This window comes from Brienomyrus brachyistius, unplaced genomic scaffold (genome assembly GCF_023856365.1).
Source record: "Brienomyrus brachyistius isolate T26 unplaced genomic scaffold, BBRACH_0.4 scaffold37, whole genome shotgun sequence".
Lineage (NCBI taxonomy): Eukaryota > Metazoa > Chordata > Actinopteri > Osteoglossiformes > Mormyridae > Brienomyrus > Brienomyrus brachyistius.
The window spans coordinates 1,760,205-1,832,293 of record NW_026042312.1 but is presented as its reverse complement, the minus strand read 5'-3'; the positions used below and the strand labels follow the sequence as shown (position 1 = coordinate 1,832,293).

At 48.1% G+C, this 72,089-nt stretch overlaps 2 protein-coding genes across 8 annotated transcripts; both read right to left on the bottom strand.

The window, feature by feature from the left end:
• Positions 1–14,126: 14,126 nt before the first annotated feature.
• On the bottom strand, positions 14,127–70,455 carry LOC125722165 (NACHT, LRR and PYD domains-containing protein 12-like). 7 transcript variants are annotated; one of them, XM_048998330.1, is made up of 13 exons: positions 70,362–70,455; positions 64,027–64,128; positions 63,384–63,497; positions 62,172–62,285; positions 54,970–55,033; positions 54,558–54,786; positions 52,207–53,926; positions 44,858–45,031; positions 43,895–44,068; positions 43,277–43,450; positions 17,033–17,206; positions 16,869–16,915; positions 14,127–15,478 (listed from the first exon to the last, which is right to left on the bottom strand). In XM_048998330.1, exons 2-13 carry the CDS (start codon positions 64,086–64,088, stop codon positions 14,955–14,957), a joined length of 3,570 nt encoding a protein of 1,189 aa, XP_048854287.1. In that variant the 5' UTR covers positions 64,089–64,128; positions 70,362–70,455; the 3' UTR covers positions 14,127–14,954. The 7 variants fall into 7 exon arrangements, with proteins under 7 accessions (XP_048854287.1, XP_048854286.1, XP_048854289.1 ...); XM_048998329.1 differs by lacking the exon at positions 70,362–70,455 and adding an exon at positions 69,466–69,847; XM_048998332.1 differs by lacking the exon at positions 63,384–63,497.
• LOC125722195 (uncharacterized) lies at positions 45,920–51,363 on the bottom strand. The gene is made up of 2 exons (XM_048998380.1): positions 47,568–51,363; positions 45,920–47,136 (listed from the first exon to the last, which is right to left on the bottom strand). Exons 1-2 carry the CDS (start codon positions 47,626–47,628, stop codon positions 46,490–46,492), a joined length of 708 nt encoding a protein of 235 aa, XP_048854337.1. The 5' UTR covers positions 47,629–51,363; the 3' UTR covers positions 45,920–46,489.
• Positions 70,456–72,089: the final 1,634 nt, after the last annotated feature.

The following is a 72,089-nucleotide window of genomic DNA, read 5'->3' as shown; positions in this document are numbered from 1 at the left end:
CATATGTGTAACAGTCTTACTACCTTGTAAATAGTCTGGAGGGTTTGCAGACTACCCCAACACTTTTGATGGAGCTAATTTTAGGTTTATAATGGAACAAAACAGATTGACTACAAGACATCTTGAGTGAGGGTTGGCAACCCTGCATATGACACTAACTAACCTGCACATAAAATTTAAATATAATCCAAACAATATACTGAATTTTACACAAACATATTTCAATATACAGTCATACCTCGGCTCACGAACTTAGTTCCTGACCTGAAAAGTGCGTGACCTCAATCAATTTCTCCCATTTCAAATAATGTAAATATGTATTATGTTCAATATGTTTAAACCTCAGAAACGCTGCATTTTCTTCAATTTTTTATATTTTTCTGTGATCAAGAATCCATCCATCCATTTTCCAAACCGCTTATCCTACTGGGTTGCCTATCCCGGAAGCAATGGGCACGAGGCAGGGAAAAATCGAGGATGGGGGGGCCAGCCCATTGCAGGGCACACTCACACACCATTCACTCACACATGCACTCCTACGGGCAATTTAGCAAGTACCCGGAGGAAAGCCCACGACGACATGGGGAGAACGCGACCAAGAATATAGACTTAAATTAAAATAACCTTACTTGTAACAAATAATGCTGTTGGCACGTCAAACTGTCGGTGCAGCGGTAAGAAAATCGGGAGAAGACTAACAATAATAGAGGATTTATACATGGAAAAATAAGTTCACACAACACGTTATTCACCATGAACTAGGACATATCGCCGACTTTCTCTTTAGGTCACTCTATACATACATATATACACTTCGAGCACGCGCAGTACAAATCAACACCCCCTACCGTACAATCAAATTATGACAGACTGTGCACATATAACTGAGAGCATACATTTACATTTACATGCTAACAAATGCTAAATTAAATAAAACATTAAAACTGAGCATACGCTGGTCGCTCGAAAGACGCCAAAACACGGAAAAGAACCACAAAACATCCCCCCAAAAAACTAAACAATCAACATTAAAAGACTGAGTAACAGTCAAATGCAGTAATTTCGAAAATATGATTTTTTTTATTATTATACTGGACATTTCTTCGCGTTTCGGGTGGTTCTTTGGGGAGCTTTCATTGGACCCTTTTCGGGACGTTTGTGTGTTCGCGGCCCGAAACACGTTTCGACAACCGATGCAAAACATTTTGGAACATCTGGTTCGTAACCCGATTTATTCGTGATCAGGACTGTTCGTGGGTCGAGGTACCACTGTACATACAAAGACAGATACTAAATAATAAGATAAGTTATACGATAAAATGGGAGCAGAAATGCAACGTACCTTGCCATCTTGGTGCAGAAAAGCAAGTGAAGTCGCGTCTTTCAAACCGGTAGCTTCCCACGTGCGGAGGCATCAAATGTAACCAAGCAACAACATAACTAAATAATAACATCATAATACGTATAGTTCTTATATAATAATGACAGTTTTATAAGTTTTTTATTTACTTTTAGAAGTAAATAAGAAAAAAAATTGTGTAAGAACTGCAAAGCAAGAATATAGTAGTAAGCATGAATCACACATTCAGCTCTGGATAATATCAGACAATGACTTAAAGACACGTGAAATGAACTGCACTCTTGGAGTCTGTCTCTCCCCAAAGCACTATGCACGGTAACTTGTTTAATATGGGAATTATAAAATGACACTTTGGTAACATTTCAAACTGTTGTATCGCGATACATAGCGATGAGTATGTCGAACTGTCACGCCCAGCTCGTACGATCCTCATGTGTGCCATGCCCCCCTGATTATCCACGTGTGCTTCCCCATTATACCCAGCTGTGTCCGATTATTTTCGATTATTATAGTCCATGTCTTGCTTTCGTTCCTGGTCGGTCATTGATGTTAGTTAGTCGATGTTCGTGCTTCGTCCCGTTTTAGTGCTAATAAATCCCAGTTTCCCCGTGTTCTGCCTGCCTGTTTCCTGCCCGTGCGATCGCGCTCGCAACCAGCCCGAAACCTGACACGAACAACATCACACAAGCTTCCCACAAGAACCTGTAATTAGACTAAGCGCGTACCACACTGGGCCCGGCTGCCTTATACGGCAACCGAGCACGATCGCATCCCACCCCCCTCCCCAGTTCTGCCCCTTACTGGTCCGGACGCGAGCACGTTTTGTCATCAACCTGCAACTTTTTGTGTGAAAGAAACATAAGAAGCAAAGCTGTGTACCACAGTAGGGTAGAATTCATGGTTAATTTCGTGGCTTATTTGGCGCGGTTTTGAGTATGATGACACATACAGATTTGTCAAGTATACAAAGCAGAGGTTTTTATTTATTCGTGTTGCACGTATAGGAAGATCCACACTTTATCAAATATCTCAGGCAGACTGATGCTGCGCGGGATACCGGTGCCAAAAAGGTATTGCAGTACCGCATTTTTGAAAGCTGTTCGGTATTACATTACATTTCTTTAGTACTTGTACTAATTACACTATTTTCGCTTCCGCTAACTATGGGATCATGACGATGGACTCTATATAGCAAAACCACTGCCAAAACTAAGTTATACACTAAGTTAGATCTGCACCCATCATGCTATATAAAATACTGAAACGTCAGCTAGTTAAGTATGATGTCCATAGCTTCACGTCAGTGATTTATGTCAGGGATATACATTGACGTCATCAAAGTTTGATGTTTGAATAATAAATAGATAATAAAGCATAATGTGCTGCGTGGGAAGTGTTTTATATGTGATCAGCTCATCAGAGCTGTATTATGGGATGTCACCAAGACAGGTAATGCTAATACGTAAAAGTAAATAGCATAATCATACAATGATAAGAAAGAGAATAAGGCAAAAACATTTCTTGAAATTTGGCCTGAGGGTGGCGCTAGAGTGATGGATGGATTGAACCCAAATTTGGTATGAATAGTTGGAACTGACCTCTATCGATGTGCCAAATTTAAAAAAAGTTGCCAATCAGCTCTATGGGCTGCCATAGACTCCCATGGCAAAAAACATAATAATAGTGAAAACTACTAAAAACTATAGGTATCCTAATAATAATAGACTGTCATCTCTAAATTGCCCACAGTGTGTGAGTGAGTGCATTCCCTGCAATGGACTGGCATCCCATCCAAAAGTATACCATTGTGTCCTATGCTACCTGGGATAAGCTCCAGGCCCTCATCTCCAGGATATGCGGTACGAGGATGGATGAATAATAATCATGTTTATTTCAATTTCAATTATTGGCAAATATAAACATGTACCAAGGATAATAGCAATAAATACAGTATGCCAAAATAAATGCTAGAGGAGAATCCTGCAATTCCTGCCCCAGTCCTGGGTCTGGGGAGTTTATTCTCACTGAGATTGCATAGGATTCCTCTGGTTGCTGTTTTTCTCCCGTACACGTGAAGTGCTACTTCTTCATTGCCCACATGTGAGCCAGTATGTGAGCCCTGATCCGGGCTACCATCCCGCCCAAAGCATTTCCTCTGTATGCTGCTTCCTGCAGCCCTGCAGTGGATAAAAGGAAAGGACAATGGTTTGTTGATTTATAGCACATATATTATTATATTTTATATTGTTCAAATATACATTACTCAGTAATAACTCAGTAACTACTCAAGTACAAATGATGAACAAATACACTAACTTATGATTAAGAATGAACGAACGTGGGATCAGTATATAACTAATACTTTCTGGTTAATTAATAAATTAAGTAAGAGTGTACTACTTCAGGGGCGGCATGGTGGTGCTGTCATGCCCGGCTCGTACGATCCTCGTGTGTGCCACGCCCCCTGATTACCCACGTGTGCTTCCCTGATCTTGCCCAGCTGTGTCCACTTATTTTCGCCCAATCTCATCTATTTCAGTCCATGTATTGCCTTAATGTCTGTCATTGATGTTAGTTAGTCTTAGTGCTGTCTGCTCCGTCCCGATCCCGAATAAATCCTCGTTTTCCCCGTACTCCGCCTGCTTCCTGCCCGCTTGTCAGACTGTGCGCACTACCCGCTTTAACCAGCGGACTCTGACAGGTGCACTGGTTAGCTCTGTTGCCTCACACCTCTGGGACCCGGGTTCGAGTCTCCGGCTGGGTCACATGTGTGTGGAGTTTGCATGTTCTCCCCATGTCGTCGTGGGGTTTCCCCCCACAGTCCAAAAACATGCTGAGGCTAACTGGAGTTGCTAAATTGCCCGTAGGTGTGTGTGTCAGAATGAATGGTGTGTGAGTGTGCCCTGCGACAGGCTGGCCCCTCATCCTGGGTTGTTCCCTGCCTTGTGCACATTGCTTCCGGGATAGGCTCCGGACCCCCCGTGACCCAGTAGGATAAGCGGTTTGGAAAATAGATGGATGGATGTACTACTACATTATTAGTGCCCCCTCAAGTAAAGTGTTGCTCATAACTCATCTGGTCTTTTTATATGTTGTTAAAATATACTGAATTAATCCCTGCAAGAAATTCTTTGAGGGGGTTAGAGAGAAAATGCAGGAGACTGAATCCAGGACCTCAGCTATATCTTTTTTAAGTGTTTACGTGTAAACAGTCAAGACTTAACTATATGGGCTCATACTAAAATTAAAAATTCATGGCAAAGTGTTACTCCATTTTGAACAATATGAGCAGAGTATGCACAACCTTTTTATGTGAGACACAGCTATATGCACTATATATTTGTGCTTCCCCTAGACTTCCTGAGACCTTAAATAGTGTGACATTTGCAATAGCGAAAGCCTTCGTTTTAAAGATGACTTTTCATGTTTTCACTTGAAATCATGTGGAAAGATCACATCTCCACCCACAAAGCTCTTTCATATTTCCTGCGAGCCTGCTGCAGTGGGCTCTTGGGCAGGCAATATTGTATGTTACAGACCAATAAAGGAGGATCACTGTTTGAGGGTACTATTATAGCACTTGAATTATATTACTTATTATCCTCAGTCTTGATAGAATGGTACACTTCATTGATAAGGACCTACAGTGGTCTGTCAGTAAACCTACAGCTTGGACCACTACCTTAATTTCAGATCAGGTCAGGTCAGGTTGGGGAGATTGCACTGGAATAGGGTAGTAGGGACCTTGCGAGCTGGATCACCCTCAGGGAATCATGTCACATGGTCATAGTGCTGTACCTGACACTTACAATGCAGGTAACCTGACTCACGCGGGACTCCCTGAGCAACCACTCATTTGACACGAAGTCAAACCAGTGGTACCCAAGGATTCTCCGAAGAGACACAGTACCAAAGGAGTCCAGTCTTCATCTCTGGTCACTGGATAACATCCATGTCTAGCAGCCACACAGCAAAATAAGGAGCACCAGGAGTCTAAAGACCTTCACCGTCTTACAAAAATATCAGGAGTGCCACAGACCCCATTCCAGCGACTACATGACCCCCATGCTCTCCCAATCCATCTACTGACATGATAGGAAGAGGCACGAGAGACATGAATGTCACTGCTGAGGTAAGTGATCCTCTCAAGGTTGACATTCTCTCTTTTTCTGAACTACATTTCACTGTAAACAGTACATCTACTGTAGATTCCCATTCATATTCCATTACTGCTTCTCCAGTACAGGGAACTGCTGTGCTGGGAGCTTACAACAGGACCCAAGGTACCCAGAGTAGTATACACACAGTCACAGTTCACACAGTCTGTTGATGGAAACTAGTGAACACAGAAAACTTGCAACATCATACTGACTTTTTGTCAGGGTCAGAACTGAACTCACAGCTCCATAATTGTGGGGCCATGGTGTTACTCACTGAGCAAAACAAGCTCATGTCTGGATGTCTGCAAAGACCCCTATGAAGAGAAACAGAGAGGACCCTGTAACTTTGCCTGGATTAGGGTTAACAGGGTCCTTCCCAGGGGCGATTTTAGCCCATTTTTGGGGCTGCTTCAGCATTCAGTAAATGGATGTATAAAGACTCCATCTTTATAATTTTTTTAATTAATATTTTGTACATTTGTGTATTTCACACTGTTCTATTTTTTGAGGGTATTCTTTATGTATCTGTATTATATTATACATACACATTAAAAGTGAATCCCTGTCCAAAAAATGCACTCCGTTTACTTTTTACTCACTATTAGCATCATTCATTACTCTCCTCCGGTAATTAAGGTTAGGATATGTATTTTTTTATTCCAATCCATTCTTCTTTTGCAGTTGTGGTCTTTTGCAGCATTTTTTAAAAAAACCTTTATCAAATTTGATGGTCTTGTTAAAGACTTTTCCAAAAAGTGTTTTGCTTTTCTTACACAAATGTTGGAATTAAAATGTTAAAATGTACAAAACAGTCATGTCATGTTTTTTGACAAGGACCCAGGCACAGAGAAACTCTTAGGATTTAATAAAGAAATTTGCAGACTTGCACAGAAATGGTAAAATGATGACTGATGACGGAGACGAAGACAACAGACGAAAAGGACAGGGAGGAACAGGGGTTTAAATGCACAAAGGAGACAGTCAGATAGAACTCGGGACAACTGGAGACATTTAAGGATGCGGGGACTGAAAGAGGCAGGGAAAAAGTCTCATTGTGACGAGTAAAGTGTATCTTGCCTTGCTGGGCAGCTCTCTGGGTGCTCAGCACCCCCAAAGCTCTGAACCTAGAATCGCCCCTGGACTACAGTTTTGCAGTCTGTTCTGCCAAACAATGTATTAAAAAGTGTAGTGTTATACATGACACTGTAATTAATTCAAGAGATGTACAATCAAGTTATAATAGTGTGATTATCATAATCACACAAATATATGAATTCCTCCGATGCTGAATTAAACAACCCTTCATGCTGTCCCTTATGTGAATTAGTAAAAATTTCCACACCTTTTTCACTATAGCCAACCATTCTCTCCATAGTCATATGCAATTCCAATTCCCCCTTTTATTTATTTTATGGCAGACAGACAGCAGTGTTTCCCCTATCATTATATTAGGGTGCCCCCCTGCAGAAGGTCAAGTTCATCTTATTTAATTACATTTTCTATATAGCGTCAGATCACAGCAGAAGTCATTTACTGTAAGGTTACCTTTACTATAGAAGAGCTCTATACATTGTCCTTTTAATAAACAGATTAAATAGCCTTTTGTTATTTATCTTATTTGCACAACAGCTTGTCATTTTTGTCTCTATACCAGAGGTGCCCAATACATCGATCGCGATCTACTGGTCGATCGCAAAGAGTGAGTAGATCGCATGACATAAAAAATAGAGGAAGGATGATGCGATCAACCGCGCCAGCTGCTGCGAAACTCCAGTAAGCAACCGAGTCGCAATTTATTTCTACTAAACTTAAGAGAGGGTATAAAACTGAATGGGGGAGCAGGACCAAGTACGAAGCCAATAACCTACCACTTCCATACGGAATGAAAGGAGGAGTATTTTTTCCCCACAAGGTCATATTCGAAGTGCGTTTGTCTCATCTGTCAGTCTACCATTGCTATTCTGAAGAAGGGAAATGTGGAGCGGCATTTTCGGACTGCTCATAAAAACTATGGCATTAACTTCCCTCCGAAAAGCGAGCTAGAAAGAGAAAGGTGAAGGAACTAAAATCCCAGTTCAATTAAAAAATAATGCATTTATGCCAAAGGGAAATTAATAATAATGATAAACAATATTAAATGATAACAATAATAATAACAACAATAAATAATAACTATCACGGGACGCTCGCGATCGCTCGGTGAGCGTGCAGGCGGGCGACGAGCAGGAACAGGCAAGCAGGCAAAGTTTGGTAAACCGGGGTTTAATTGGGAGACGGGGACCAGGATACAGCAGACACTGACTGACATCATTGACGGACGAAGGACTCGGTAAGACACGGACTGAAATACAAAGGACTGATTGAAAGTAGACACTGCTGGGTACAAATCGGGAAAGAACACGTGGGTAATCCGGGGGCGTGGCACACACGAGGAACCGACGAGCAGGGCATGACAGAACTCCCCCCAAAGGCGCGCTTCACCGGGCGCGCCAGGGAGGAGGCGACAGACGGGACACGGGAACCGGGACCTGGAGCAAAAAAAACAGAACCATCAACGAGAGACGGGAAACAGGACTGAGGCACAAAACAGGGCAAGCGACAGGACGTGAGACAGGAGCTGACAAAGGACAGGGAATGCAGAAAGACAAACCAGGAAAGGGGACACAGCGGGAACAGGAGGAACAAAAGGACCAGGAGTGAACGAAGGGAACAGAGGAGGACGAGGAGCAGAGACAGGAGGAACAAAGGGGAGCCCGAGGGAGACCCAGCGGGCGACGGGCGGCAGCCGGAGGGGCCGCAGACGGCCGGGAGGCCGGAGCCGGAGGGGACCACGGAGGGGCCGAGGAGACAGGGCGAGGGACCCGCGGAGGGGCCAGGGAGGGAGCAGGAGGGAGCACCAGGGAAGGGGACGAGGGAGCTGGAAGGGGCCAGGGCGAAGGCAAGGTGATGGGGGGAGCCGCCGCAGGCGGCGACGTCCTCCGACGGGCCGAAGGTGGGGGCCCCGCAGGCGACCGAGGAGCCGCCGTCGGGGAGCCCCCCGGCGACCGACCAGGCACCGGAGGGGGGAGCGAGGCAGGGCGACGAGGCACCGGAGGGGGACCCGCAGGCGACAGCCGACCCGGAGGGCCAGGACCCACGGGCGCCAACCGAGCCCCAGCGCAGGCGAGGCAGGGCGAGCCAGGGGGCAGGGCGGGCGGGACCCCAGCCCTGCGTCTGTGCCCCCTCCCCTTGCGGGACACAGACATGCCGACCCCTGCTTGGGGTCGACGTCTCCGGGGTGAGGACAAAGGAGTCAATAGTGCGGTCCCCGAGGGGTCCCATTCAAGCTCCTCCACCTCCAAGAGGGAGGAGCCAAGATGGAGTCTTCCGGGACCACCTCGGGGACTAGGGCGAAAGGAACCGGGGCAATAGGCGGAGGGGGCGCCTCTGGAGCTGCTGCAGGCGGAGGGGGCGCCTCTGGAGCTGCTGCAGGCGGAGGGGGCGCCTCGGGAGCTGCTGCAGGCGGAGGGGGCGCCTCTGGAGCTGCTGCAGGCGGAGGGGGCGCCTCTGGAGCTGCTGCAGGCGGAGGGGGCGCCTCGGGAGCTGCTGCAGGCGGAGGGGGCGCCTCGGGAGCTGCTGCAGGCGGAGGGGGCGCCTCGGGAGCTGGAGCGCGGTCGGGAGCTGGAGCGCGGTCGGGAACTGGAGCTGCAGGCTGTGGGGGCACCTGCCCGGGAGCTGCAGGCTGAAGAGGAAGCAGCTGCGCAGGCAGCAGGGGCGGCTGCGCTGGTGACAGCGGCGGCTGCGCAGGTGGCTGTGCAGGCGGCAGCGCAGGCGGCTGCGCAGGCGGCTGCACGGGAGCGGGGTCCGCGGGCGGCGGCGGCTGCACGGGAGCGGGGTCCGCCGGCAGTAACGGAGGGAGCTCCTCCGCATCGGCGATCGCCGGTCTCTTCCTCCTCCTCCTCCTCTGGCGCCTGGCGGGAAGCGGCGCGACGTCCGTGAAAACGGACGGCGGAAGAAAGGCTCCGGGTAAGGGAAGAGGTAGGGTTCCTCCTCCTCTTCGTCCTCGCTTTACGGCCAGAACATGTCCACTGGGCAGGTTTTCCTAGGGATCGGCCCCAGGACTGGGGCTAGGACGGGTACACTCGTCTCGTCCTCTGAAGGGAGCCAAAGCTTGGAGAGCGAGCAGGCTCCCAGGCGGATCGGCTCTTCCGGGATCCTCCTCCCTCTCCGCTTACTTTTCTTCTTTGGGTCCGTCATTCTGTCACGGGACGCTCGCGATCGCTTGGTGAGCGTGCAGATCATTTTGACTTGGTCATTTATAAGTAGCTCGCAAGCTGAAAAAGTGTGGACACCCCTGCTCTACACTTTCGCGCATGGCGGAGTTCCGTCCCGATGCGCGCTCACAGACACGTGCGCGCACACACAGGTGAGCACACTCCCACCAGCGGACAGAGCGCGCGTCAGAAAATATGTAGCGTCAGCCACCTGAAAAGCAGAGAAAAATATCTGCATTTTTCAAACGCTCCCAGGGTGATAAAGATGTTTCACAATGGAATTTTCTGCTTTAAACTATCACCATTTTTTGCTATCAGCTATCGTTTTTAAAGCCTAACAGTTAATATATTTTCAGCTCAAGCCAAACATCCGCAATAGGCTGCCAGGAGACCATCTTGTAGCTTGCATGCGGATCTCAATAAATAGGCCTGACGTTTCTGACTTCTCATGTCAAGAGGCTCTAGAAATGTTCTTCTCTTTTTTCCCCTTGTCCTGTCCGGCAGCTTTAGCAGAATCATGGTATGAATGCACTGCTGTGCCAAACATGCTTGCTTTACCATGAGGGGCTCTATAAACTCCGTATAGGCCCCTCATGTTGATCTATTTCTTTTTATTTGAATTTTATTTATTTATTTCAGTTTCATCATGTAAAAACATTGCAGTGGGTGAGCTGGCCGTAGTGGAGGGACATATTAGGAGGGGAAAAAAGAAGGAAAAGGAGAAAAAAAGACAGGAAAAAGAAAAAAAGGAGTGATAGATTCAGAAAGGAATAAACAAAATTATAGCGTGCAGAAAGTAACACAACTATACAAGCATATAAAATCTTAGTATGTGCTTGGATGGGTGCGTGCAAGTGTATGTACATGTGTGCTCAATTGTGTAGGCGAGATGCAGGCTAGCGTGCGTGCCCACTCACTCAGAGGTAGAGTGTTGGATGCGTGTGGAGATGTATGAGACTGTATGTAGTGTAGGAGTGAGTATGACTGTTGAGAAACTAAGATGAATTTAAAATTGACGGGCGCTGCTTGTGAACAGCTCTCCTAAGATGACTTTTAGGGACATCCTAAGGACGTCTAGAGGACCAGTTATGGACCTTTTAAGGACATTTTCAGGACATTCTGTGAACATATTATGTGCATTAAGCCCAGGTAAATCCCTTTTTCTAAATAATTAATATTTGACATTTTGCCAGTAATGCTAGGGACATAAACAAGGGACAGCCTGGGGATGCCCTTTGGAGGGCCAGCTCAATGTCCTTTATTGGGTACATTCTTAGGATGACCATGTTACTGATGTGCTGCTGTGGCCAACATTTTACCCCATACTGTGGTCTGTGTGGATCCCAATGTCTCAGTGCAGTGATGGGGACACCGTACCGTAATCAGGGCTATGAGGAGTTTAAATCAATGTTGCAAAAAAGGTCCAATACCACTGCAGCCAAGAAAAGCAGGCAGGCTTGTTGGCACAGGTATTGCCGACCGAGTAAATGCATAAATAAAATAAAATATCTCACAACCAAGTATTAGACTATGAAGTATTGTCTGAAAAGAATTAAAATACTGTTAATAAATACAGAGCATCACAGATGCGACACAATTAAGAAGTAAGCCTATTATTTGCTGTTAAGTAATGTAATGCTCCTTAAAATTCCATTACTGTGATGTTACTCATAATGTAAACCTAATGTTAACAATAACTTAACTGGTACGATTTCACATGCAATAGTAGTAATAGAAAAAGGTGTATGTTAATATTACACTTAATGGAAGATGAGCCATTGTTTAACAAACAAATGATTTACAACAGGACAAAACATAAGCATATGTGTAGTGAAAAAACGACTAGGAGTCCGTCACCGCAGTTAACATATTCGATATTCAGTTTTCTGGCTTTAATAACATTTAACAGAAGTAATGTGGGGCGTTTTAATTACAGAATTGTGATGTCCAGTACACAGACAACGATGTACACGGATTATTTTTGCGCTTCAAACCATTTCGTGATTTGTGCAAAATCGTATTTATAGGTAATATAATAGGTCCTGTCAGCTGTAATGACATGGTGGTTTAGCATTTTGGCCTCATGGCGACTGCTGCACACCCCTTTGTTTCCCAGATTGCTTTACATATGAATTTTAATTAATTCGTTTATGTTCGAATGTATCCGTATAATGTGCAATGGATCAATACATGAATGGGTTAATAACTTTGAAACTAGACAAGACAGGCACATTGTCTGCCTGGTCATTGGACAAAGTGTGTTTTGATCATTGGACAACAGGGAACAATGCACACCTCTTGGGTTTCAGAATAACTTTCTCTCTAACAGTTATTAATTAATACATTGTATGCATATTATATGCCACTGCTCCATTTCATACATATTGACAGAGAGAGTCCCTCACGATTCGTGCGCTAATGTAGTTGGAGGGGCGGTGCTCATATATGGCTGACTTACGCAGAAACATTGACTTAACCAAGAACAAAAACTGCTCGAAAGTTTTGAGACTTAGCGTAAATTACCATAGCAACATGTCTCGACTAAAACCTACCTACCTTTCGTTGTACGGGTTAATCGCGAAATTACACCACACGTCATCAAGTTACTCGCAAAGTTACCCCGATAAGCCAGATACCCCGCTTCGTAGTACAGGCCACAGGGCGCGGCCATCTTTGTTTACACTCGGCTCCGGGACGCAGCCATCTTTGTTTAAATGGGCGTGGCAAGGGTGCATGGGCACATGCCTTTACTGTCTTACGGGGGCATAACCAGACCTTTTACAGTGGGCTGGTGGTGGCAAGGCTGCCTGGGCACCTGTCCGTCCTGTCTGAGGAGGGCATAACCAGACCTTTTACAGTGGGGTGGGGGTGGCAAGGTTGTCTGGGCACCTGCCCCTTCTGTCCGAGGGAGGAGCACCCAGAACTTTTACAGTGTGGTGGGGGTGTTGAAAAGCTGCCTGGGCACCTGTCCGTTCTGTCTGACAGGGTCATAACCAGACCTTTTACAATGGGGTGGGGGTGGCAAGGGTGTCTGGGCACCTGCCTTATCTGTCTGACGGGGAGTAGCCAGATCTTTTACAGTGGGGTGCGCGGGGGTATGTGTGCCTGGGCACCTGCCCGTTCTGTCTGACGGGGGCATAACCAGACCTTTTACAGTGGGGTTGGGGGGGGGGAAAGGGTGCCTGGGGACCTGTCCGTTCTGTCTGACGGGGGCATAACCAGACCTTTTACAGTGGGTTGGGGGTGGCAAGGTTGTCTGGGTAGCTGCCCCTTGTGTCCGACGGGGGAGCAACCAGACCTTTTACAGTGGAGTGGGGGTGGCAAGGTTGCCATGGAAACTGCCCGTCCTGTCTGACGGGACATTAACCAGACCTTTTACAGTGGGGTGGGGGTGGCAAGGCTGCCTGGGCACCTGCCCCTTCGATCCTACCGGGGAGTAACTAGAGCATTTACAGTGGGGTGGGGCTGGCAAGGCTGCCTGGGCACCTGCCCCTTCGATCCTACCGGGGAGTAACTAGAGCATTTACAGTGGGGTGGGGGTGGCAAGGGTACCTGCGCACATGCCTTTTCTGTCTGACGGGGGCATAACCAAACCTTTTACAGTGGGGTGGTGGTGGCAAGGGTGTCTGGGCACCTGCCTTATCTGTCTGACAGGGAGTAGCCAGATCTTTTACAGTGGGGTGGGGGTGGCAAGGGTGCCTGCGCACATGCCTTTTCTGTCTGACGGGGGCATAACCAAACCTTTTACAGTGGGGTGCGCGGGGGTAAGGGTGCCTGGGCACCTGCCCGTTCTGTCTGACGGGGGCATAACCAGACCTTTTACAGTGGGTTGGGGGTGGCAAGGCTGCCTGGGCACCTGCCCCTTCGATCCTACCGGGGAGTAACTAGAGCATTTACAGTGGGGTGGGGCTGGCAAGGCTGCCTGGGCACCTGCCCCTTCGATCCTACCGGGGAGTAACTAGAGCATTTACAGTGGGGTGGGGGTGGCAAGGCTGCCTGGACACCTGCCTATTCTGTATGACGGGGGAGCAAGCAGACCTATTACTGGGGGGTGGGGGTGGCAAGGGTGTTAATTATTTAACAAATCAAATTTCTTTATTTATTTAAATACATTAATAATAATTTTATTTACTTCAATCCACTGAAGCAGAATAGTAACAGGACATAATTATATTTTCCAGTTTTTTTTTCGGTCTGTTATGTCTCCAGTTAAATGATTATTATACACATTGATTGATTGTCATTGTGTCAGTTATGTTCAGCTGCAGTAATACAGTGAATTTAACTTAATCCAGCAGACTGTGGTTTCATTATGTTACTCAGTCATGCTTTGGGTGACGCTGAAGCAGGACATTAATAGGACAGAACAGAAAGCCTTTACTGTCATTGTACAGGGAGGGAATACAGTAAATGGACAAAAATATATAAAATGTACATATACAGGGGAGAGGGAAAGCCCCCCCTCAATCAGGATTACATTTAGTTACATTTTAGTCAAAGAAAAAAACTATGAAACTATATTTTTGATGTTATTCAGCTCACTGAAGACAGTCATTTATTGTTTGTCAAACACACAGTACTGTGCAAAATTCTTAGTCAGTCCAAAGAAATGTTTAAAGCTGTTTATCTGGGTAGCAAGTGTACTTTGGCTTAGAACAAAAAACACAATTTAATATTAGAATGTGTGCAAATTAAAAGTAACACAATAAAAACTAGTAATAATTTCTTCTGTTTCCTAAAAAGTTACTGATATCTAGTTGGATGGCTAGATGAACACCGCTTCAGTTCCCAAACTTCTCCTCAGGGGGACCTCAGCCGTTCCATGATTTTGTTAAAATTTCACCAACAGCTCAATTAAATATATAAATATATTGGTTTAAAAAGTCAGTGAGAGATTGACTAGCTGTATGAGGTCTGCTAGTGGCCAAGTCAAAAAATACATGGCTGCACTGGACGGTCGCTGCAAATACTGATGATTTTAGCAGAGGTTCTGAAATGACGAAGCTGACACACTTTGACAGGCATCATATCATAGTTTTACACCAACACGAGGATAATCTAAACATCATTTTCTTTGCCTGCCTAAGACTTTTGCACAGTTCTGTACATTTCAGAGTAAAAAGGATAATAAAGGTTAAAAAGCAGAGATTTTACCTTTTTGCCAGGAGAACCAGCAACACATCACAGTGACACTGAGGAGTTTCTATAAACCCCAAACCCTGGATAGAGGGACTCAGTGAATGAGGAGGTGAATCTGTGCAGGGGGGTCAGTCCATCAGAGGAGACTCTGTAGAAGGACAGAGCACCAGCCCCCCAGTCCAGATACACTCCTACTCTGCGGGAGCCTGAGGGCTCTATGGATATGAGAGTCTCTTTATTATTGTGCCAGACAGAATAACTGACAGTATCACAGTACAGACACCATGACTTGTCACTGTCTCCAAGCTGACAGTCATAACTCCCTCCTTTCCTCCCGATCCCTTTATAAGTCACTCCTATCCAGCCTTCATCTCCATCCCACTCAGTCTCCCAGTAACAGCGGCCAGTCAGACTCTCTCTGCACAGAACTTGAGGGCACCAGTCATCAAATCTCTCTGGATGATCAGGATATGGCTGCTCTGCCCCCCGTGTCACCTTCCTGTTCCCCCCTGACAGAGACAGGAATCTGTTTGCTGTGTTGGGGTCCAGCGTCAGGTGGCAGGAGTCTGTAGGCAGGAGGAAGAATTATTAATCCCATCAGGCGGCCTGTACTTTATGTTTCTGTACGATATAAAAACAGCACAGCTTCCCCTAACGAAGCGGGAACTGAAGTTTATGAAACATGAAGTGGGCGCGCGACGGCGGCGGGAAGAGCCGCCAAAATGGGGCGCGAGCTAAACTAACAGCTTAATTACGGGTAAATAAAATTACAAAGCCAGTGTTGCCAACTTAGCGACTTTTCAGACCCCCTTGACGACTTTTCTTCCAAAAAGCGCCTAGCGACAAATCTAGCGACTTTTGGACAAACCTTAGCAACTTTCCAAATGTCGCCAGTACTGTCCTGTAAGCGCGAGGTCTTGCTTTCCCGGTACAGTTACTCATCTCCCTGTGTCTGCTCTGATCAGTGAGCGCTAGCTCCGGCTGAAAGGAGCAGCATATTCCTGTGACCGAACGGCAGCTGACATGGATGTGAATGAGCTGCGCATGTGCAAATGGGGTTGCCACGGACCAATCCCTTACCTGCTTTTCCTTTTAATATTCATGAGTGAAGCCCTACACGATTGGCTGGCTGATTAATATTTATGAGAGGGGCACTACCTCATTGGCCATTGAACATCGACATGTGCTGCCTGTTTCTTCTGCCTAAGGTAGGGGTGTCCAAATCCAGTCCTGGGGGGACGGAGCCCTGTGTAGCAAAGTTCTTTCCCTGATCCACCATAAATGATTCAGCTCAAGAGCTGTGTGGTTATTAGCACAAGGAGATGAATCAGGTGTGTTAAATGAGGGGAAACCCAAAAATGTGCAGGACTCTGGCCCTCCAGGACTGGATTTGGGCTCCCCTGGTTTAAGGGATTCAGTGACCAATCAGTAATATTCTCTCATGAATATTAAGGAATGTTCCAGAACCACCCTGTAAAAATGCAAATTCACATTTTGCACTTGAGGAGAGAGTCCGGTCTCACTGCCTACAGGTGCCTCCTTAGGACAATACTAACGAATCTCACACAGAAAACACATACACTCACAGCATCCGCAAAAAGAACAAATGCAAAGGATTCTTTTTTTGTGAAATTAAAGATGTATAATTAATTCAGAATATATTTAACCACCCTACACTCCCACACAAACACGAAGATAATACAAGCAGCTATAAAGCATTTGTAAAAAATGTTTTTAAAAACGATTAAATGAATTGATAGTGTTTTTGGTGATGATTCTGATATTTTGTTTCTCGTTTGGATGTTTGTCTAAAATGACATGAAACTCACCTTAACACAAACATGGAAATCCATCTACACACAGTGCAAAAAGCCAGACTCATCACAACAACTGTGTGAATACAACCATAACATAGTATTCATGGTATTATTAATAAAAACATGCAAAGACACTTACATTTCTGTAAGCCTGGTCTGGTCCTGCACTCTCCACCGTGATCCACACTATAGGAGAAGCAGAATGACATAGTACTACTGCTGTATCCATTTATTTATTGGTGCCTCTTCTTCACATACATGCATAAGTATCTGTAGCGTGTCAGACACACACTCTGTACTCACTGCAGCTTCTCCAGTTTACAGCTGGGATCCTTCAGTACAGCAGAGAGCAGCTTCACTCCTGAGTCTCCTGGGTGATTGTAGCTCAGATCCAGCTCTCTCAGGTATGAGGGGTTTGACCTCAGGGCTGAAGCCAGGGAAGAACAGCCTTCTTCTGTGACTCTACAGCCTGACAATCTGCAGAAAGATGGAAAAAAATCCACAATAAATAAGATCACCTGACCATTACAAGCATTACTTTTAAGCAAAAGTGACTCCTCTAATAAATATTTCAATAATCACGCAAAATTAACATCTTTCGAACATTTTATAAGAACCTATACTTCTCAGAAGAAAAACCAGATCCAGTTGATATAGAATCATTTAAAAATAATCTAGACTTACCCATATTAACCAATGAAACAGCAGATGCCCTTGATGCCAGAGGTGGAGATTTCAGGTCCAGAGAGTACAAATCCAGACCAAGATTTTGTTTCAACCAACCAGTTGAATATAAAGTACCACAGTCAGAGACTCAACTGGTTTGTTGAAACAAAATCTTGGTCTGGATTTGTACTCCTTACACCTGAACTCTCCACCTCTGCTTGATGCACCATTAACATCAGAAGAACTCCATAAGGTCCTCAACCAAATGCCTAACAACCAATCGCCAGACCGGATGGTTACCCTGCAGAAATCTATAAGCCATTACAGTGTTATTGAAACCTGATAAAGACCCAACACAACCCTCCAGTTACCGGCCATTACAGTGTTATTGAGACCTGATAAAGACCAAAAACAGCCCTCTAGTTACCGGCCATTATAGTGTTATTGAAACCTGATAAAGACCAAACACAACCCTCCAGTTACCGGCCATTACAATGTTTTTATGAAACCCTCAATATATGAAATTTAAATTTCATTAATACCTTTTCAAATCTATCAAACTACACAATAAACTGGAAAAAACCCATAATATTTTCACTGTCTGAAGATGCCTAGGATTCAGCTGATCAGGATGGTTCATTTCACACTGGAAATATCCGGTACTTGGGTATCTACATCTACCACAGGCTGTCTGACTTGGTTACCCCTAACTACACCCCTTATTCAAAACAATAGATGAGTCTCCCACTTAAATCAATAAAAATAAAAATTACTCGTCCAGAATAATTTCAGAAAAATTCTTTCAAATTCTTAACTCATTAATGTCACATTTTTGCTGGAAAAACAAACACACAAAATCAAACATTCCACATTACAGAAAAGTAAATCTCAAGGTGGATTACAAGCTCATTTTTCTTAATTATTACTTAGCAAATCAACTGCAAGACTTAACTAAATGGTCACACTACAGCAGTAACAGCAGCTCATGCTTACAGCAGGAGCAGCTGTACTGTAAAAATCTCAGACATGCAGACTTACTCAAAATGTCATTAAAGAAACAAAACTGCTTTAACAACACAGTGCTGCCATTTCCACAACACTGACAGCCCAGTGGAAAGCCAGTAAAATCACTAACTGTACTCTCATACTGTTACGCCCTGCTCGTCCGCTCCTCGTGTGTGCCACGCCCCCCTAATTATCCACGTGTGATTACCTGATCGTGCCCAGTCGTGTCTTGTTTCCTGTATTTAAGTTCCTGCTGTGTACTAATCCATTGTCTGTCATTGATGTTAGTAATGTTGGTGAGGTTAGTCGGTGTTTCCTGTCTTCCGTGCCCTGTGTCTTCATTAAAAGCCCTAGTTTACCCCGACTTCTGCTTGTCCGCCTGCTTCCTGCCCGTTTGCCGCTTGCTTGCAAACCGAAGCGTGACACGTACCCTGTAAATACACGCCAATCTGGAATAATCTGGACTTCCTACTTCACAATATCACTATTCACTATCACTAACGGGAACAAAAAGGGATTACACATCTCCACCTCCTTTTCAGTAACAGTCATTTTATGACATTCAAAGACAATCCATAAATACGAATTGAGAATATGCAATTTTTCTAATATTTACTAACTGAAGAATATGCAATTTTTCTAATATTTACTAACTGAATCCAGCATCAAATCCAAAATGGACCTCACACATAATACACTGAATCCTCTTCAGATGAGACAACATTCTGCAACTTAAAAATAAAAACTAACCTCTAAAATATATAATCCTCCATCTGCGACAGACACATTGATATTTGTACCAAAAATTAATTGGAATAAGGACCTTATCTTTTCCCCCAGCTCTGATTTCTGGATGGACGTCTGCAACAACATATTCACAGTGACAAATACTGGCCTTCAGTTCAGTACAAAGTAATTCACATAAAACATGTGACTCAATATAAAAAGTAGTCAGTACTAATACCTGCTCACAGTGTACAATGGGTGTCACAGATAATTATCTGCATGCTCTGTGGGCCTGTATACCTGCTCACAGTGTACAATGGGTGTCACAGATAATTATCTGCATGCTCTGTTAGCCTGTATACCTGTTCACAATGCACCATGGGTGTCACAGATAATTATCTGCATGCTCTGTGGGCCTGTATACCTGCTCACAGTGCACCATGGGTGTCACAGATAATTATCTGCATGCTCTGTTGGCCTGTATACCTGCTCACAGTGCACCATGGGTGTCACAGATAATTATCTGCATGCTCTGTTGGCCTGTATACCTGCTCACAGTGCACCATGGGTGTCACAGATAATTATCTGCATGCTCTGTGGGCCTGTATACCTGCTCACAGTGCACCATGGGTGTCACAGATAATTACTGTATGTTCTCTATAGGTGAAAGATCTGGACTGCAGACAGGCCAATTCAGCACCCGGGCTCTTCTCCGACGAAGCCATGTGGTTGTAATAGCTGCAGTATGTGGTTTTGCATTGTCCTGCTGAAATACACAAGGCCTTCCCTGAAACAGACGTCCTCTGGAGGGGAGCATGTGTTGCTCTAAAACCTTTATATACCTTTCAGCATTCATAGTTCCTTCCAAGACATGCAAGCTGCCCATACCGTATGCACTTATGCACCCCCATACCATCAGAGATGCTGGCTTTTGAACTGAACGCTGATAACACACTGGAAGGTCTCCCTCCTCTTTAGCCCGGAGGACACGGCGCCCTTCATCACCAACAAGAATGTCACATTTGGACTCGTCTGACCATAGAACACTTTCCCACTTTGAAACAGTCCATTTCACATGAGTCTTGGCCCACAGGACACGACGGCACTTCTGGACCATGTTCAGATATGACTTCCTTTTTGCATGATAGAGCTTTAGCTGGCATCTGCAGATGGCACGGCGGATTGTGTTTACCGACTGTGCCTTCTGGAAGTATTCCTGGGCCCATTTAGTAATGTCATTGACACAATCATGCCGATGAGTGATGCAGAGTCGTCTGAGGGCCCGAAGACCACGGGCATCCAATACAGGTCTTCGGCCTTGTCCCGTTCGCACAGAGATATCTCCAGTTTTTCTCAATTTTTTTGATAGATGATGAGATTTGCAAATCTTTTGCATTTCACGTTGAGGAACATTGTTTTTAAAGTATCCCACAATCTTTTTATTCACTCTTTCACAGATTGGAGAGCCTCTGCCCATGTTAGAGTGTATCTGTGTATTTTATCATATTATTATCCTCCTATATGTGTACGTGCAACCCTTAACAACTAACCCATGGCCCAGAAAGGGTTGCAGACAAGATGTCCTCACAGGGGCCTACCAGATTGTGACGCAGGAATAAGAGACCTTGAGAAAGGAAACAGATTCTGTCAACATAGCAGGGGGCCCACCTTGAGATATGTAATGCTTTGTATTAACCCTGTTTCACGGAGGCCTCACACAGCATTGACTAGTTAAAGACAAGACCCATGTAACCCCTCCCCTACCCTATAAATAAAGAAGCCAAGGGACTGTCCGGTGTGACACTCAACAGAGGCGCAGATACTGTCTGTTGCACCTGAAGTGGGCACCCTTGCGCAAGTAAAACAGAAAGACGTGTGCTGTCTCGTTATTCCTGGGTCCTAAAAGTGGAAGTGTGTGAGTAGTAAGCTGCGGCGCTTCCTCACACAGGAGATTGTAGGAGTGAAAGCTACGGCGCTTTCTCCTGACATAACTAGATTGTAGGAGTGAAAGCTACGGCGCTTTCTCCTAACAGCCCATCTTTACTTCTGAGAGACTCTGCCTCTCTGACATCCCTTTTAATGCTAATCAAGTTACAGACCTGATATCAATTAACTTAATTAGTTGCTAGATGTTCTCCCAGCTGAATCTTTTTAAACTTTCTTGCTTTTTCAGCCATTTGTTGTCCCTGTACCGACTTTTTTGGGACATGTAGCAGGCATCAAATTTGAAATGAGCTCATTTAATGGATAAAGGTGTACAATTTCCCAGTTTGAACATTTGTTATATTATCTATGTTCTGTTGTGAATAAAATATAGGCTCATGTGATTTGAAAGTGTTTTATTTGTTATTTCATTCAAATTTAAAGAACTTTTCTGGAATTCAGGTTCTTCTTTGCGTTTTTCTCCTTTTCTTTTCCTCTCCCCTCTACGACTCCTCACATTAAATACTGACTTCACTCGCCCCCCAGTCCTGCCACGTCCACTAGCCTCTAGTTTGGGGGAGTGGTTCTTTTCCCCTGTGCCTCTGGGTGGGGCAGGTCACCTAATGCACTGGGGGTGGGGTGTCACAGACACTCTCACACACACGTACCCTGTCACAGACACTCTCACAGACACGTACCCTGCCGCAGACACTCTCACACACACATACACTATCACAGACACTCTCACAGACACGTACCCTGCCGCAGACACTCTCAGACACACGTACACTATCACAGACACTCTCACAGACACGTACCCTGCCACAGACACTCTCACACACACATACACTATCACAGACACTCTCACAGACACGTACCCTGCCGCAGACACTCTCAGACACACGTACCCTGCCACAGACACTCTCACACACACATACACTATCACAGACACTCTCACAGACACGTACCCTGCAACAGACACTCTCACACACACATACACTATCACAGACACTCTCACAGACATGAACCCTGCCGCAGACAGTCTCACACACGCGTACCCTGCCGCAGACACTCTCACACACGCGTACCCTGCCACAGACACTCTCACACACACATACACTATCACAGACACGAACCCTGCCGCAGGCACTCTCACACACGCGTACCCTGCCACAGACACTCTCACACACACATACACTATCACAGACACTTTCACACACACATACACTATCACAGACACTCTCACACACGCGTACCCTGCCGCAGACACTCTCACACACGCGTACCCTGCCGCAGACACTCTCACACACGAGTACCCTGCCGCAGACACTCTCACAAACACATACACTATCAGACACGAACCCTGCCGCAGACACTCTCACACACGCGCACCCTGCGGCAGACACTCTCACACACACGTACACTGCCGCAGACACTCTCACACACACATACACTATCACAGACACTCTCACAGACATGAACCCTGCCGCAGACAGTCTCACACACGCGTACCCTGCCACAGACACTCTCACACACGAGCACCCTGCTGCAGACACTCTCACACACGCGTACCCTGCTGCATGACACTCTCACACACGCGCACCCTGCCGCAGACACTCTCACACACGCGCACCCTGCTGCAGACACTCTCACACACGCGTACCCTGCTGCATGACACTCTCACACACGCGCACCCTGCCGCAGACACTCTCACACACGCGTACCCTGCCGCAGACACTCTCACACACGCGCACCCTGCCGCAGACACTCTCACACACGCACCCTGCCGCAGACACTCACACACACGTACACTGTCGCAGACACTCTCACACACGCGCACCCTGCCGCAGACACTCTCACACACGCACCCTGCCGCAGACACTCTCACACACACGTACACTGTCGCAGACACTCTCACACACGCGTACCCTGCCGCAGACACTCTCACACACGCGTACCCTGCCGCAGACACTCTCACACACGCATACCCTGCCGCAGACACTCTCACACACGCGCACCCTGCTGCAGACACTCTCACACACGCGTACCCTGCTGCATGACACTCTCACACACGCGCACCCTGCCGCAGACACTCTCACACACGCGTACCCTGCCGCAGACACTCTCACACACGCGCACCCTGCCGTAGACACTCTCACACACGCACCCTGCCGCAGACACTCACACACACGTACACTGTCGCAGACACTCTCACACACGCGCACCCTGCCGCAGACACTCTCACACACGCACCCTGCCGCAGACACTCTCACACACACGTACACTGTCGCAGACACTCTCACACACGCGTACCCTGCCGCAGACACTCTCACACACGCGTACCCTGCCGCAGACACTCTCACACACGCGTACAGTGTCGCAGACAGTCTCACACACACGTACCCTGCCGCAGACACTCTCACACACACGTACACTGCCGCAGACACTCTCACACACACATACACTATCACAGACACTCTCACAGACATGAACCCTGCCGCAGACAGTCTCACACACGCGTACCCTGCCGCAGACACTCTCACACACACATACACTATCACAGACACTCTCACACACGCGTACCCTGCCGCAGACACTCTCACACACGCGTACCCTGTCGCAGACAGTCTCACACACACGTACCCTGCCGCAGACACTCTCACACACACGTACACTGCCGCAGACACTCTCACACACACGTACACTATCACAGACACTCTCACAGACATGAACCCTGCCGCAGACAGTCTCACACACGCGTACCCTGCCGCAGACACTCTCACACACGCGTACCCTGCCGCAGACACTCTCACACACGCGCACCCTGCCGCAGACACTCTCACACACGCGCACCATGCCGCAGACACTCTCACACACGCGTACACTGCCGCAGACATTCTCACACACACGTTCACTGCCGCAGACACTCTCACACACGCGTACCCTGCCGCAGACACTTTCACACACGCACCCTGCCGCAGACACTCTCACACACACGTACACTGTCGCAGACACTCTCACACACGCGTACCCTGCCGCAGACACTCTCACACATGCGTACACTGTCGCAGACACTCTCACACACGCGTACCCTGACGCAGACACTCTCACACACGCGTACACTGTCGCAGACACTCTCACACACGCGTACCCTGCCGCAGACACTCTCACACACGCGTACCCTGCCACAGACACTCTCACACACACATACACTATCACAGACACGAACCCTGCCGCAGACACTCTCACACACGCGTACCCTGCCACAGACACTCTCACACACACATACACTATCACAGACACTTTCACACACACATACACTATCACAGACACTCTCACACACGCGTACCCTGCCGCAGACACTCTCACACACGCGTACCCTGCCGCAGACATTCTCACAGACGAGTACCCTGCCGCAGACACTCTCACACACGCGTACCCTGCCGTAGACACTCTCACACACGCGTACACTACCGCAGACACTCTCACACACACGTACACTGCCGCAGACACTATCACACACGCGTACCCTGCCGCAGACACTCTCACACACGCACCCTGCCGCAGACACTCTCACACACACGTACACTGTCGCAGAAACTCTCACACACGCGTACCCTGCCGCAGACACTCTCACACACGCGTACCCTGCCGCAGACACTCTCACACACGCGTACCTTGTCGCAGACAGTCTCACACACACGTACCCTGCCGCAGACACTCTCACACACACGTACACTGCTGCAGACACTCTCACACACACATACACTATCACAGACACTCTCACAGACATGAACCCTGCCGCAGACAGTCTCACACACGCGTACCCTGCCGCAGACACTCTCACACACGCGTACCCTGCCGCAGACACTCTCACACACGCGTACCCTGCCACAGACACTCTCACACACACATACACTATCACAGACACTCTCACACACGCGGACGCTGCCGCAGACACTCTCACACACGCGTACCCTGTCGCAGACAGTCTCACACACACGTACCCTGCCGCAGACACTCTCACACACACGTACACTGCCGCAGACACTCTCACACACACGTACACTATCACAGACACTCTCACAGACATGAACCCTGCCGCAGACAGTCTCACACACGCGTACCCTGCCACAGACACTCTCACACACACATACACTATCACAGACACTCTCACACACGCGTACCCTGCCGCAGACACTCTCACACACGCAAACCCTGCCGCAGACACTCTCACACACGCGCACCCTGCTGCAGACACTCTCACACACGCGTACCCTGCCGCAGACACTCTCACACACGCGCACCCTGCCGCAGACACTCTCACACACGCGTACCCTGCCGTAGACACTCTCACACACGCGTACACTACCGCAGACACTCTCACACACACGTACACTGCCGCAGACACTATCACACACGCGTACCCTGCCGCAGACACTCTCACACACGCACCCTGCCGCAGACACTCTCACACACACGTACACTGTCGCAGAAACTCTCACACACGCGTACCCTGCCGCAGACACTCTCACACACGCGTACCCTGCCGCAGACACTCTCACACACGCGTACCTTGTCGCAGACAGTCTCACACACACGTACCCTGCCGCAGACACTCTCACACACACGTACACTGCTGCAGACACTCTCACACACACATACACTATCACAGACACTCTCACAGACATGAACCCTGCCGCAGACAGTCTCACACACGCGTACCCTGCCGCAGACACTCTCACACACGCGTACCCTGCCGCAGACACTCTCACACACGCGTACCCTGCCACAGACACTCTCACACACACATACACTATCACAGACACTCTCACACACGCGGACGCTGCCGCAGACACTCTCACACACGCGTACCCTGTCGCAGACAGTCTCACACACACGTACCCTGCCGCAGACACTCTCACACACACGTACACTGCCGCAGACACTCTCACACACACGTACACTATCACAGACACTCTCACAGACATGAACCCTGCCGCAGACAGTCTCACACACGCGTACCCTGCCACAGACACTCTCACACACACATACACTATCACAGACACTCTCACACACGCGTACCCTGCCGCAGACACTCTCACACACGCAAACCCTACCGCAGACACTCTCACACACGCGCACCCTGCTGCAGACACTCTCACACACGCGTACCCTGCCGCAGACACTCTCACACACGCGCACCCTGCCGCAGACACTCTCACACACGCGTACCCTGCCGCAGACACTCTCACACACGCGCACCCTGCCGCAGACACTCTCACACACGCACCCTGCCGCAGACACTCACACACACGTACACTGTCGCAGACACTCTCACACACGCGCACCCTGCCGCAGACACTCTCACACACGCGTACCCTGCCGCAGACACTCTCACACATGCGTACTCTGACGCAGACAGTCTCACACACACGTACCCTGCCGCAGACACTCTCACACACACGTACACTGCCGCAGACACTCTCACACACACATACACTATCACAGACACTCTCACAGACATGAACCCTGCCGCAGACAGTCTCACACACGCGTACCCTGCCGCAGACACTCTCACACACACATACACTATCACAGACACTCTCACACACGCGTACCCTGCCGCAGACACTCTCACACGCGCGTACCCTGTCGCAGACAGTCTCACACACACGTACCCTGCCGCAGACACTCTCACACACACGTACACTGCCGCAGACACTCTCACACACACGTACACTATCACAGACACTCTCACAGACATGAACCCTGCCGCAGACAGTCTCACACACGCGTACCCTGCCGCAGACACTCTCACACACGCGTACCCTGCCGCAGACACTCTCACACACGCGCACCCTGCCGCAGACACTCTCACACACACGTTCACTGCCGCAGACACTCTCACACACGCGTACCCTGCCGCAGACACTCTCACACACGCACCCTGCCGCAGACACTCTCACACACACGTACACTGTCGCAGACACTCTCACACACGCGTACCCTGCCGCAGACACTCTCACACACGCGTACCCTGCCGCAGACACTCTCACACACGCGTACACTGTCGCAGACACTCTCACACACGCGTACCCTGCCGCAGACACTCTCACACACGCGTACACTGTCGCAGACACTCTCACACACGCGTACCCTGCCGCAGACACTCTCACAGACGCGTTCCCTGCCGCAGATACTCTCATACACGCACCCTGCCGCAGACACTCTCACACACGCGTACCCTGCCGCAGACACTCTCACACACGCGTACACTGCCGCAGACACTCTCACACACGCGTACACTGCCGCAGACACTCTCACACACGCGTACCCTGCCGCAGACACTCTCACACACGCGCACCCTGCCGCAGACACTCTCACACACGCGCACCATGCCGCAGACACTCTCACACACGCGTACACTGCCGCAGACACTCTCACACACGCGTTCACTGCCGCAGACACTCTCACACACGCGTACCCTGCCGCAGACACTCTCACACACGCACCCTGCCGCAGACACTCTCACACACACGTACACTGTCGCAGACACTCTCACACACGCGTACCCTGCCGCAGACACTCTCACACACGCGTACCCTGCCGCAGACACTCTCACACATGCGTACACTGTCGCAGACACTCTCACACACGCGTACCCTGCCGCAGACACTCTCACACACGCGTACACTGTCGCAGACACTCTCACACACGCGTACCCTGCCGCAGACACTCTCACACACGCGTACCCTGCCACAGACACTCTCACACACACATACACTATCACAGACACGAACCCTGCCGCAGACACTCTCACACACGCGTACCCTGCCACAGACACTCTCACACACACATACACTATCACAGACACTTTCACACACACATACACTATCACAGACACTCTCACACACGCGTACCCTGCCGCAGACACTCTCACACACGCGTACCCTGCCGCAGACATTCTCACACACGAGTACCCTGCCGCAGACACTCTCACAAACACATACACTATCAGACACGAACCCTGCCGCAGACACTCTCACACACGCGCACCCTGCGGCAGACACTCTCACACACGCGCACCCCGCCGCAGACACTCTCACACACGCGTACCCTGCCGTAGACACTCTCACACACGCGTACACTACCGCAGACACTCTCACACACACGTACACTGCCGCAGACACTATCACACACGCGTACCCTGCCGCAGACACTCTCACACACGCACCCTGCCGCAGACACTCTCACACACACGTACACTGTCGCAGAAACTCTCACACACGCGTACCCTGCCGCAGACACTCTCACACACGCGTACCCTGCCGCAGACACTCTCACACACGCGTACCCTGTCGCAGACAGTCTCACACACACGTACCCTGCCGCAGACACTCTCACACACACGTACACTGCTGCAGACACTCTCACACACACATACACTATCACAGACACTCTCACAGACATGAACCCTGCCGCAGACAGTCTCACACACGCGTACCCTGCCGCAGACACTCTCACACACGCGTACCCTGCCGCAGACACTCTCACACACGCGTACCCTGCCGCAGACACTCTCACACACGCGTACCCTGCCACAGACACTCTCACACACACATACACTATCACAGACACTCTCACACACGCGGACGCTGCCGCAGACACTCTCACACACGCGTACCCTGTCGCAGACAGTCTCACACACACGTACCCTGCCGCAGACACTCTCACACACACGTACACTGCCGCAGACACTCTCACACACACGTACACTATCACAGACACTCTCACAGACATGAACCCTGCCGCAGACAGTCTCACACACGCGTACCCTGCCACAGACACTCTCACACACACGTACACTGCCGCAGACACTCTCACACACGCGTACCCTGCCGCAGACACTCTCACACACGCAAACCCTGCCGCAGACACTCTCACACACGCGCACCCTGCCGCAGACACTCTCACACACGCGTACCCTGCCGCAGACACTCTCACACACGCGCACCCTGCCACAGACACTCTCACACACACATACACTATCACAGACACTCTCACACACGCGGACGCTGCCGCAGACACTCTCACACACGCGCACCCTGCCGCAGACACTCTCACACACGCGTACCCTGCCGCAGACACTCTCACACATGCGTACTCTGACGCAGACAGTCTCACACACACGTACCCTGCCGCAGACACTCTCACACACACGTACACTGCCGCAGACACTCTCACACACACATACACTATCACAGACACTCTCACAGACATGAACCCTGCCGCAGACAGTCTCACACACGCGTACCCTGCCGCAGACACTCTCACACACACATACACTATCACAGACACTCTCACACACGCGTACCCTGCCGCAGACACTCTCACACACGCGTACACTGTCGCAGACAGTCTCACACACACGTACCCTGCCGCAGACACTCTCACACACACGTACACTGCCGCAGACACTCTCACACACACGTACACTATCGCAGACACTCTCACACACACGTACACTGTCGCAGACACTCTCACACACGCGTACCCTGCCGCAGACACTCTCACACACGCGTACCCTGCCGCAGACACTCTCACACACGCGTACACTGTCGCAGACACTCTCACACACGCGTACCCTGCCGCAGACACTCTCACACACGCGTACACTGTCGCAGACACTCTCACACACGCGTACCCTGCCGCAGACACTCTCACAGACGCGTTCCCTGCGCAGATACTCTCATACACGCACCCTGCCGCAGACACTCTCACACACGCGTACCCTGCCGCAGACACTCTCACACACGCGTACACTGCCGCAGACACTCTCACACACGCGTACACTGCCGCAGACACTCTCACACACGCGTACCCTGCCGCAGACACTCTCACACACGCGCACCCTGCCGCAGACACTCTCACACACGCGCACCATGCCGCAGACACTCTCACACACGCGTACACTGCCGCAGACACTCTCACACACGCGTTCACTACCGCAGACACTCTCACACACGCGTACCCTGCCGCAGACACTCTCACACACGCACCCTGCCGCAGACACTCTCACACACACGTACACTGTCGCAGACACTCTCACACACGCGTACCCTGCCGCAGACACTCTCACACACGCGTACCCTGCCGCAGACACTCTCACACATGCGTACACTGTCGCAGACACTCTCACACACGCGTACCCTGCCGCAGACACTCTCACACACGCGTACACTGTCGCAGACACTCTCACACACGCGTACCCTGCCGCAGACACTCTCACACACGCGTACCCTGCCACAGACACTCTCACACACACATACACTATCACAGACACGAACCCTGCCGCAGACACTCTCACACACGCGTACCCTGCCACAGACACTCTCACACACACATACACTATCACAGACACTTTCACACACACATACACTATCACAGACACTCTCACACACGCGTACCCTGCCGCAGACACTCTCACACACGCGTACCCTGCCGCAGACATTCTCACACACGAGTACCCTGCCGCAGACACTCTCACAAACACATACACTATCAGACACGAACCCTGCCGCAGACACTCTCACACACGCGCACCCTGCGGCAGACACTCTCACACACGCGCACCCCGCCGCAGACACTCTCACACACGCGTACCCTGCCGTAGACACTCTCACACACGCGTACACTACCGCAGACACTCTCACACACACGTACACTGCCGCAGACACTATCACACACGCGTACCCTGCCGCAGACACTCTCACACACGCACCCTGCCGCAGACACTCTCACACACACGTACACTGTCGCAGAAACTCTCACACACGCGTACCCTGCCGCAGACACTCTCACACACGCGTACCCTGCCGCAGACACTCTCACACACGCGTACCCTGTCGCAGACAGTCTCACACACACGTACCCTGCCGCAGACACTCTCACACACACGTACACTGCTGCAGACACTCTCACACACACATACACTATCACAGACACTCTCACAGACATGAACCCTGCCGCAGACAGTCTCACACACGCGTACCCTGCCGCAGACACTCTCACACACGCGTACCCTGCCGCAGACACTCTCACACACGCGTACCCTGCCGCAGACACTCTCACACACGCGTACCCTGCCACAGACACTCTCACACACACATACACTATCACAGACACTCTCACACACGCGGACGCTGCCGCAGACACTCTCACACACGCGTACCCTGTCGCAGACAGTCTCACACACACGTACCCTGCCGCAGACACTCTCACACACACGTACACTGCCGCAGACACTCTCACACACACGTACACTATCACAGACACTCTCACAGACATGAACCCTGCCGCAGACAGTCTCACACACGCGTACCCTGCCACAGACACTCTCACACACACGTACACTGCCGCAGACACTCTCACACACGCGTACCCTGCCGCAGACACTCTCACACACGCAAACCCTGCCGCAGACACTCTCACACACGCGCACCCTGCCGCAGACACTCTCACACACGCGTACCCTGCCGCAGACACTCTCACACACGCGCACCCTGCCGCAGACACTCTCACACACGCGTACCCTGCCGCAGACACTCTCACACACGCGCACCCTGCCGCAGACACTCTCACACACGCACCCTGCCGCAGACACTCACACACACGTACACTGTCGCAGACACTCTCACACACGCGCACCCTGCCGCAGACACTCTCACACACGCGTACCCTGCCGCAGACACTCTCACACATGCGTACTCTGACGCAGACAGTCTCACACACACGTACCCTGCCGCAGACACTCTCACACACACGTACACTGCCGCAGACACTCTCACACACACATACACTATCACAGACACTCTCACAGACATGAACCCTGCCGCAGACAGTCTCACACACGCGTACCCTGCCGCAGACACTCTCACACACACATACACTATCACAGACACTCTCACACACGCGTACCCTGCCGCAGACACTCTCACACACGCGTACACTGTCGCAGACAGTCTCACACACACGTACCCTGCCGCAGACACTCTCACACACACGTACACTGCCGCAGACACTCTCACACACACGTACACTATCACAGACACTCTCACACACACGTTCACTGCCGCAGACACTCTCACACACGCGTACCCTGCCGCAGACACTCTCACACACGCGTACCCTGCCGCAGACACTCTCACACACGCGTACACTGTCGCAGACACTCTCACACACGCGTACCCTGCCGCAGACACTCTCACACACGCGTACACTGTCGCAGACACTCTCACACACGCGTACCCTGCCGCAGACACTCTCACAGACGCGTTCCCTGCGCAGATACTCTCATACACGCACCCTGCCGCAGACACTCTCACACACGCGTACCCTGCCGCAGACACTCTCACACACGCGTACACTGCCGCAGACACTCTCACACACGCGTACACTGCCGCAGACACTCTCACACACGCGTACCCTGCCGCAGACACTCTCACACACGCGTACCCTGCCGCAGACACTCTCACTCACGCGTACCCTGCCGTAGACACTCTCACACACGCGTACACTACCGCAGACACTCTCACACACACGTACACTGCCGCAGACACTATCACACACGCGTACCCTGCCGCAGACACTCTCACACACGCACCCTGCCGCAGACACTCTCACACACACGTACACTGTCGCAGAAACTCTCACACACGCGTACCCTGCCGCAGACACTCTCACACACGCGTACCCTGCCGCAGACACTCTCACACACGCGTACCCTGTCGCAGACAGTCTCACACACACGTACCCTGCCGCAGACACTCTCACACACACGTACACTGCTGCAGACACTCTCACACACACATACACTATCACAGACACTCTCACAGACATGAACCCTGCCGCAGACAGTCTCACACACGTGTACCCTGCCGCAGACACTCTCACACACGCGTACCCTGCCGCAGACACTCTCACACACGCGTACCCTGCCGCAGACACTCTCACACACGCGTACCCTGCCACAGACACTCTCACACACACATACACTATCACAGACACTCTCACACACGCGGACGCTGCCGCAGACACTCTCACACACGCGTACCCTGTCGCAGACAGTCTCACACACACGTACCCTGCCGCAGACACTCTCACACACACGTACACTGCCGCAGACACTCTCACACACACGTACACTATCACAGACACTCTCACAGACATGAACCCTGCCGCAGACAGTCTCACACACGCGTACCCTGCCACAGACACTCTCACACACACATACACTATCACAGACACTCTCACACACGCGTACCCTGCCACAGACACTCTCACACACGCAAACCCTGCCGCAGACACTCTCACACACGCGCACCCTGCTGCAGACACTCTCACACACGCGTACCCTGCCGCAGACACTCTCACACACGCGCACCCTGCCGCAGACACTCTCACACACGCGTACCCTGCCGCAGACACTCTCACACACGCGCACCCTGCCGCAGACACTCTCACACACGCACCCTGCCGCAGACACTCACACACACGTACACTGTCGCAGACACTCTCACACACGCGCACCCTGCCGCAGACACTCTCACACACGCGTACCCTGCCGCAGACACTCTCACACATGCGTACTCTGACGCAGACAGTCTCACACACACGTACCCTGCCGCAGACACTCTCACACACACGTACACTGCCGCAGACACTCTCACACACACATACACTATCACAGACACTCTCACAGACATGAACCCTGCCGCAGACAGTCTCACACACGCGTACCCTGCCGCAGACACTCTCACACACACATACACTATCACAGACACTCTCACACACGCGTAACCTGCCGCAGACACTCTCACACACGCGTACCCTGTCGCAGACAGTCTCACACACACGTACCCTGCCGCAGACACTCTCACACACACGTACACTGCCGCAGACACTCTCACACACACGTACACTATCACAGACACTCTCACAGACATGAACCCTGCCGCAGACAGTCTCACACACGCGTACCCTGCCGCAGACACTCTCACACACGCGTACCCTGCCGCAGACACTCTCACACACGCGCACCCTGCCGCAGACACTCTCACACACGCGCACCATGCCGCAGACACTCTCACACACGCGTACACTGCCGCAGACACTCTCACACACGCGTTCACTGCCGCAGACACTCTCACACACGCGTACCCTGCCGCAGACACTTTCACACACGCACCCTGCCGCAGACACTCTCACACACACGTACACTGTCGCAGACACTCTCACACACGCGTACCCTGCCGCAGACACTCTCACACACGCGTACCCTGCCGCAGACACTCTCACACACGCGTACACTGTCGCAGACACTCTCACACACGCGTACCCTGCCGCAGACACTCTCACACACGCGTACACTGCCGCAGACACTCTCACACACGCGTACCCTGCCGCAGACACTCTCACAGACGCGTTCCCTGCCGCAGACACTCTCATACACGCACCCTGCCGCAGACACTCTCACACACGCGTACCCTGCCGCAGACACTCTCACACACGCGTACACTGCCGCAGACACTCTCACACACGCGTACACTGCCGCAGACACTCTCACACACGCGTACCCTGCCGCAGACACTCTCACACACGCGTACCCTGCCGCAGACACTCTCACACACGCGTACACTGCCGCAGACACTCTCACACACGCGTACCCTGCCGCAGACACTCTCACACACGCGTACCCTGCCGCAGACACTCTCACACACGCGTACCCTGCCGCAGACACTCTCACACACGCGTACACTGTCGCAGACACTCTCACACACGCGTACCCTGCCGCAGACACTCTCACACACGCGTACCCTGCCGCAGACACTCTCACACACGCGTACACTGTCGCAGACACTCTCACACACGCGTACCCTGCCGCAGACACTCTCACAGACGCGTACCCTGCCGCAGACACTCTCATACACGTACCCTGCCGCAGACACTCTCACACACGCGTACCCTGCCGCAGACACTCTCACACACACATACACTATCACAGACACTTTCACACACACATACACTATCACAGACACTCTCACACACGCGTACCCTGCCGCAGACACTCTCACACACGCGTACCCTGCCGCAGACACTCTCACACACGAGTACCCTGCCGCAGACACTCTCACAAACACATACACTATCAGACACGAACCCTGCCGCAGACACTCTCACACACGCGCACCCTGCGGCAGACACTCTCACACACGCGCACCCCGCCGCAGACACTCTCACACACGCGTACCCTGCCGCAGACACTCTCACACACGCGTACACTACCGCAGACACTCTCACACACACGTACACTGCCGCAGACACTCTCACACACGCGTACCCTGCCGCAGACACTCTCACACACGCACCCTGCCGCAGACACTCTCACACACACGTACACTGTCGCAGAAACTCTCACACACGCGTACCCTGCCGCAGACACTCTCACACACGCGTACCCTGCCGTAGACACTCTCACACACGCGTACCCTGTCGCAGACAGTCTCACACACACGTACCCTGCCGCAGACACTCTCACACACACGTACACTGCCGCAGACACTCTCACACACACATACACTATCACAGACACTCTCACAGACATGAACCCTGCCGCAGACAGTCTCACACACGCGTACCCTGTCGCAGACAGTCTCACACACACGTACCCTGCCGCAGACACTCTCACACACACGTACACTGCCGCAGACACTCTCACACACACATACACTATCACAGACACTCTCACAGACATGAACCCTGCCGCAGACAGTCTCACACACGCGTACCCTGCCACAGACACTCTCACACACACATACACTATCACAGACACTCTCACACACGCGTACCCTGCCGCAGACACTCTCACACACGCGTACCCTGCCGCAGACACTCTCACACACGCGCACCCTGCCGCAGACACTCTCACACACGCGCACCCTGCCGCAGACACTCTGACACACGCGTACCCTGCCGCAGACACTCTCACACACGCGCACCCTGCCGCAGACACTCTCACACACGCACCCTGCCGCAGACACTCTCACACACAGGTACACTGTCGCAGACACTCTCACACACGCGCACCCTGCCGCAGACACTCTCACACACGCACCCTGCCGCAGACACTCTCACACACACGTACACTGTCGCAGACACTCTCACACACGCGTACCCTGCCGCAGACACTCTCACACACGCGTACCCTGCCGCAGACACTCTCACACACGCGTACTCTGTCGCAGACAGTCTCACACACACGTACCCTGCCGCAGACACTCTCACACACACTTACACTGCCGCAGACACTCTCACACACACATACACTATCACAGACACTCTCACAGACATGAACCCTGCCGCAGACAGTCTCACACACGCGTACCCTGCCGCAGACACTCTCACACACGCGTACCCTGCCACAGACACTCTCACACACACATACACTATCACAGACACTCTCACACACGCGTACCCTGCTGCAGACACTCTCACACACGCGCACCCTGCCGCAGACACTCTCACACACGCGTACCCTGCCGCAGACACTCTCACACACGCGCACCCTGCCGCAGACACTCTCACACACGCACCCTGCCGCAGACACTCTCACACACAGGTACACTGTCGCAGACACTCTCACACACGCGCACCCTGCCGCAGACACTCTCACACACGCACCCTGCCGCAGACACTCTCACACACACGTACACTGTCGCAGACACTCTCACACACGCGTACCCTGCCGCAGACACTCTCACACACGCGTACCCTGCCGCAGACACTCTCACACACGCGTACTCTGTCGCAGACAGTCTCACACACACGTACCCTGCCGCAGACACTCTCACACACACTTACACTGCCGCAGACACTCTCACACACACATACACTATCACAGACACTCTCACAGACATGAACCCTGCCGCAGACAGTCTCACACACGCGTACCCTGCCGCAGACACTCTCACACACGCGTACCCTGCCACAGACACTCTCACACACACATACACTATCACAGACACTCTCACACACGCGTACCCTGCTGCAGACACTCTCACACACGCGCACCCTGCCGCAGACACTCTCACACACGCGTACCCTGCCGCAGACACTCTCACACACGCGCACCCTGCCGCAGACACTCTCACACACGCACCCTGCCGCAGACACTCTCACACACACGTACACTGTCGCAGACACTCTCACACACGCGCACCCTGCCGCAGACACTCTCACACACGCACCCTGCCGCAGACACTCTCACACACACGTACACTGTCGCAGACACTCTCACACACGCGTACCCTGCCGCAGACACTCTCACACACGCGTACCCTGCCGCAGACACTCTCGCACACGCGTACTCTGTCGCAGACAGTCTCACACACACGTACCCTGCCGCAGACACTCTCACACACGCGCACCCTGCCGCAGACACTCTCACACACGCGTACCCTGCCGCAGACACTCTCACACACGCGCACCCTGCCGCAGACACTCTCACACACGCACCCTGCCGCAGACACTCTCACACACACGTACACTGTCGCAGACACTCTCACACACGCGCACCCTGCCGCAGACACTCTCACAGACATGAACCCTGCCGCAGACAGTCTCACACACGCGTACCCTGCCGCAGACACTCTCACACACATGCGTACCCTGCCTCAGACACTCTCACACACACATACACTATCACAGACACTCTCACACACGCGTACCCTGCCGCAGACACTCTCACACACGCGTACCCTGTCGCAGACAGTCTCACACACACGTACCCTGCCGCAGACACTCTCACACACACGTACACTGCCGCAGACACTCTCACACACACATACACTATCACAGACACTCTCACAGACATGAACCCTGCCGCAGACAGTCTCACACACGCGAACCCTGCCGCAGACACTCACACACGCGTACCCTGCCGCAGACACTCTCACACACGCGAACCCTGCCGCAGACACTCTCACACACGCGCACCATGCCGCAGACACTCTCACACACGCGTACACTGCCGCAGACACTCTCACACACACGTTCACTGCCGCAGACAAACTCACACACGCGTACCCTGCCGCAGACACTTTCACACACGCACCCTGCCGCAGACACTCTCACACACACGTACACTGTCGCAGACACTCTCACACACGCGTACCCTGCCGCAGACACTCTCACACACGCGTACCCTGCCGCAGACACTCTCACACATGCGTACACTGTCGCAGACACTCTCACACACGCGTACCCTGCCGCAGACACTCTCACACATGCGTACACTGTCGCAGACACTCTCACACACGCGTACCCTGCCGCAGACACTCTCACAGACGCGTACCCTGCCGCAGACACTCTCATACACGCACCCTGCCGCAGACACTCTCACACACGCGTACCCTGCCGCAGACACTCTCACACACACGTACACTGCCGCAGACACTCTCACACACGCGTACACTGCCGCAGACACTCTCACACACGCGTACCCTGCCGCAGACACTCTCACACACGCGTACCCTGCCGCAGACACTCTCACACACACGTACACTGTCGCAGACACTCTCACACACGCGTACCCTGCCGCAGACACTCTCACACACGCGTACCCTGCCGCAGACACTCTCACACATGCGTACACTGTCGCAGACACTCTCACACACGCGTACACTGTCGCAGACACTCTCACACACGCGTACCCTGCCGCAGACACTCTCACACATGCGTACACTGTCGCAGACACTCTCACACACGCGTACCCTGCCGCAGACACTCTCACACACGCGTACCCTGCCGCAGACACTCTCACACACGCGTACACTGTCGCAGACACTCTCACACACGCGTACCCTGCCGCAGACACTCTCACAGACGCGTACCCTGCCGCAGACACTCTCATACACGCACCCTGCCGCAGACACTCTCACACACGCGTACCCTGCCGCAGACACTCTCACACACACGTACACTGCCGCAGACACTCTCACACACGCGTACCCTGCCGCAGACACTCTCACACACGCGTACCCTGCCGCAGACACTCTTACACACACGTACCCTGCCGCAGACACTCTCACACACACGTACCCTGCTGCAGACACTCTCACACACGCGTACCCTGCCGCAGACACTCTCACACACGCGTACCCTGTTGCAGACACTCTCACACACGCGTACCCTGCCAGACACTCTTACACACACATATCCTGCCGCAGACACACGGCAAGCGACAAACGGGATCAAACTGTTTGTCCGTTATAAGCGAAATTCCATTATATGCGAGTCAGCTATATCCAATGCTTTTTCTGAATGTTCTTTAAGGCGCACGGCCAGCGGACCTCGTCTGTTATAGACGATATTCCGTTATAAGCGAGTCCATTATAACGGGATTATACTGCACCTCCAACTCCACGTAGCAGACATACCTATGAGGGGATTGAGGTATGGATTGATTCTGATTGTGCTTGGACTAAACACTCCGGGATTCAATTACATCGTCCACCGTGATTCACCCACATTATTGTTGTGCCACAGGTGAACTGCACAAACATGTTTTTTCACTGATCACTTATATAACTTGTTTCTCACAGAAAGAGCTAGAACACCTATCTTGCCTTTCCCAGCGGAAAGGGAGGCTTATCGTTTCTCTCCCAGGGGAAAAGAGAAAGCCTTGCCTAAAATGCTTCGCAACCACAAGCGCAAATAGCCTCACCTGGACAGGAATTGGAGAATAAAGAGCACATTCCCTGAGGGAGGGGTGAGCCTGGCCAGCTCGCCCCCTGCCCGCACGCGTACTGCTCCAGATTTAGTATAAAGGAAGGGGGAGAGCTCAGCACTGACCGGAGATCAGCCGTGGGACAGAACGCGCATCGCCCGGCACTTCTCAGGAATCACGAGTTGGTCTCCTTCCAGGACTGAAAGGGGCTCCCCAGTCCGTGTGTGAAGGTGGGTGATTATAGCACGTCTGATTGTAGATGGCTTGTGGCTACTTTTTCATTTTATTAATTAATGGGATTACCTATGAATGCTTATGAAATATATCATCATTTTGTGTATAATTTAATAAATATTTCTGAACGGACCAAAGCGAACCTGTTTGTTCCTTCAACAGCCCTATATCCCCCTCTCACATTAAAACAATATTCTAGGTGGGGTCTTACCAAGGAATTGTATAATCGTAGCATCACCTTATTTAACTTAAAGTCCACGCACCTAGAGATGAAACCCACCATCCTACTGGCCTTTTTAATTGCTTCCCCACACTGGTGAGAGTGGGACATGGAAGCATCAACATTCACACCGAGGTCTTTCTCATAATCAGCTACCTTTATTTCAGTGTAACCCATAAAAAATCTGTACTTTATATTTCTGCTCGGTGCATGGATTACCTTACATTTATCTACGTTAAATTTAATCTGCCAGGTATCAGTCCAGTCGCTAATTAAATCAAGATCCCATTGTAGCCTCTACGCTGCTAGATCAGTATTTGCTACATCATTCACCTTGGTGTCATCTGCAAATTTAACTAGTTTACTGTATGTATTGGTGTCAATATCATTAATGTAAAATAGGAACAATAGTGGTCCTAATATTGAACCCTGCAGTACCCCACTATGAACGCAGACCCACTTTGTGCCTCTAATAACTACTCGCTACTTCCTGTCTGTTAACCAGTTTTCAATCCAAGTTGCTACAGTTCCTAAAATCCCTGCAGCTTTGAGCTTAAGCAAGACGTGTATGAGGGGGACAACATCAAAGGCCTTCTGCAAATCTAAGTACATTTTGTGACCAATTTCTATTTTTGCTTCCTCAAAGAACAAGTAGAATGTTAAGTAGATTAGTTAAACAGGATCTACGTCTCCTAAATCCAGGTTGGCTACCCCTCAGAATGTTATTTGTATCCAGGTTATTTGTATCCATAACTTTTCCAGTTATGCAAGTTAAAGTAATTGGCCTATAGTTTGCTGGATTACATCTATCCCCTTTTTTGAATATGGGTGTTATATTAGCATACTTCCAATCAGAAGGTACCATACGTGCAAATAAGGATTTCGGAAACAGTAAAGTTAAAGGTTGGCTAATAATATCCCTCATCTCTTTTAAAACTATAGGTAAGATGCCACCAGGACCCTGTGATTTATTTATTTTGAGCTTAGCTAGGCTTTGTACCTCCCTCCGCAATTATTGGCTCCCCTTTGTACAAGGGGCAAGAAAAAATCCACCTTCTGGTGAAGGTGCTTCATCTCACACGGAAAAAAACTGAAAAATCCAACTTTTAACTGAAATCAATTTATTTGAAGAAAAATCAAATCCTTCATCAGGAAATAATTATTTTTAACAAAAACACATGAGCCAGGATTATTGGCAGCCCTGCAAATTATAGTGAACACAAAGTAACTGAAGTATGTTTCCCATGTAAATTATACAACTTTGAGTTGATTGGAGTGAATAGGAACCTTCAAGCTGTAATCCATGACTTCCTGAGTAACTGGGGTACAAACATGAGGAGACACAGAGGGCAAATTCCCTTAGTCATCCATCAATATGGGAAAGATAAGAGACACACAGACCAAATGAGGGAGAAGTGTGCTGACCTTCATAAGTCAGGGAATGGGTATTAAAAAATAGCTACTCGCCTTAAAATGCCCATTTCTATTGTTACGGCAATAATTAAAAAGTGGAAATCAACTGGAACTGTTAGAAACTTGCCTGAAAGAGGAGCCAAGTTTATTTTGTCCCCACATACAGTGAGGAGGATCGTAAGAGAGGCAAAACATCCCCAAGGATGACTGTTAGTCAATTACCAGACAAAGTAAAACCTTGGGGTTACCACGTCTCCAAAAAACCATCAGACTTCAGAAGCTTTTTCTGTCAGTTACTTAAAATGTTAGTGCCAGGAGTTTGCAAAATATTATACAATTTTGACTGGAATCAAATTCAACTGTCTGATGAAACAAAAATGCTTTTTGGCAATAAACATTCAAGGTGGGTTTGGCGTAAAAAGAAGGATGGCTATAATGAAATGAACCTTATCCCAACTGTAAGATATGGTGGAGGTTCTGTGATGTTGTGGAGCTGTTTTTCCTCCAAAAACCCTGGAAACCTCGTTAGGGTACATGGCACTATGGGGTCCATGAAATACCAGGACATTTTATATCAAAATTTGGCTGCTGCTGCCGGGAAACAAAAACTGGGGCTTCATTGGATCTTCCAGCAGGACGGTGATCCTAAGCACATGTCCAAATCAACATAAAAATGGTCAGCTGACCGCAGAATCAAGCTTCTGCCATGGCCATCTCAGTCCCCTGACCTGAACCCCACTGAAAACCTGTGGGCGGAGCTGAAGAGGAGAGTGCACAAGAGAGGGCCGAGGACCCTGGGTGATCTGGAGAGATTCTGTAAAGAGGATTGGTCTCAGATGCCCTGCTCTGTATTCTCCAACCTTATAAAATGTTATAGGAGACTCAGTGCTGTTATACTGGCAAAGGGAGGCTGTACAGAGTATTAAAAGCAGGGCTGCCAATAATCATGGCACATGTGTTGTTGTTGAAAATAATAATTCCTTGATGAAGGATTTGTTTTTCTTTGAATAAATTTATTTCAATGAAAGGTTGGATTTTTCTCATTTTTTCAGTGTAATATGAAGCTGCTTCACCAAAAGGTGGATTTTTTTCTAACCCTTCTTATAAATCTTTACAAGGGGGCCAATAATTGTGGAGGGACTGTATATTATTTATATACGACACTGTATTTGTACTAAATGGTGGTAAGTTAATCATGTCCTCTACTGTGAACACCCGTGTAAAATAATCATTAAACTCATTTACTATATCAGTTTTCATTTTCAATTATATGGCCATTACTATCCTGCAGATGAGTGAGTTCAGCTTTTAGAGCTCTTTTGGAGTTAAAATATTGGAAGAAACTTTTAATGTCATCCTTAACCTCCAATGCAATCTTCCTTTCGACATTCCACTTACTGCAGCGAGTCTAATGTTATTTTTTAAGTCAACCTGTAGACTTAGATACTCCTGCTTTATTTTGAAATCATTAGTTATTTTCTACCTTTGTATCTCCAGCATACAGTGTTAAATACCCAGCAATACTCACCTCACTACCCACAGTTTACAGTATGGAATACCCAGTTAGACTGACCTCAGTATCTCCAGTTTACAGTGTAAGTCCCCCAGTCCAGCAGAGAGCAGCTTCACTCCTGAGTCCTGCAGGTCATTGTCACTCAGGTCCAGCTCTCTCAGGGGTGAGGAGTTTGATCTGAGAGCTGAAGCCAGTGCCACACAGCATTTCTCTGTGAGTTCACACCGGCCCACCCTTAAAAAAATTAAACACTTTTAAATCCACTTTTTACGCTGCAGCACTGTATTCAAATGAGAATAGGGACCATGACATAATGGATTTTCAGAAAACAATTAAATTACTAAAAATAATTCTAATAATCATCCTGATTCTGTTTGGAGTCCATAATTTTTTTGTCCATAACACGTTAAAGTCAGCATATTTAACTGTAACAGTGCCGTTAAGTTTGCTAACCAACACAAATGTTTTGCATGGATTATATGGTTGGAAGGATGTTTCCTGCTTCACTGCTTAATTATTTATACCATAGATCGAGGGCTGATAAGATTGTGGGATATTAGGAAGTAGGAGAAGGAAACAGAACCTGTTTGTGTTTGTTTATTATGTAACTGCTGAAAGGCATTGTGGGTTTTCTTGGTGTCCAGTTACTTTTGAGTAAAATGAATATTCTGTACTCACTGCAGCTTCTCCAGTTTACAGCTGGGATCCTCCAGTAGAGCAGAGAGCAGCTTCACTCCTGAGTCTCCTGGGTGATTGTAGCTCAGATCCAGCTCTCTTAGGTGTGAGGGGTTTAACCTCAGAGCTGAAGCCAGGGAAGAACAGCCTTCTTCTGTGACTCTACAGCCTGACAGCCTGCAGAGAAAGACAGACAGAAACTCCCCAATAAATAATATCACCTCACCATTACAATTATTAATTAAATGTGATGCTCTAATAAATAATTCAAGAATTACAGTTTAGTGTCTAAGACAAGGCAGCTCCCCCCCCCCTCCCTTTCCCTTAGCTAATTGCTCACTATCTCCAGTTTACAGTGTGGAACACCCAGTAATACTGACCTCAGTATCCCCAGTTTACAGTGTGGAATACCCAGTAATACTGACTTCAGTATCTCCAGCTTACAGTGTGGAACACCCAGTAATACTGACCTCAGCATCTCCAGTTTACAGAGGGGAACACCCAGTAATACTGACCTCAGTATCTCCAGTTTACAGTGTGGAATACCCCAGTAATACTGACCTCAGTATCCCCAGTTTGCAGTGTGGAATACCCAGCAATACTGACCTCAGCATCTCCAATTTACAGTGTGGAATACCCAGTAATACTAACCTCAGTATCCCCAGTTTGCAGTGTGGAATACCCAGTAATACTGACCTCAGTATCCCCAGTTTACATTGTGGAATACCCAGTAATACTGACCTCAGTATCCCCAGTTTACAGTGTGGAATGCCCAGTAATACTGACCTCAGTATCCCCAGTTTACATTGTGGAATACCCAGTAATACTGACCTCAATATCCCCAGTTTACAGTGTGGAATACCCAGTAATACTGACCTCAGTATCTCCAGTTTACAGTGTGGAACACCCAGTAATACTGTCCTCAGTATCCCCAGTTTACAGTGTGGAATACCCAGTAATACTGACCTCAATTTCTCCAGTTTACAGTGTAAATCCCCCAGCGCAGCAGAGAGCAGCTTCATTCCTGAATCCTTCAGTTTATTGTCACTCAGGTCCAGCTCTCTCAGGGGGGAAGAGTTTGATCTTAGAGCTGAAGACAGCACTTCACAGTGTTTATCTATGAGATCACAGCTATTCAGCCTGAAACAGAAAACACTTTAAGACACAGACATATACACATCCTACACATTAGTAAAATACAAAGCATTACAATAAGCATTTGTTTTCAGTATAATTAGCAGCACAGCTTACACTTCAAAATGAATTATAGTCTGCAGAGTGTTCTGTGCGTCCTGACAATCTGCTGCAGTCATATGATCACTGATTGTGAGTCAATGCATCTTTGCTCAAAACTAGAGGTAAAAACATTAAGTACAAGCTACAGCCTGAAATCACAGAATATACAGGAATATACAGGAACACATCAACAGCAAGATGGACGTGAACCTCCCATAACAGTCAGACCAGAGCTTCCAGTGCAGTCCTTAGCCATCTTTCTGCCAGGTGTCCCTACACTCGACACGCATCACTGAAAGGAGGAGATGTGAACATTCCCAGCAGCTAATGCAGCAGCAACTTGGATTCCTGATCCCATGAGTAAAATCCTTTTTCTCCCTGTATTGTTATACCTGGGAACATGTCAAATCACCAATTATGTCTGGGTGATATGACGATATTATCGGTAATGAGCGTAATCAGACAAGTATCCCGGTGTCGATATCTGACAGTGACTAACCGGCGATTATCGTCTTTGCTGGGGAAACGCGCTTAGGCTACATACAAAGCAAGATAACAGGATTCATGATTTGCTTTCAGTTCAGCTTTCTAGCCTAAGATTCTGAAGCAGTTAAAAAGAAACATTGCACAGAATTTCACAAGCATTGTCCCTTGCAGTAACCATGCGTTCGCCATTCTTGTAAGTTCAGTATTGTCACCTCACCAACTTCTATCTCTGAGTCAGCAGCCAGAATGTCAGCCATTCAAGTGCAGCTTTCTGGTGGGAATTTTGAGCTTCCCAACTCTGTCTCAGGCACAGCTTTAAGTGTGTCCCTGACCCCGCCGTCTCGGTGGAGGACTGTCTGCTCGCGGTCAGTGAAGTAGTTGGAGCCGCTAATGTTGTTTCAGCGTCACGAATGAACAAAGCTATTGTGATCTTTTTAAAAGACGTTTCCGTTGATGACCTCATAGAAAGTGGTCTCAACATTAAAGATGAATTCGTACAGATATTGCCTTTATCAAGCCCGTCAAAAAAAGTTGGTTTATCTAATGTTCCCCCATTTATTAGAAATGAACTACTGTCCAACATTCTGGGGTGCTACGGGAAGTTGGTGAGCCCGATTAGGATGATTCCTGTCTTTTAGGCGGCAAACATTTATGATTCTTAATGCGCCGCAGGAGGTCCTGGATGTGTCTGTTAAGATCACAGTGGAGGGGAAAGTTTATATGATTTTAACAGCTCCGAGAGTGTGAAGTGTTATGCCTGCGGTGGTTTTGGGCATGTGCGGCAGGCCTGCCCGTGAGGGGAGCTCCCCCCGGGGGAGCGCGAGGAGGGGCACGAGGCACCGCGGGGGCGCCGATACTGTAGTAACGGACTTGGACTCAGACCGTGGGGACTGGGAGGACAAGCCCCCCCCGCCCGTAGTCACTGCTCCGCCCCTCGCTCCCGAGCCGCGCCGGGACGGCGGGCTGGCAGAGGTACCCAGCCCGGAGCAGCAGGGCCTGCTGGCGGAAGCGCGGTGAGTGACTCCGCTCCCGCTGAGACGCCGGGCTGGCAGAGGAGCCCGGCCCGGACGCAGCAGGGCCCGCTGGCGGCGGCGCGGTGAGTGACTCCGGACCCGCTGAGACAGCGGGCTGGCAGAGGAGCCCGGCCCGGACCCAGCAGGGCCCGCTGGCGGCGGCGCGGTGAGTGACTCCGGTCCCGCTGAGACAGCGGGCTGGCAGAGGAGCCCGGCCCGGACCCAGCAGGGCCCGCTGGCGGCGGCACGGTGAGTGACTCCGCTCCCGCTGAGACAGCGGGCTGGCAGAGGAGCCCGGCCCGGACGCAGCAGGGCCTGCTGGCGGTAGCTGGTGAGTGACTCCGCTCCCGCTGAGACCGGCGCTGACCCACCTGTAGACACACCGCAGCGGAACATCCCGAGCCTGAGCTGGACATGCACTTACTGGATTTTGATAAAGATTATGAGGACGTAGAGAGTTTGGCTGATGACTTGGAAGACTCACAGGCCTCCATGGACTCCAGCACCCCTGTAGGTAGGACCAAGGTTTACTCTCTTGAGCAGATCTGTTTCTTTCTGGACAGCACTAAAGGTCAGAGAAAACCTAAGATAGAGCCCTATTTCCTTGATTTGAAGCTGTTTTTAGCTTCATTTACGATGACGATGAGGAAATGTACTTTGGACGAGCTTGATAAACAGAAGCGGTGCAGCTTAAAGATGCTGATGAGCACTGTTAGGAGTGTGTTACGCCACCGCTAGCAGTACAGTGGGTTTATGTTCTATGTTTTTTTGTCCTTTATCAGCTCTTTTTACCAGTTTTATGGTTTTGTTGATTTTTGACTAAATTATTATTAATGATTAAATATTAACGGGTGTCGCAATGCTAAAATGCTAAAAGAGCTGCGTTGTTTGATTATATTGCTGTAAAAAAGGTAGATGTTGTGTTTTTACAAGAGACTCAGTGATGAGGGGAACCAGGCTCAGTGGCGGGCTGACTGGGGCGGCCAGGTTGTTTTTAGTCATGGCTCTTGTGTCAGTGCTGGGGTCGCTCTGCTGTTCTCACAGAGGGTCCCAGTCCTGCGACCGGTGGTTACAGATGTTGTTCCTGGGAGGCTCCTGCGTGTTCAGTTTTACATGCATGACCTGTTGTTCTCTTTTATTAATGTGTATGCACCAAATGTAGGCTCAGAACGGGTGGCCTTTTTTACAGATTTAAACACGTTCTTAGAGACACTGTCACAGGAGAGCGTTGTTGTTCTGGCTGGTGATTTTAATTCTACTCTGGAGCTCGTGCTCGACAGGAATCGCGAGGAGCCTCACCCTGGTTCAGCTTCTGTTCTGCGATCTGTTATTGACTACCATGGTCTGAGTGATGTGTGGAGAGACCATTTCCCAAAGTGCAGACAGTATACCTGGGTGAAGGTGAACTCTAACATGGTGTCTGCTGCTCGGCTGGACAGCTTTTATACAAACTATCAGAATAAGGGCAGATTTTTAAGCTGTGGCATCGCTCCCTTCCCTCTCTCCGATCATCATTTTGTTTCTGTCACTTTCTCTTGCACTGATTTCTCCTCACAACATTGTTACTGGCGTTTTAGTAATAAATTAGTTCAGGACCACCACTTTGTACGATCTTTCTCCTTCTGGGAGGTGTGGAGGGAGAAAAAAATCACAATTCAAGTCCCTCAGTCAATGGTGGGATGTCGGAAAAGTGCAAATTAAGCTCTTCTGCTAGAACTATACTGCATATTTCCAGACTGAACTACAGAACCGGTTTAAAAGACTGGAGGATGAGATCTTGTGGCTGTGCACAGGAGCAGAGCCTGGCAGGGTGGGAGATGCTGAGGCCCTGCAGAGGAACCGACTCCTGTTGAAAGACCTTCTGGTGGAGAGAGGGGCTGGAGCGTTGGCCCGGGCCGCTATACGAAGGAGACTGATATGGACGCCCCCCCCACCGCGTATTTCTTTGGATTGGAGAAGCACAGGGAAGAGAGAAAGACCTTTCGGCACTTGATCCTCCCCGATGGGCGTAGTACGTTTGACAAGCATGAGATTTTAACACTCAATAGCCTTTTATGAGAACCTGTTCTGTGCTGAGGCCTGTGATCAGACAGTGGCTGATCAGTTTCTTTGGGACTTACCAAGTCTCTCAGTCGCAGACAGACATGAGCTGGAAGAGCCTTTGACTCTGACAGAACTTACTGCTGCTGTCCACGAGCAGTCAGTCGGGAAAGCACCAGGCCTGGATGGACTGACCGCGGAATTTTATAAATGTTTCTGGCCTCTGATTGGTGAAGACTTGTTCTGTGTTTTTCAAGAAAGTGTTGATATGGGCCTTCTTCCATCCAGCTGCCGGAGGGCTGTTCTAACGCTGCTGCCCAAGAAGGGTGATCTGGGACTTCTGAAGAACTGGCGGCCGGTCTTGCTTCTCGTGTGGGTTATAAGATCTTGTCCAAAGCTCTGACTAATCGGCTGAAAACATGTGTTTCAACGATCATTCACTGGGATCAGTCTTACTGTGTACCAGGGCGTTCAATTTTTGATAACCTTTTTTTTGCAAGAGATTTTTTGTCCTTTGTGTTAGAATGAGGTTTGGACGCAGGTCTGGTCTCTTTAGATCAGGAAAAGGCATTTGACAGAGTGGACCACACATTTCTGTTTAAGACCCTTCAAGCTTTTGGTTTTGGTCCAAAGATTGTTTCTTACATTAGACTCTTGTACACCAATGTGTGGAGCCTCCTGAACATTAATGGCTCTCTCACCAGGCCTTTTCCTGTCACCAGAGGGATACGGCAGGGCTGTGGGTTGTCTGGGCTGCTGTACTCACTGGCGGTGGAGCCGCTGCTTCAGGCTTTTCGAAGGCGTCTCCAGGGAGCACCGGTACCTGGCATCAGCCTTGGGGGAGGAGTGACTGTTACACTTACTGCTTATGCAGATGACGTCACTGTTTTTATCAGGTCCAACATGGATATGGAGGTGCTTACAGCACTTCTTGGCGATTTCCAGCGTGCCTCTTCCACTCGCGTCAACTGGAGCAAAAGCGCCACGTACCTGCTGGGCCAGTGGTCTGGGCGGGACCCTCCTCAGCTGCCACAGCAGTGTGTATGGGGCAAGGATGGCATCAGAATACTGGGTCTTTACCTGGGAACTGAGCGCTTCATGGAAAAGAATTGGAGCGGATTGGTTGACAGGATTACTAGACGACTTCAGCGTTGGAGGTGGATTTCGCCCCAGCTCTCATATCGAGGGAGAGTGCTGGTGATTAACAGTTTGGCTGCCTACATGATGTGGCACCGACTCATGGTGCCGGATCCTCCGATGGACCTGCTGCATCAGGTCCAGAAGGGGTTCATTGATATCTTCTGGAATGGGCACCACTGGCTCCCTTCGGGGATTCTTCATTTGCCAGTGTCTGAGGGAGGGCAGGGCCTGGTTCATCTGCTGAGCGAGGTCAGGGGGATGAGGCTCCAGTGTGCACAGACACTGCTTTACAGCACCGAACACCTGCCGTGGATGCATGTGGCCCTCGCCCTGCTCCGCAGCTGCGGAGGCCTTGCATATGATAAACAAATGTTTTTACTTCCTGTAGGGAGGCCAGATACGAAGTGGAGGCCCATTTGCTGCTCCAGGGGAGTTTTTGCCATCATGGAGGCTCCTCTATAAGAGACGGCTTCCCAAACGTTCAGGGGACCTCCAGTGGAGAATCCTGCACTGCATACTGCCCACCAACAGTTTTGTGTCTCGGTTTAATGCTGCTGTTGTGTCTCAGTGTTTGTACTGCAGTGAGCGTGACACTGTTCTCCATACCTTCTGTCATTGTGTCAGACTGGCACCACTGAGTGGGTTGCTGGGTCACTGGTCTGGGGATCATACTCACTGATGCTGTGTCTCACTGTTTGTACTGTAGTGAGCGTGACACTGTTTTCCATACCTTCTGTCATTGTGTCAGACTGGCACTGCTGACATTTCAGGGACTCCCCATGTCTGCGATCCCACCTGCCTCTCCCTCCTACTTATGCTGCCATATCTACTATACTATACTAGCCATATTTGCTGGAGCTTACATACTGCACTCACCTAACTGTTTGCACTGCCTCTAGTCTCCCCTACTTTGGCTAACTGCACATTTTATTTCCCCTACTCACCCTGGGCTGTGCTGCCTGGAGACCCCACATTTTCAAGATATCCTGCCTGCCCTGCTGCCTGCGACGTCTCCACTACCTGTGACGTCCTTCCGGCCTGCTGCTGCCTCCTGGAGGATGGGCTCCCCCTTTGTATCTGGTTAGGATTAGGGCTTCCTCTGCTGCCCCCTGGAGGATGGGCTCCCCCTTTGTATCTGGTTAGGATTAGGGCTTCCTCTGCTGCCCCCTGGAGGATGGGCTCCCCCTTTGAGTCTGGTTAGGGTTAGGGCTTCCTCTGCTGCCCCCTGGAGGATGGGCTCCCCCTTTGAGTCTGGTTAGGGTTAGGGCTTCCTCTGCTGCCCCCTGGAGGATGGGCTCCCCCTTTGAGTCTGGTTAGGGTTAGGGCTTCCTCTGCTACCCCCTGGAGGATGGGCTCCCCCTTTCAGTCTGATTCCTCCCAAGGATTCTTCTTTGTAGGGTAATTTTCCTTGCCACTGTCCCCTCTGACTTGCTCACTGGGGGCTTTGGGCAGGGATGCTATAAAGTGCTTTGAGATGATGTAATGTTGTGAAAACACACTATACAAATAAAACTGAACTGAACTGAAATTGCATTCAGTGTTTGATGGGGGGGGGGGGGGGGGACTCAAAATGAGATCTGAACCAGCAACCTCATGGACACAGAGTCCGAGCCCAAAGAGTCACGCACCACACCCAGTATTTACAGAAATGCTTCCTACAGCATCCAGAACTGAAACGAATATGAGTGGTTTTCCCACTATTAATGAAAACTGGACCATTCTGTATGATGCTGTATCTTTGGTTATTTGTTACACAAAGGAAGGTCGTGGAAATCTTGTCTTTTTTGTTTTTACTACATCACTACCTTCAGTTAATATAAACTAGATTAAAAAGGAACCTTGTTGATAAAAGAGGGGAAATAAATTACATATATACATATTCATTTTATATTTTAAACAATGTTTATTTCTGCCAGACTAGATGTCGTCTAGACTAGATGTCTAGTAGTCGTCACATCCTCAGCAAGGTGCAGCTGAGGCCAGCAGAGGGCGCCAGTGAGCAGCCAGAGACAGCAGTCATACGGAAGCTCCCAGCTCTGGGCTCCATCACATGAACACGCCTGCTGACAATAACACTCACATACCACTTATACACCCTGTGGATAAAGAGCCCTCACTGTTTCTATAGCAGGTTAGGATGCTGTGCCTGTGATCAGAAGGCAGACTGGATGGGAATGGAAACGTAGTAACAAACAAAAAGTGACATCACTACCTTCAGTCATTATAAAGTCTGTGGTCAAGATTAGCTACTGCTATACAAACAGCTATAGCTGTGATTATCAAAATAAAACTCACTTATTAATCCATGAGGAGAAATATATAATATATATTGCACATTTCAAACAATATTCATGTATTACTGCCAGACCAGACATGATTTCCCATCCCCACGTCACTTACAGAGCCGTCCTGGAGTTCTTGACCACAGGCAGCAGCCTGCTGTGCTCTTTATCTGATCTGATGTATTTCTTCAGATCAAACACATCCAGCTCCTCATCTGACATCAGCATCACAAAGGCCAGAGCTGAGTACTGTGCAGGTGAGAGGTCATCTGCTGAAATGTTTCCTGAATTCAGGTATCTTTCTACTTGCTCTACTAGAGAATTGTCACCCAGTTCAGTCAGACAGTGGAACAGGTTGATGGTCCTTTCTGGAGATAAATTCTCCTGTATTTTCACCTTGATGTATTGGGATGTTTCCATAATAGTATGTGAGCTGATTCTTGTCGGCCCCAGTAGTTTTTGTAACAGAGTCTTACTGGAGTCTGTTGAGAGGCCCAGGAGGAAGCGGAGGTAGAGGTCCAAGTGTCCATTCTTGCTCTTTAATGCCTGATCCACTGCAGTCTTCAGCAGGTCAGCTGATGAGTTTGACAGAAACACATATAAAGCAGCGAGATACTCCTGGATGGTCAGATGCACAAAGCAGTACACCTTCTCCTGGTACAACCCATACTCCTCTTTAAAGACTTCTGTGCACACTCCAGAGTAAACTGAAGTTTCAGTGACATCAATGCCATTCTCTGACAGATCTTGCTCATAAAATATAAGATTTCCTTTCTCCAGGTTGTCAAAAGCCAGTTTACCAAGTTTTAAAAGGAATTCCTTGCTGTATTCTTTAAGCTTAGTTTCTTGGTTTTTCATATACTTGTCATTTTTTAAACTTGTCTGAAAGATCAGGAAGTGTGTGTACATTTCAGTCAGAGTCCTTGGAATTTCTCCCCTGTCAATCTCACTAAAAAGCCTCTTAAGCACAGTGGTTGAAATCCAGCAGAACACAGGTATGTGGCACATGATGAAGAGGCTCCTTGATGATTTTACATGTGTGATAATCCTGCTGGCCAGCCTCTGATCATTAAATCTCCTCCCGAAATACTCCTCCTTCTGGGCATCACTGAACCCTTGTATCTCTGTCACCTGGTGGACACACTCAGGAGGAATCTGATTGGCTGCTGCTGGCCGGGAGGTTATCCAGAGGAGAGCGGATGGGAGCAGATTCCCCTTAATGAGGTTAGTCAACAGCACATCCAGTGACGTTTTCTTTGTTACATCAAACCAGCTCTCAATGTTCTGAAAATCCAGAGGAAGGCGACACTCATCCAGACCATCAAAGATGAACAAGACTTTGGAGCTAAACAGGTCAGTGGATTGAAATGATTTCAGTTCTGGGACAAAGTGGTGAAGTAGTTCAATCAGACTGTATTCACCCTTAATCAAATTCAGGTCCCGGAAAGGAAGAGCAAATATGAAGTGAACATCCTGGTTTGCTTTTCCTTCTGCCCAATCCAGAATAAATTTCTGCACAGAGACTGTTTTCCCGATACCTGCCACCCCTTTCGTGAGTACAGTTCTGATAGGTGTCTCACGCCCACATAAGGCTTTAAATATATCATTGCACTTGACTGTAGTATCTTCTGTTCGCCTTTTCTTGGATGCTGTTTCAATCTGTCTCACTTCATGTTCATCACACACTGCTCCAGTCCCACCTTCAGTTATGTAGAGTTCTGTGTAAATCTCACTGAGAAGTGTTGACTGTCCTTCCTTAGCTTTCCCTTCAAATACACACTCAAATTGCTTCTTAAGTTTACATTTGATTTCCTGCTGATGTTGCAGCATGAGCTGTCCTGAAAAGAAATGAGAGGAAAATGCACTAATTCTCACCGTGATCCTGACCAGTATGAGAGGAAGAATATTTTCCAAAAACATACTTTTTTGCACATAAATATGCAGATATTTCCCTGTGACTGTGAATGTGAAACTGAAAGTTTTATCATGCGTATTTTACTGGAACACCGCATACAAGACCGTGAATAAGCCTTAGGCAGCCAAAGGAAATGTTTAATGCCATTTATCTGGGTAGTAAGTGTATATCTGCTCAGAACCAAAAAAAACACAAAACCCCTTTTTATTTCCCAAACCTCTCCTAGGGGGCACCACAGCCAGTCCATGTATTTGATAAATTTCACCACCAGCTCACTTCATTCATTAATCAAATTAGTTTAAAAGCTCAATGACATATTGATCAGCCACATGAGGTGTGTTAGTGGTCAAGTAAAAAAATTACGTGGATATACTGCACGATATCTGCAAATATTAGGGTGATTTTGGGAGAGGTTCTGAAATGGCAAACACACTTTGACATACATATTATAGTAGTTCTACACCAACATGAAGACCATTTAAACATCCTTTTCTTTGGCTGCCTAAGACGTTTACACAATATTGTACATGTACATAATGTTATAAAGTTCTTACTCTTGTCCAGCAGGTCAGCAAGATCATTTTGCTTCATGGTCCTCAGGATGTACAGTGTGATCTTCAGAGCTACCTCTCTAACACTGGTCTTCTGCATCTGAATATCACAGTCCAGGTCATTGTCCTCCTCCAGCTGAGGCTCAGAGCATTCTGGGTAATTCTGATCTAGGTACCTCACAAACGTCTTCAGCTCGTCCTTTAGGAACTTCATGGCTTTTTCCTCTAGTGCCTAAAATAAACAGTCAGAGTTAATTATTGCTACTTACACCAAACCTTTTCAGAGTTTTACTTCTGAATCATAGTTTAAAACATATTTTCTTTAAGATGATGAATTTCTTATTATACAGCTGTATATAATGTAAGCTAATTGACATAACAGCCAAGAAAATATATATCAGCAATAAATACAAACCTTCAGTTTGGATGATAAACCCAATTTATCATGTAGATCTGAACTGCAATCTTCCATTTGGTCTCTGTGAATTAGGCAGAAACATAAAGACCTCAATTCATCTACACAAATGTAACTGAAAGACTGAAAAGTTCCCCATTATAATTGCTGTTAATGCAGATAAAGAATAACATTGTGGTATATTACAACACCAATTCCAAAAAGTTGGGACATTGTGCAAATTGTAAATAAAAACATACTGCAATGATATGGAAATCTCATAAACCTGTATTATATTCATAACAAAGTATAGAAAACATATCAGATGTTTAAACTGAGACATTTTGCTATTTCATGAAAAATATTGGCTGATTTTGAATTTCATGACAGCAACACGTCTCAAAAAAGTTGGGATGGAGGCAATAGGAGGCTGACAAAGTTAGTGGTACAAAAACCCAACAGCTGGAGGAACAATTTTCAAATAATTATGTCAGTTGGCAACAGGTGAGTAACATGACTGGGTATAAAAAGAGCATCTTAGAGTTGCAGTGTCTCTCTGAAGTAAAGATGGACAGAGGGTAACAATCCCCCTAATACTGCACTGACAAATAGTGGAGCAATTTCAGAAAGAAGTTCCTCAGTATAAAACTGCAAAGAGGTTGAATATTTCATCATCTACAGCACATAATGTAATCAAAAGATTCTGAGAATCTGGAGAAATCTCTGTGAAAAACCAGACTAGACGCCTGTGATAATTTGGCCCTTAGGCAGCACTGCATCACAAACAGGCATAATTCTGTAATGGAATCACTAAATAGGCTCAGGAATATTTCCCACAAACATTGTCAGTGAACACAATTCGCGCTGCCATGCACAGATGCCAGTTAAAACTCTATCATCCAAAGAAGAAGCCGTATATGAAGATAATACAGAATCACCAACATCGTCTCTGGGCCAAAGCTCAATTAAAATGGACTGCGGCTGAGTGGAAAACTGTTCTGTGGTCAGTCAAATCTAAATTTGAAATTCTTTTTGGAAACCAGGGACACCATGTCATCCGGACTAAAGAGGAGAAGGACCACCCAGCGTGTTATCGGCACTCAGTTCAAAAGCCAGCATCTCTGATGGTGTGGGGGTGCATTAGTACATATGGCAGGGGCAGCCTGCATATCTGGAAAGGCACCATCAATGCTGAAAGGTATGTCCAGGTTCTAGGGCAACAGATGCTCCCATCCAGACAACGTCTCTTTCAATGAAGACCTTGCATTTTCCAACATGACAATGCCAAACCACACACTGCATCAATTACAACATGATGGATTCGTAGAAGAAGGGTCCGGGTACTGAACTGGCCTACCAGCGGTCCAGATCTTTCAAGCACTGAGAACATTTGGTGCATCATAAAACTAAAAATATGACACAGAAGATCTAGGACAGTTGAGCAACTAGAATCCTGTATCAGACAAGAATGGGACAACATTCCTCTCCCAAAACTCAAACAACTGATCTCCTCAGTGCCCAGACATTTACAGACTGTTGTTAAAAGAAGAGGAGATGCCACACAGTGGTAAACATGGGCTTGTCCCAACTTTTTGAGATGTGTTGCTGCTGCGACATTCAAATTTTTTCCTTACGATGATGCATTTTCTCAGTTTGAATATGTGATATGTTTTCTGTTCTGTTATGAATAAAATACAGGTTTATCAGATTTCCATATCACTGCATTCTGTTTTTATTTACAATTTGCAGGATGTCCCAACATTTTTGGAATTGGGGCTGTAGTTTGGAAAGATGTATCTGCCATGTTAAGCTTTATTCACTAGGGCGGCTTCCTAATTTTCTCATGACAGCAGAAGAGAACCAGTAACATCAGGCTCCAGCACACAGAGACACAGCAGGCAGGAAGGACAGTTTTCTATACAGCCCTTTGTACCCAGTGACATTTAGAGTGATTCACTTGTTTAGCAGAGCTAAATACCAGCATTTGATTCACAATCCTCAGTCAAGAAACTGGTTAAATAGCTTGTTGGTTAAATTCAGCACCTACAGGGCTACTGGGCCGAATCTGTCCTTCAGCACCTACAGGGTTACCCCCCCCCCCCCCCAGAGTGAGCACACAGCTTCACACAACCAGCAAACAGTGAATCCCCCCCCCCGCTACCCCACCCCTCGATAAGGCTCTGCTTTGCATATCAATGGAGCCGCCTGCTCTGTGAGCGACTGGCCCATGGCCGCGCCGACCTGGGACTCGCAGGTGAGCAGGGAGCGTCAGATGGGGGGGCGCCTATCAGCTTGTTGCCCGCATCCCTGCCGCCCCGCTTCTGAACCAGCTGGTACCTGGGCCCCCAGTAGCTGGGGCGATACTGCTGCTTAAATATGACGAAACATTAAACTTATCATCATCGTGCACCTGTTCTCCATCCCAGTGGACATAATGTGCATGATGTCATCAGTGTGCGCCACTCCCTCTAGAATGTCCTACTGTATTACAGAATACTAACCGCTTCAGGGATCATCGTTTGTCTGTCAGTGAGGGAAGCTGCACATGCAGGGCAGGCAGCCTGAGAGCTGACAGGGCCTGGCGGGGCAGAGTCTGGCAGAGGAACACACCTGACCTCTTATCTGCAGCTGCATAACTGGCCCAGCTGCGCATGCAGGGCAGACAGCCTGAGAGCTGCCAGGGCCTGGTGGGGCTGCGCGCTTTAGGAGCTCGATGGCTACCTCCAGGTCAGAGTTTCAACTCATGAAGCCCCCTCCGTCTGCATACTCGGACCGGATACTAGTGAACGTCAGCACAGCCTCAGTGGGATCACTCTGGGTCGCCATCCGTGTCCATAACGCTGTGGGCCAAGCCTTCTGGGGGGTGTCACACAAAGCAGGATTAAGGGAAAGTCTGACCTATTTCGACAAGTCTGGCTCATTTTAGTAGGAATTCCGTTCCATCGACGTGTCTTACATTAATCCCTGCTTAGCTGCCATGGTAACTTAGGTGAGTGAACAAGGTTGATCCAGACCAGGTTAACTGTCTCACTTAGTTAAACACATTCCCAATAGATCGTTTCCTCAGACGAAATTCTGCGATCTCACTACTAATGTCATGTAATAAATATAATAAACCTATTAAAAAAATCACATTCCAAAACATTCAAATTAATTGCAAAATGATTCAAGTAAAAGCGTACCCATGTTAGAAAGGTCAAACATGAAATGCAATGACTCAAACTAAAAAAAAATGTTAAAATAATATGAACAGGAAGATATTTTTATATTTTGTTTAGTCACTGTCTGATTTGAAAGTTTATTAGTAAAATAGCAAAGACAAGATACGGTTATTTGTACAGAACATTTCACACTTATGCGACTGAAAGTATTTTATGGAGATAAAAAAATGCAGAATAACATTATACAGTAATAATGACACATGAACTCTATGTTGGCTATGGGGATCGAACCAGGAACTTTTGCAGCGTAAGGCGACAGCATAAACCACTGCACCACCATGCCACTGTATTGGGCACTTGTAACATTTAAGTAACTTACACATTTAGTGTAGTGATTCCTGTTATCAGGCATATGATTAATGCCTATGTTGGATTTGGCTCCGCCCGGTGTGTGCAAGGGTGCTTGGGTAGCGAGCATAATAGTTCAGTTGCTCTTACTTTTATAGTGAATGGTGCATGTAAATAAAGACTGTTCAGTACACGAAACAATCCTCCCTCGCCTCATGACATGGTGTCAGAAGTAAAAGACTGAGCGCCGAATAAGTGAAAAATGTCAAAATTTAACCCACCGGAGCCGTTCGACTTCTCCCAGCCGGCCGCGTGGCTGATATGGCGACAGCGTTTTTCCCGTTTCCGAGTAGCGTCGAAACTGGATAAGGAGACCGGCGAAGTGCAGGTGAATTCACTGCTTTATGCGATGGGCAGGGACTGTGAGCCTATCTACAATTCCTTTCGTATGGGGGCAGAAAATGAATTTAATTATGAAGCTGTAATTGCACGGTTTGACGACCATTTCGTGCCTAAACGTAATGTCATTCATGAACGCGCTTGCTTCCATAAGAGAGCTCAGAAGGCGGGAGAATCTGTGGAATCTTTCGTGAGAAATCTTTACGAGTTGGCCGAACATTGTGATTTCGGAATTACCAAAGGTGAGCAAATTAGGGATAGGATTGTGATAGGAATAGTGGACAACGAGGTCTCACAAAAATTACAACTAGAAAAGGATTTGACGCTGTCCAAGGCAATTCAAATCGCGCGTGAGAGTGAGCAGATAAAGGTGCAGTGCGCCGACATAAGGACAATTATGGAGCTTGTACATTGCACTTCATATTGCACACACCTAGCTGTTATCACTGCCTATAGCCTCCTCTACTTTAACTAATTGTACATTTTATTTCCCATACTCCTCCTGGGCTGTGCTGCCTGGAGACCTCAATCTACCAAGATGTCCAGCACACCCTGCTACATGTGACATCACCAGTACCAATGACGTCCCTGCATCTAGCTCGCCGTACTGCCTGTGTCATCTTCCACATCTCATGACTTGGACAGTGTGACTTGGCACTTAACCATCTCTCCTATTTGACTATCCCTGACGGCCCCTGGAGGATGGGCTCCCCCTTTAAGTCTGGTCCCTCCCAAGGTTTATTCCTTTTTGGGAGTTTTTCCTTGCCACTGTCACCTTTGGCTTACTCACTGGGGGCTTTGGATGAGGATGCTGTAAAGCACTTTGAGACGATGTAATGTCGTGATACTGCGCTATACAAAAATAAATTTGTTTGTTTGTTAGTGGAACGACATGAGGCTACGTTCAGAGATGGCACTAGTTTGAGTCTGACTTTTTCAGGAAAGTCTGGCTTTATTTAGCTACTTTCATGAAATACCCCCTTGAGGCCCATGGGGCATTTTCCGTATGTCGCTTAAATCATCCGAGATCAGATGCCTCATCCTGGATGAGTTAATGCCGGTGAAACTCATCCGGGATAAGTCAAGTTCAAACGCAGCTGTGTAGTAGATTAGTCTAGCTGGATCCATTTATCCGAGATGATTGCACGTGCCTGCGCTGCTTGAACAGCCCATATACATCGAGTCTAGAAACCTTGATTGCAAGTCTCTCGTTGGGTTCTGCAAAACGTCAAAAAACAGGGCACAATTTTTCACGCAATCTGAGCAGGACCTTTTATTAGAGGATGTAAATAACCCCAAGGTTTAACATGAGACTAATTAATGTTACAAAACATATTGAGTTGCGTATTGCATATTTTTTAATATACATTTGTATTCCGTATTCATTTGTATACATTCATTTATGCTTATGTAGTTTTATTTAGTGGGACCCCTTTTTTTTGAGGGACTTCCGTTTTTTTCGGTTACCAGAACATCGTTAAGCTAAGCTAAGCGGAGAACGTGTTTGTCTTTTGCTTTATGATATTTTGTAAATGGTTTAAGCCCCCCCTGGTAAAGGCACAAGCTCTTACGTTGGCTACGTTTTTTTTGGTAATTAATTTATTTTAAATAAATCGTGAACCATCAGTCAAGTCTTTCAGCCATCAATCCGAGGGGAATGCTACAGAGGAGTATGATGGATTCAAAGATTTAGTATCTACTAAAGGAAACACATAAAAAGTGACCCAAACCAGAAAAGACGGCTGGCAAAAAGTGTCCGACAAATTAAATGTGTATTAAAGTAGTTTTTAGTTATTGTATTTATCACTTGAATGTATTATTACGGTTCCAGTGTTTCATCATTCTTTTATTGTCATAATTACAGATAAAATACAATCAAGTTAAAGTACAAACATGACATTTCATTCATATATATATATATATATATATATATATATGTTTGTATGTATGAGTTTGTGTATGTATGTATGTGTTTGTTGATTTTACGTATATGAATGGTGAGGCCATGATTGAACCCATTTCCATGCACGGACACTATTAAGTCTGTGAGCTAATCCTAGTTTACGCAGAACAAACCTGCTCTGAGCAGGTCTGAGGATTTGGATGTGCTGCTACGATAACACATCCAGCAAGACTTTCGAAAAACCGCGCCAAGTGCCCCAGGCGGCTGGCGTGTGCCAAGTGCCCCAGGCGGCTGGCGTGTGCCAAGTGCCCCAGGCGGCTGGCGTGTGCCAAGCGCCCTATGGTCTGACTATAGACCCAGAGAGACATGCATGCTAGTGGGCTGTAACACTGTTACCTCTCAGCGCTCTTTCTCTTACACGCCACAGGGGGGCGCATTTCATGGCTTGCACTATAAATGTTGCAACACACAGCTTCTAATGTCCTGAGGCCCCAGGGCACTGGCCCCACTGTCCCGGTCCATAACCCAGCCGAGGCTCCAGGGGGCGCTATCTTGGAGCACCTTCAGCCACCGGCTCATTCCCCCACCGTGAGCTAAGAAGCGCTACTGGGGATCTTTCCTGCCTGCTGCCGTTAGACCCCACAATGCCTGCTGTCGATGTGCAGCCCCCACAGCCAGCCTTAACGTCCCATATTTAATGCGGTAAAAGCTGCTCTCTGTTCTTAACCATATAAATAACATAACACTTTGCTGCTGAACACAAGAGAATTTCCCCTCTTGGATCAACAAATCATCTTATTTTATACTCAGGGGATGAGAACCACTACAGTGTCACATTAATTATGATCTGAATCAGCAAGTATTTAAACGTCACCTTTGGCAAAGAAACCAATAGTCTTTCTCTTTTTTTGTCTGATGATAGTAGTTTATTGTTTAAGCCACACAGTTTGACTAAACATGTTAAACTAAAGCCTTCGTCTGAGTATGATTTAATGAATTCATGAGAGTGAAATTATTTGTTATCAAAACAGAAACATCTGTCTCACCAGACGACAATCTATTGTCGAGTCATTCTTTAATGGACATGCAGGGGGAAACAGGCAAACCAGTTGTTTTCCAGCTCTGTGCTGAGGACTGAAATTTAAAATCCACTTTGCAATTAAATAACTTCCAATTCCAGCTCGCAGAAAGTCAGGTTTTACAGTAATCCTCATCCATTTACCTCAGATATTATTTATATAGAATACAGACAAAACTTTTGTTTAAATTCTCAAGGTGATGGAATCTGTTAAAGGTAAAAATTGGTGCATTCATTATAAATATGTTATTTCCTCATAGCTTGTATGTGTCTCTGTGCCATTTGACTGAGAGTCTGAATGTCATTAACAGTGTTTGTTTAAATGCACATTTACCTTTGATCTGTAGGAAAAGGTCCCTCTCTGAAGGCGAGTGGGGGCTCCATTGACCAGTCACTCTTCAGGGAAACACAGCTGGGTACAGCGGAGTCTGCTCTCTTCATCAGGACACTGTGGGCAGCGAGAGGAAACAAACCCTCCTTCATACTATAGACCCAGAGAGACATGCATGCTAGTGGGCTGTAACACTGTTACCTCTCAGGGCTCTTTCTCTTACACCCCACAGGGGGGCGCATTTCATGGCTTGCACTATAAATGTTGCGACTCACAGCTTCTAATGTCCTGAGGCCCCAGGGCACTGGCCCCACTGGCCCGGTCCATAACCCAGCCAAGGCTCCAGGGGGCGCTATCTTGGGGCACCTTCAGCCACCGGCTCATTCCCCCACCGTGAGCTAAGAAGCGCTACTGGGGATCTTTCCTGCCTGCTGCCGTTAGACCCCACAATGCCTGCTGTCGCTGTGCAGCCCCCACAGCCAGCCTTAACGTCCCATATTTAATGCGGTAAAAGCTGCTCTCTGTTTTTAATCATATAAATAACATCAGTTTGCTGCAAAACACAAGAGAATTTCCCCTCTTGGATCAACAAATCATCTTATTTTATACTCAGGGGAAGAGAACCACTACAGTGTCACATTAATTATGATCTGAATCAGCAAGTATTTAAACATCACCTTTGGCAAAGGAACCAATAGTCTTTCTCTTTTTTTGTCTGATGATAGTAGTTTATTGTTTAAGCCACACAGTTTGACTAAACATGTTAAACTAAAGCCTTCGTCTGAGTATGATCAAATGAATTCATGAGAGTGAAATTATTTGTTATCAAAACAGAAACATCCGTCTCACGAGACGACAATCTATTGTAGAGTCATTCTTTAATGGACATGCAGGGGGGGAAACAGGCAAACCAGTTTATTTCCAGCTCTGTGCTGAGGACTGAAATTTAAAATCTACTTTGCGATTAAATAACTTCCAATTCCAGCTCTCAGAAAGTCAGGTTTTACAGTAATCCTCATCCATTTACCTCAGATGTTATTTATATAGAATACAGACAAAACTTTTGTTTAAATTCTCAAGGTGATGGAATCTGTTAAAGGTAAAAATTGGTATATTCATTATAAATGTTTTTTCCTCATAGCTTGTATGTGTCTCTGTGCCATTTGACTGAGAGTCTGAATGTCATTAACAGTGTTTGTTTAAATGCACATTTACCTTTGATCTGTAGGAAGAGATCCCTCAAAGATTCTGATTCGTTGCTTCACTGACCAGTCACTCTTCAGGGAAACACAGCTGGGTACAGGGGAGTCTGCTCTCTTCATCAGGACACTGTGGGCAGCGAGAGGAAACAAACCCTCGTGGTATAAATATAATTCATACATTGGGGACGGCATCACACTGCTGTTTAGCCTTCTGCTCTGCCTTCATGTACTTTGATATGCTGTGAAGCTCTTGATGTAAACAGACTTATTTACAGTCAGCTGTTAAGGAAATTGTCTCATCTAAAATTTAGATATTATATGAAACTTTTAGTATGACCGTTTAAAACCTCCACAACTAGACTTGACTGATGTTCCTTTTTACCTGTTTATATATGTTTTTGTTTGTTTGTTTAGTTTTGTTATGTGGCCATTTTGTACAGGAGGGATGGTCTGTTACTCGCCTCTAGTATAAAAGAACTGGCTGATTGTGGAAGAAGACGGTGAAGACAGAAGATGGCGAGGTCTTTTTATTAAGCTACACATATTAAAGTGCTGCCCACTGACCAGCCCCAGCTAGTAGCCCAGTTTACTTTAATGTTATGGCCTGACTATAGACCCAGAGAGACATACATGCTAGTGGGCTGTAACACTGTTACCTCTCAGGGCTCTTTCTCTTACACCCCACAGGGGGGCCCATTTCAGAAGCAGATCCATCCATTTCTATGCTGATCCAGACCAGATGATTCCTGCTGGGGCCTCTGTGAACATGAAGGGTAAGTAGATACATAGATAAATACACAATATCGAGGACTCAGCATTTTTACATCAAACTGATGAATTGTGTCTTCATTCTGTTATGTTCCATGTGTAGAATTACACATAGTAAAGAGGTTTAGTGCAAAATTCGAATGCCACATTCTTTTATAAATATATGTATAAACATCCTCTCCTGGAGCCGACACCTTATCGTGGTGGGGGGGTTTGCGTGTTCCAGTGATCCCAGGAGCTAAGCTGCCTGGGGCTTTATGCCCCTGGTAGGGTCACCCAAGGCAAACAGGTCCTGGGTGAGGAACCAGACGAACTGCGGCTCATTAGACCTCTTATGATGAGTAAAAACATGGATTCACATTTTCCCTCCCCCGGGTCACGGTCCTCCCCCCCTCCCAGAGCCAGGCCTTTACCCATGGGGCCTGGTTGGTGTGGAAGAAATTTCTCTAAGTCCGATGTTTAAGTGTTTGACAGAACTTTATTATTCGATGAGCTCAAAGGGAACAGACACTCAGCAATCATGCGTCTCGTGTTCTGCTCCCCGAACAACAAGTGCATACATCTCTTATAGCCAAAAATGCCGTCATCAGATGGTTCAAAGTAAAGGATCAGGTGTCTGTAGACACCAGGCACTTCTGCTTATTGAGGCTTGCTTATCAGCACAGAAATTCCTTTGCGGTTTCATACTGAGTCGAGTTAAATTTATCCAATTACCCAATTACTTTTATCTCACTTCCAGGTCATGCTGACCTGGGCCCTTGCTGAGCAAGCTGCATTATGGCAAACGTTAGTTCCTTCATAGAAAATAGAAATCCCTTTACTTACAGTAAGCAAGCTTGCATTAGTACATTGTGCTTGATACATCAGACTGATTCAAGTGAGATTATATTGTTTCAATCATTATAGGTAAATCAACAACACATTATAAACTCAATTGTTAATTACTGATTAGGTAATGCATTTTGCATAATTATTTATATTCCATTATTCATTACTGATTAGCATAATCAAGAATTTTCTATCACATCAGGCACAGCCTGAAGAAGGCACGTGGGCCCCCCCTCCAATGGGCTCACCACCCATAGGAGGGGCCAAAGGGGTCGGGTGCAGTGCGAGTTGGATGGTGGGCAAAGGCAGGGACCTTGGCGGTCCGATCCTCAGCTGCAGATGCTGGCTGTAGGGACATGGAATGTCACCTCTCTGTTGGAGAAGGAGCCTGAGCTGGTGTGTGAGGCTGTGAGGTTCTGACTAGACTTTTATGGACGGAATTTCTTGGCAGAGCCAGGGCGTTGAGGGTGTCCAGTTTGGTGACTTTTTGCAGATGATGTGGTTCTGTTGGCTTCATCAGACCGTGACCTTCGGCTCTCACTGGAGCACTTCGCATTTGAGTGTGAAGCAACTGCAATGAGCATCAGCACCTCCAAATCCGAGACCATGGTCCTTAGCCGGAAAAGGGTGGAGTGTTCTCTCCAGGTTGGGGATGGGGTCCTCCCCCAAGTGGAGGAGTTTAAGGATCTTGGAGTTCACGAGTGAGGGAAGGATGGAGTGGGAGATCCAAAGATGGATCGGTGCGGCGTCAGCAGTAATGCGGGCACTGCATCAGTCTGTCATGGTAAAGAAGGAGCTGAGCCAAAAGGCAAAGCTCTCGATTTGCCAGTCGATCTACGTTCCTACCCTCACCTATGGTCATGAGCTGTGGGTAGTGACCAAAAGAACGAGATCGCGGGTGCAAGCGGCCGAAATGAGTTTCCTCCGCAGGGTGGCTGGGATCTCCCTTAGAGATAGGGTGAGAAGCTCGGTCATTCGGGAGGGACTCAGAGTAGAGCCTCTACTCCTCCGCAGGGTGGCTGGGATCTCCCTTAGAGATAGGGTGAGAAGCTCGGTCATTCGGGAGGGACTCAGAGTAGAGCCTCTACTCCTCCGCAGGGTGGCTGGGATCTCCCTTAGAGATAGGGTGAGAAGCTCGGTCATTCGGGAGGGACTCAGAGTAGAGCCGCTGCTCCTCCGCAGTGTGGCTGGGATCTCCCTTAGAGATAGGGTGAGAAGCTCGGTCATTCGGGAGGGACTCAGAGTAGAGCCTCTACTCCTCCGCAGGGTGGCTGGGCTCTCCCTTAGGGATAGGGTGAGGTGCTCGGTCATTCGGGAGGGACTCAGAGTAGAGCTGCTGCTCCTCCGCATTGAGAAGAACTAGATGAGGTGGCTCGAGCATCTGCTTAGGATGCCTCCTGGACACCTCCCTGGTGACTATGCCTCTTGGTTGGTCTGAGAAAGCCTCGGGATTGGGAGTGGCTGGGGAGAGGGAAGTCTGGGTTTCCCTGCTTAGACTGCTGCCCCCGCGACATGACCCGGAAAATAGGTAGAAGATGGATGGATGGATGTTTAAACATCTAAAATATTATTAATAACGGGAGAAAAATTGCTAATCTTGAAATCACCGTTGGTGATTTCATCATAAACATAATTAATTCAGATTTTGTTTTAGAATACAGTTAGCCAATTTGTTGCATTAGTTTGTGAGCAGTGTAATGTTTCCATACTATCTATCCTTTTTATACACCCATCCAGGCTTGTAAAACACCAAAATCAATGCCAGAATACCCATCCCAGACTCATCTTTACTGCACAGGAACCCAGGGCTAATTCATACTTCTGCTTTGGGGCTGTGGACGGTCATGCACGAAAGCGTCTGGTCATACTATATTTGTCAGTGAACGTAGATGACTGCAGTGGGTGCATGTATACAGCAGTGATATTCCAGCAGACCAGGGGAGGGCAGATGTACTTAAACAAAGTACATCTACACAGTACAGTACAAAAACAACGACCTCCATCACACCAATCACCCCCCTACCCTCCGCCCCTGGACCTCAGAATACACGAAGCGGATGTGAGCCGGCTGTTCCAGAAACAGAAATCCAAGAAGCCCCCAGACCAGACGGTGTCTCCCCCTCCTGCCTCAGAACCTGTGCTGATCAGCTGGCTCCCATCTTCACCCGCATCTTCAATAGATCCCTGGAGCTGTGTGAAGTTCCCTCCTGCTTCAAACGCTCCACCATTATCCCGTCCCCAAGAAACCCACCATCACAGGACTGAATGACTACACACCTGTCGCCTTGACGTCTGTGGTCATGAGATCCTCAGAACGCCTGGTTTTAGCCCATCTGAAGGACATTACAGGACACCAGCTGGATCCCCTGCAGTTTGCCTACCGGGCAAACAGGTCGGTGGATGATGCAGTGAATATGGGGCTGCATTATATCCTGCAACATCTCGACCGTCCAGGAACTTATGCCAGGATCCTGTTTGTGGACTTTAGTTCGGCTTTCGACACCATTGTGCCTAATCTCCTCTCCTCCAAACTCTCCCAGCTCAGCGTGTCACCAGCTACCTGCCAGTGGATCACCAGCTTCCTGACAGAGAGGAAGCAGCAGGTAAGGCTGGGGGGGTCACTTCGGAAACACGGTCCCTCAGTATCGGTGCCCCTCTAGGATGTGTCCTCTCCCCACTGCTCTTCTCCCTCTACACCAATGACTGCACCTCCAGGAACTCAGCTGTAAAACTCCTGAAGTTTGCAGACGACACCATCACTGGGCTCATTCAGGATGGTGATGAGTCTGCATACCAGCAGGAAGTTGAGTGGCTGGTACTCTGGTGCAGTCAGCACAACCTGGAGCTGAACACGCACAAGACTGTAGAGATGACAGTGGACTTCAGGAGACGTCCGTCATCACTGCCCCCCCTCACCATATCAGACAGCCCGGTGTCTACTGTGGAGTTTTTCAAGTTCGTGGGTACCACCATCTCCCAGGACCTGAAGTGGGAGACCAACATCTCCTCCATCCTCAAAAAGGCCCAGCAGAGGATGTACTTCCTGAGACAACTGAGGAAGTACAGTCTTCCACAGGAGCTGCTGATCCAGTTCTACACTGCAGTCACTGAGTCTGTCCTCTGCTCCTCCATCACAGTCTGGTATGGAGCAGCCACCAAACAGGACAGGAAGAGACTGCAGCGGACCGTACAGACAGCAGAAAGATCATCGGTGCCCCCCTGCCCTCCATCACAGTCTGGTATGGAGCAGCCACCAAACAGGACAGGAAGAGACTGCAGCGGACCGTACGGACAGCAGAAAGATCATCGGTGCCCCCCTGCCCTCCATCCAGGACCTGTCTCTCTCAAGATCCAGGGAAAGGGCAGGAGAATCATCACAGATCCCACACACCCTGGACACAGACTTTCTGAGCTGCTGCCCTCTGGCAGACGATATAGAAGCCTGCAGACCAGGACACCCGACACAGGAACAGCTTCTCTCCCCTCGCCATCTCCCTCCTAAACAGCTGATCTGTCACACTGCTAAACACCTACAGCACTGCAACTGCACTCCTGATTCTGATACTGACAAAGGCTGATTTCCAAGGGACCTAAAAGTATGACAAGTTCGGGGATAGAATTCAATGCTTTATTTCCAGTAGGTTGTGTATGTTTGTAACATTACAAAGTGTTTTTATAAAAATGAATTTTATCATAATTTGAAAACCATATCAAACACTGTACAGCAGGGGTCTCCATCTCCGGTCCTGGAGAGCTACTGTCCAGTAAGTTTTTCTATCCGATCTGGCTATTTACCTGAGAACAGGTGTGACTCATCAGAAGCCAAGAAGTCACGTGATCTCGTACAGGACGACCGCTTAGAGTCTTGCTCAGCTCCCAACTATTTAATTTCTCCACCATTTAACCCCCCAAATCACTATTACAATATACTTTAACCTTGTCGAAGTTACAGAGATTTTCCATTTTTTTCCTCAACTCGTTCTCACACTGATAAGAAAAAAAATGAAAATTGGTTCGACGAGTATTCGCTAGTCAGGAAGACGATGACTCCCATTCTAGTGCGGGAGGTGCCGATTCTGTACTGGACCGAATTTTGGCTCGTATCGATGGTATTGAAAAATCCCAAGACGCCTTGGACGATATAAAATCATCAATCTCCTCCATTGAGAGATCTCTTTCTAACTTATTACTGTTAATGATTTGTTGTGATTGTTCGGCTCCACTACTCTTGGCAGAGTGCCCCCCGCCCCCAGTAGACATACGAGTAGAATGTGAGGTGATTGAGGTATGGATTGATTCTGATCGTATATGGACTAATCATCCGGAGATTCAAATACGTCGTCCTTGATTCACCCATAATATTATTGTGCTATGGTTGAACTGCCCAAACATGTTTTTCATTGTTCACGTATATAACTTGTTTTTCACGAATAACTTCTCACGGAAAGAGTTGGAAAACCTGTCTTGTCTTGTCTTTCTCTGGGGAAAGGGACGCTTACCTTGCTTCTTCCAGGGGAAAAGGATTAACGTTGCTCAAAATGCTTCGTTACCACAAGCGCAAACCCGCCGTCTGTGTAAAAGTGAAGTTTGTGTCTCTAAAATCACACCGTCTGTTTATTTTCCGGTGAAATGTGTGACTCCCCCCCTCCGTATTTACTCCGCTCGGTGTCCGCGATGTGTGATTCATTCCTGCTTGATGGCTCTGCTGCGCCCTTTTCGGGACTGATAATAAAGAGCTCACACTTATACACACACACACAACACAATTAACCCCGTGTGTGTGTGTGTAATACACACATACACCACCTTCTGTCATTCAGCTGCGCTGTGGGTTGCGTTTGACTTAATCTTTACCGATTATTAAAATCAGATTGCGTACTATTTGCATTAAACAGTTTAAATACGACTGCAAAGCCAGCCAATTAATCAGAACATTTCAGATTGGAGAACACAGAACAGATCCGTGGTAAAACCTTTGGTTTAATAAAATGTTAAGACTTATGTTTAACACTAGCATATTAATCCCCAACACTTTAAAAAAGAAAAACTTAATATAGCTTCAAAATATTACAATTTTTACGCAGCACAGTATATTAGGCGAACTCATGGCTGAGCGTACTGTAAGTAATTAAATATTATTGATGTTAATTCGAAAACTCTTCTGATACACGTACAGTAACCTACTGTGCTGTACGGACGTATATTTAATGTTTAATTATATTGAACACTCAAATTTCTCATTACATTTGAAATAAGCCAAGGATTAAGTATTCTGTTCTCACCAGACCGAAAAACCGTGACATTGTCTCTTTTTGCCAAATCTGCTGTTTTATTTTAAATCCCGCTATATATGTAGGCTGTGTAAAACATATGCATTTTATTATTATAGTCTTACCTTGAAACATAGAATATCTTTAAATTATTCCAGAATCTTGATAAAGTATTTCTTGACAAACTTTCGACCCTGCCTTTAAAATCTTGACACTTAATTTCACTTTCGTTTACAGGCAGGAAATGATCAGCTCCGTTTCATGAAAAAAATGGACACGGACTCTGCGGCACATCGTAGGGTTTTGGGGGGATATTATCTATGTGACTTAATTAGTAACAATAACCGTAATTCGATTATAACGCACATTCAGGAGGATCGTGCATGTAAAAAGCGGTACTGCAGTAACACTTAACAGTGGCGATTTGAGGAATTTAGAAATGGAGGGATCAAACCGATTTGGGGGTGGTGGACCGTCAGACAAAACTTTGTAATTTTATAATTTCATCAAAATATATTAATTGGTGCAGCAAAGTAAAAGTCAAACTAAACAATTGAATCACACTTTATTTCCAATGCTCAACATGTACAGGTAACATTTTACAGACAGAATATTAAACAAAACAAGAACAAAAACAGATATTCAGAAAGAGTTATTACAAAGTAAAAGATTACCATCTCACTACCAAATATGACAGAACATTTTAGCACTATATCTATACATCAGGTAAAAAAGGGATCAAATCAGGATACAGTTCTGATTGTTTTTTTTTTATTTTTAGACTTTCTGATTAGATTAATATAATTTATTAGGTCTAATTTGTGAACAGGGTAAAATAGGTTGGATTTATTGTATTTACATTTACGAATATAAAATTTATAGTATTAAATTTATCTGCATTGTCACGCTCGTGCCACGCCCCCCTCGTTAACGTCGGGGTTCCACGTGAGGTTGTTTCTTGTTGTGTTATTCAGTCCTGTGTATTTAAGTCCAAGTCAGAGTACGTATCCCCAGTTCCGTCATTGACGTCGTGCTCCGTGTTTCGCCTGGTCTGTTTGTTCTACCTAAGCCGGAGTTCCTGATTCTCCGCTCCCTGCTCGCCCGACGGCGATCGTGACATGTATTCTTCCAGTCACAAAAAACCCGCAAAAAAAAAACATTTTTACAAGAAAACTGAAAATTATAAAACACATTTGTTTGTATCATGTTAAGCATATCAGAGCATAATTTTTCAACAAAAGGGCAAGACCAAAATAAACGAACATTAGTTTTGCAGTCACATTCACAGAAAGAACGGCTAGATTGAAAATATTTGGACTGATAAACTTTGTGTCAATTTAAAGGTGACTTCTACTTTATTTGTTGATAAAAACTTAGAAGGTAAAGTCCACACCTTTTTCCAAGGTATATTATCCACTATGCCATTCCAGTATGAAACATGTGGAACGGAGGTGTAGTTTTGGGTAAAGAATGTCCTGATTTTTTTTTTATTATTTCTTGAAAAGCATGTATAGAAAAACACACCTTACCAACAGCAGATTCAACAGGATCCATAGATGGAACAGTCGGATTTCCCCAATGATGCAGGTTTGTGACTCGACTATACTGGGCACCAGGTATAAGAAACAGCTCACAACAGAAGTATAGCAATAAGCCTTTATTACCAGGATTCCACAATTCAGCGTCCCTGACTCAATAAGTGAATAGAGCACCCAGGCAACACCGCAAACCCTCACACAATGATCTCAGCACAGCAATATCTAAAAAAACACTTCACACTCAGCTAAAACACCTGGCTAAAGTTCACACGTGGACAATAAAAAGGCCTGGGCAGCTCACATCAACACAAGGGC

Bases quoted from the DNA above. Each gene is read 5' to 3' on its own strand.
- LOC125722195 (XM_048998380.1), bottom strand. From the start codon at position 47,628: ATGACTAAAAACAACCTGGCCGCCCCAGTCAGCCCGCCACTGAGCCTG. The intron at 47,137-47,567 runs CTGAGTCTCTTG...GGTCCTACCTAC, and splicing joins GAGCCTGGTTCCCCTCATCA to AGGGGTGCTGGAGTCCATGG.
- LOC125722165 (XM_048998330.1), bottom strand. From the start codon at position 64,088: ATGGATGGATCTGCTTCTGAAATGGGCCCCCCTGTGGGGTGTAAGAGA. The intron at 54,787-54,969 runs GTTTGTATTTAT...TGTTTATTTTAG, and splicing joins GTTTATCATCCAAACTGAAG to GCACTAGAGGAAAAAGCCAT. The intron at 43,451-43,894 runs GTGAGTACAGAA...AATTTTTTTAAG, and splicing joins TGTAAACTGGAGAAGCTGCA to GGTGGGCCGGTGTGAACTCA.